This window comes from Elephas maximus, chromosome 1 (genome assembly GCF_024166365.1).
Source record: "Elephas maximus indicus isolate mEleMax1 chromosome 1, mEleMax1 primary haplotype, whole genome shotgun sequence".
Classification (NCBI taxonomy): Eukaryota; Metazoa; Chordata; class Mammalia; order Proboscidea; family Elephantidae; genus Elephas; species Elephas maximus.
The window spans coordinates 95,036,216-95,108,304 of record NC_064819.1 but is presented as its reverse complement, the minus strand read 5'-3'; the positions used below and the strand labels follow the sequence as shown (position 1 = coordinate 95,108,304).

The 72,089-nt window shown below is 39.3% G+C and overlaps 1 protein-coding gene, 1 long non-coding RNA gene and 1 pseudogene across 2 annotated transcripts; 2 read left to right on the top strand and 1 right to left on the bottom strand.

Moving 5' to 3' along the window:
• The first annotated feature begins 5,228 nt into the window (after nt 1–5,228).
• On the top strand, nt 5,229–10,777 carry LOC126078933 (uncharacterized). The gene is made up of 3 exons (XR_007518173.1): nt 5,229–5,459; nt 7,016–7,101; nt 10,438–10,777. It is a non-coding gene; the product is annotated as an uncharacterized LOC126078933 (long non-coding RNA).
• Nucleotides 10,778–21,307: 10,530 nt separating this feature from the next.
• Nucleotides 21,308–42,158, top strand: LOC126078912 (HLA class II histocompatibility antigen, DR beta 5 chain-like; annotated as a pseudogene).
• Nucleotides 42,159–49,294: 7,136 nt separating this feature from the next.
• On the bottom strand, nt 49,295–54,297 carry LOC126078897 (mamu class II histocompatibility antigen, DR alpha chain). The gene is made up of 5 exons (XM_049889716.1): nt 54,128–54,297; nt 51,640–51,885; nt 50,853–51,134; nt 50,384–50,549; nt 49,295–49,703 (listed from the first exon to the last, which is right to left on the bottom strand). Exons 1-4 carry the CDS (start codon nt 54,216–54,218, stop codon nt 50,395–50,397), a joined length of 774 nt encoding a protein of 257 aa, XP_049745673.1. The 5' UTR covers nt 54,219–54,297; the 3' UTR covers nt 49,295–49,703; nt 50,384–50,394.
• Between the last annotated feature and the right edge of the window lie 17,792 nt (nt 54,298–72,089).

The following is a 72,089-nucleotide window of genomic DNA, read 5'->3' as shown; positions in this document are numbered from 1 at the left end:
CATAGGCCAAGTAGGTCTTTACTGAGCATGCTCTGTACCTGGTGAGGCCTTGAAAAACAGCTCAGGAGAATTGTCAGTAATTTATAGCTGGTCAAGCACACAGGGCCTTGAAATGTAGCCCCTTATCTTGTCTACCCCCACATGTCTATCAGTTTGTTGTACTGTGGGGGCTTGTGTGTTGCTGTGATGCTGGAAGCTATGCCACCGGTATTCAGATACCAGCAGGGTTACCCATGGAGGACAGGTTTCAGCTGAGCTTCCAGACTAAGACAGGCTAGGAAGAAGGACCTGGCAGTCTACTTCTGAAAAGCATTAGCCAGTGAAAACCTTATGAATAGCAGCGGAACATTGTGTGATATAGTGCTGGAAGATGAGCCCCCCAGGTTGGAAGGCACTCAAAAGATGACTGGGGAAGAGCTGCCTCCTCAAAGTAGAGTCAACCTTAATGACGTGGATGGAGTAAAGCTTTCAGGACCTTCATTTGCTGATGTGGCATGACTCAAAACAGGAAGAAACAGCTGCAAACATCCATTAAAAGTTGGAACCTGGAACGTCCAAAACGTGAATCCAGGAAAATTGGAAATCATCAAAAATGAAATGGAACGCATAAACATTGATGTCCTAGGCATTAGTGAGCTGAAATGGACTGGCATTGGCCATTTTGAATCGGACAATCACATAGTCTACTATGCTGGGAATGACAACTTGAAGAGGAATGGTGATGCATTCATCATCAAAAAGAACATTTCAAGATCTAGCCTGAAGTACAACGCTGTCAGTGATAGGATAACATCCATATGCCTACAAGGAAGACCAGTTAATACGACTATTATTCAAATTTATGCACCAACCACTGGGGCCAAAGATGAAGAAATAGATGATTTTTCTCAGCTGCTACAGTCTGAAATTGATCGGACGTACAATCAAGATGCATTGATAATTACTGGTGATTGGAATATGAAAGTTGGAAACAAAGAAGAAGGATCAGTAGTTGGAAAATATGGCCTAGGTGATAGAAACAATGCCAGAGATCGAATGATAGGATTTTGCAAGACCAACAACTTCTTCATTGCAAATACCTTCTTTCACCAACATAAACGGCGAGTGTACACATGGACCTCGCCAGATGGAACACACAGAAATCAAATTGACTACATCTGTGGAAAAAGGCAATGGAAAAGCTCAATATCATCAGTCAGAATAAGGCCAGGGGCCGACTGCGGAAGACACCATCAATTGCTCATATGCACGTTCACGCTGAAACTGAAGAAAATCAAAGCAAGTTCATGAGAGCCAAAATACGACCTTGAGTATATCCCACCTGAATTTAGAGACCATCTCAAGAATAGTTTTGACACATTGAACACTAGTGACCGAAGACCACACGAGTCTTGGAATGACATCAAAGACATCATCCATGAAGAAAGCAAGAGGTCATTGAAAAGACAGGAAAGAAAGAAAAGGCCAAGATGGATGTCAGAGGAGACTCTGAAACCTGCCCTTGAGCACTGAGCAGCTAAAGCAAAAGGAAGAACTGATGAAGTAAAAGAACCGAACAGAAGATTTCAAAGGGCGTCTCGGGAAGACAAAGTGAAGTATTATAATGACATGTGCGAAGAGCTGGAGATGGAAAACCAAAAGGGAAGAACACACTCCGCATTTCTCAAGCTGAAAGAACTGAAGAAAAAATTCAAGTCTTGAGTTGCAATAGTGAAGGATTCCACGGGGAAAATATTAAACGACACAGGAAGCATCAAAAGAAGATGGAAGGAATACACAGAGTCATTATACCAAAAATAATTAGTTGATATTTAACCATTTAAAGAGGTGGTATATGATCAAGAACCGATGGTACTGAAGGAAGAAGCCCAAGCTGCTCTGAAGGCATTGGCAAAAAACAAGGCTCCAGGAATTGATGGAATATCAATTGAGATGTTTAAACAAACAGATGCAGCGCTGGAGGTGCTCACTTGTCCATGCCAAGAAATATGGAAGACAGCTTCCTGGCCAACTGACTGGAAGAGATCCATATTCATGCCTATTCCCAAGAAAGGTGATCCAACTGAATGTGGAAATTATAGAACAATATCATTAATATCACATGCAAGCAAAATTTTGCTGAAGATCATTCAAAAATGGCTACAGCAGTATATCAACAAGGAACTGTCAGAAATTCAGGCTGGTTTCAGAAGAGGATGTGGAACCAGGGATATTGCTGATATAAGATAGATCCTGGCTGAAAGCAGAGAATACCAGAAGGATGTTTACTTGTGTTTTATTGACTATGCAAAGGCATTCGACTGTGTGGATCATAACAAACTATGGACAACACTGTGAAGAATAGGAATTCCAGAACACTTAATTGTGCTCATGAGGAACCTTTACATTGATCAAGAGGCAGTTGTTGGGACAGAACAAGGGGATACTGCTTGGTTTAAAGTCAGGAAAGGTGTGCGTCAAGGTTGTATTCTTTCACCATACCTATTTAATCTGTCTGCTGAACAAATAATCTGAGAAGCTGGACTATATGAAGAACGGGGTATTGGGATTGGAGGAAGACTCATTAACAACCTGCGTTATGCAGATGACACAACCTTGCTTGCTGAAAGTGAAGAGGACTTGAAGCACTTACTAATGAAGATCAAAGATCACAGCCTTCAGTATGGATTACACCTCAACATAAAGAAAACAAAAACCCTCACAACTGGACCAATGGGCAACATCATAATAAATGGAGAAAAGACTGAAGTTGTCAAGGATTTCATTTTACTTGGATCCACAATCAACAGCCATGGAAGTAGCAGTCAAGAAATCAAAAGATGCATTGCATTGGGCAAATCTGCTGCAAAGTACCTCTTCAAAGTGTTGAAGAGCAAAGATGTCACCCTGAAGACTAAGTTCAAGTGCATCATATGCATGTGAAAGCTGGACAATGAATAAGGAAGACCAAAGAAGAGTTGACGCCTTTGAATTGTGGTGTTGGCGAAGAATATTGAATATACTGTGGACTGCCAAAAGAATGAACAAATCTGTCTTAGAGGAAGTACAACCAGAATGCTCCTTAGAGGCAAGGATTGTGAGACTGCGTCTTACATACTTTGGACATGTTGTCAGGAGGGATCAGTCCCTGGAGAAGGACATCATGCTTGGCAGAGTACAGGGTCAATGGAAAAGAGGAAGACCCTCAACGAGGTGGATTGACACAGTGGCTGCAACAATGAGCTCAAGCATAACAAGGATTGTAAGGATAGCGCAGGACCGGGCAGTGTTTCGTTCTGTTGTGCATAGGGTTTCTATGAGTCGGAACTGACTTGATGGCACCTAACAACAATAACAACATCCTGTCTAAGCACCTAGTTTGTTAACACAAGTAGTTCTAGGGTGCCAGCAGCAGAAGTTATATGGTGGTCTGCACTTAGGTCTAGATTTAATTATAGCTGGTCGAACACACAGGGCCTTGAAATGTAGCCCTTATTTAATTCATCCAGCCTGATCTCTTCCCTGTCTCATACTCAACAACAGCAGAATACACATTCTTCTCAAATGTGTATTAGCTATTCTTTAGGATAGACCATATGTTAGCCCATAAAACGAGTCTCAAAAAAATTGAAAAGACTCAAATTCCCCAACCTCAAAGAATGAAGCTTGAAATCAATTACAGAAGGAAAACTGTAAAATTCACACATATGTGGAAATTAAAAAACACTCTTTTAAACAACCAATGGGCCAAAGAAGAAATCACAAGGGAAATGAGAAAATACTTTGTGAAGAATGTAAACAAAAACACAACATACCAACTTATGAGATGCAGTGACAACAGTGCTTAAAGGGAAATTTATAGCTATAAGCACCCATCACTAAAAAAATAATAAAAGACCTCAAATTGATAACTAACTTTGCATCTTAAAGAACTGGAAAAGGAAGAGTAAACTAAACCCAAATCTAGCAGAGTGAAAGAAATAACAACAATTACAGAAGAGACAAACAAAATGGAGAATAGAAAAGTAGAGAGAATCAAAGAAACCAAAAATTGGTCCTTTGAAAATATCAATAAAATTGACAAACCTTTAGATAGACTTACAAAGAGAAAGAATTCAAGTAACTAAAATCATAAAGGAAAATGAGAGAATTACCTTACAGAAATAAGAAGCCCTGGTGGCATAGTAGGTAACAGCTCAGCTGCTAAGCAAAAGGTTGGTGGTTCAAATCCACCAGCTGCTCCTTGGAAACCTTATGGAGCAGTTCTACTCTGTCCTATAGGTTCAATATGAGTTAAAATCGACTTGTTGGCAACGGGTTTGGTTTTTACAGAAATAAAAAGTGTAAGAGAACACTGTGAGCAAAAGCATGCCAACAAACTAATAACATAAACACAGAAATTCCTAGAAACACAAAAACTAGCAAAACTGACTCAGAAAGAAATAGAAAATCTGAACACCTATAACAAAAAGAGAGATTGCGTCAGTAATCAAAAGCCTCCCAAAAAGAAAAGCTCAGGACTAAATGGCTTCGCTAATGAATTCTACCAAACATTAAAAAATGAACACCAATCTTTCTCCATCTCTTCCAAAAAACAGAAGAGGAGGAAATAACTCATCACTCATTCTATGAAACTAGCATTCCCCTGATACCAAATCCAGATAAAGACATCACAAGAAAATAAAACTATTGACCAGTATCTCTTATGAATACAGATACAGTTAACAAAAATGCAAGTCCATTACGATGATTAAATGAGAAACTACACCTGGAAGTGCTGCTAGGTGTGAGAAAAATATGATTTTTCCACAAATTGTCTTATGACAATCAGCAGGTGGAATCGTGGACATTTTTACAATTTCCATCTTTCCCACCACAAGTACACCAGCATCACTAGCAGGGAGTGTCCAGCGTCATAGCCATTTCCTTCCCTTTGAAAACTGACCAGGGACTTCCCACAGATGCATGAAAAATATCAGGCACCCCCCTCCCCTCCAAAATACCGTAAAAACTTCGATCGTCACTCCCTAATCTGCTTCACAACTGCAAAATGTGGCTTCCTAGCTCTCCATATAACCATATCTTGTTTCCTTCCAGGATACGAGGTTGTCAGCCGTTCCTCTTAACCACAATTTCAGTCACCTCGCACCTTCTCCCCAAGGCCTGGGCTCAGACCTTCTTAGCAGATGTATCTGCTGGAGACAAGTGATGCTGCTTCACTCTCTATCCCCATTGGTTGAAGGGAAATATCCATGACAAAACGGGGATTTCCAGTAATGCTTTGCTTTCTTGTGCCTCCGTGCAAAAAGTCGGACTGCCTTCCCAAAATGGAATGAACCTGAACAGAGACTGAAGAGAAAGATTTTGGTTTGAGGGCTGAATCTATGGATGCTACCTCTGAAAAGAGATAAGCATTCTTTTTAAAAGGACAAGAGACTGATCTTTCTCTCTTTATCAAATGACATTTTTCTAATGCAATTGTGAGTATCCTGAAAGTGTTCTGTAAATCCAAACTCTCCATTTTAATTGTCGCTTCCTAGATTGTAACTACAGCTGTTGTTGATAGGTGCCTTCGAGTCGATTCTGACTTATAGCAACCCCATGTATGACAGAAAAACACCTGTCAATCCAGCTTGTTTAGAGTCTTACTCTTCCGGGTTGATTTCCCTTTCTGTCTACAGCTAGCTACACAGTTATTTTGCCTTCGTTGATATGGTTTCATTCTGCGTATCCCTCCCATTTCTTAAGAAGGATGTTTTTCTCACATCGGACAGGATTTCTGTCTAATCACCACTTCCTACCCTCACCCTCCACCCTTTATTGCCCTTGCATGTAATTTCAGCATTAGTTTCTTTGCCTTTTCTGATCCACTAATCAACCCGAAATGTATTATAATCTTTTCCCCCTTTTTATAAGTCGTATGTTCTCACACAAACTGCAAACTCCAACTTTTAATTTTTAATATACTCAGATTTGTACATTTTAAAATTTTGTCCACGTTTAAAAACTAATGGCCCCACCGTTGCACTTTATCAACAAATCGTTGGCAGCTCTCCTTGCACTGATCGTAGCAATTTTATGTGGACTCTGAACTCCTAGGACACAAGATCTGGAGATCTCATTAATTTGTGTGACGCCAAAACCTTGAAGAATGATTTGCACAATTAAAAAAAAAAAAATTGTCGTGGAGTCGATTTCCATTCACAGCGACCCTATAGGACAGAGTAGAACTTTCCTGTAGAGTTTCCAATGAGCGGCTGGTGAATTCGAACTGCCAACCCTAGCCACTTAAACCACTGCGCACCAGCATTAACTGGGTGTGTTGTTACTTAACATCGAGTAGATCCTGACTCATGGCAACCCCATGTGTTGCAGACTAGAACTGCTCTGTAGGGTTTTCTTGGCTTTAGCAGATCGCCAGGGCTTTTCTTCCACAGTACAGCTGGGTGGGTTCGATCCATCAACCTTTACGCTACCAGTCGAAAGCAAACTGTTTGTGCCACCTAGGGACTAATATACTTGGGAGCCCTGGTGGCTAGTGGTTAAGAGCTAGGGCTGCTAACCAAAAAGTCAGCGGTTCAGATCCACAAGTTGCTACTTGGAACTTTGTGAGGCAGTTCTACTCTGTCCTATAGGGTCACTATGAGTCGGAATCGACTCCACAGCAACGACTTTTTTTAGGGATGAACACATTTTAATAAATTTATATTCCCCAAAGAATATAAATTTTCTTTTTGAAATCAGGGTATATTTTCCATTTTCTTATTATCACCTCCCAGAGTGGTGTAAAACGTTATTTTCAGAATTGTTATGAAGACTAAATGAGATAATTGGAAAATGTCTAAGCAAAGGCTGTCACTATTGATTTCATTTTCCAGTATTGTCCTTGCACTTTCCTGTGATAACCAGCAAGTGGCAAGACGGCCTTCAATCAATTTCTCTGTCTTCAATTCTCCCCCAACGACAGGTATTAATTTTCTACCAGCAATGAGATACTAGCATCACAGTAATTTCCTTTGCACTTATTCTTGGCCAGGGGTTTTCCAATGATGCCTGAAAAGGAACAAGTGTCCTGATTTTAGCACTCAACATCCATCCAAATCATGCTTCAAAACTGAAAAGGTGAGAGTTTTTGGCAATCCACATAGCCATATCTTTTTTCTTTCCACAGACTCTAGGTATTAGGTCTTTCCTTCACCATGTGACTTGTAACTCTCCTCTTTCTCACCTTCTCACAGAAGCATGGAATAAGTCTAATGCTAGGATCATTGCAGTAGCATTATTTGCTGGAGACAAGTGATGTCACTAAACTTATTGGTTGTATAGTAAGGAAACTGAGAAGCAGTAGAGATTTTCAAAAATTGCCTTTGTCTAGCAAATTGGCCTGCTTCATTCTATAGGACATGTCTAGGACTCAGGAAGAGAGGCGTGTTCGTTTGCTTGTGCTGCTGTAACAGAAATACTACAAATGAGTGGCTTTAATGAACAGAAATTTATTTTTTCACAGTTTAGGAGACTACAAGTCCAAATTCAAGGCAGTGGCTCTAGAGGAAGGCTTTCTCTGTCCACTCTGGAGGAAATCCTTGTTTCACCTTCTGTTCCTGGATTCCTTGGAGATCTTGGTGCAGCGTGGTATCTATCTTCTCCCATCTATGCTTTCTTCCTTCTGTGCCTAATCTGCTCTTTTTATATCTCAAAAGTGATACATCCTATGCGTCTTAATATGTCCTCACTAATGTAACAAAAATCCTATTACCAGGTGGGATTATATCAATACGTATAGGGGTTAGGATTTACAACACATATTTTTGGGGGACACAATTCAACCCAGAACAAGTGGTAACCTGGAGTTGGAGGACTAAGACATTTGATGACACATCTGAAAGAAGAAAAGAGACAGTTCTAAAAAGCTCCATATTTTCCTTCTCTACTCGTCCAATAGTGGTACCTCACACAATATTGAGAAGACACAAAGAATTCAGTAATACCAGTTCTCTTGCTCATGTAGTTCATGGTTGTTCCTTTTCTCCTACTCTTCCCTTGAATCATATCCTCCTTCCTGTCAGCTTTAAGTCTCACTTCTGCAAATGAACTACGTTTTTAAGTTTCCTCTAAATACTTCAGCCTATATGCACACCTCCATTCTTCTTCTTAAGTTTTGTTACTTTTTAAATTAATAACGATTTGAATTTTCATTATAATTTCTACATATCTATATACATTCTCAACATATCCAAATCCAATCAAGCCCATTGCTGTCGAGTCAATTCCGACTCATAGCGACCCTATAGGACAGAGTAGAACTGCTTCATAGTGTTTCCAAGGCTGTAAATCTTTATGGAAGCAGACTGCCACATCTCTCTCGAGGAGCAGCTGGTGGGTTTTAACTGCTGACCTTTTGGTTAGCAGCGGAATGTTTTAGCCACTGCCCTATCAGGACTGCTTCTTAACATGTATCGTTTGTTAATTCCACAACTGTTAATGATTACCTTTTATGAACCAGGCATTATTTTAGAAACTGAGGGCAGAACAATTATCAGAGGAATGTCTGGGATTTTTTTTTTTTTTTCATTTCCTGATTTGTACACACTTTTATTTCAATAAAATAGTGCAGTTTCTTCATATAGTTTGGATTATTTCCTATTATGGTATTACTTGTATATAGTCTAAGTTTGTTAAAGTTACTGAATTTTTATTATACTTTTCTAACCAATTATTCTGCAGTAAAGGTAAGGCTATGAGTTGTTCATATTTGCTTACTCATTTGTTTCAAGTAGCTCTCATTGGCTAGATTACCAGTGCAATATTGTTGTTTCCTAAACCAATAAATCAAACCAGTTGCCATTGAGTCGATTTCTACTCATGGCGATTCCATGTGCTTCAGAGTAGAATTGCGCTCCATTGGATTTTTATGCCTATCACCATTTGGAAGCAGATTCCAATGCCTTTCTTCTGAGGTGACTCTGAGTGAATTCGAACTACCAACCTTTAGGTTAATAGAGGACTTAATCGTTTGCAGCACCCATAGACTCCTAGGGTTGCAGTAACAAACTGCCATAAACTCGGTGGTTTAAAACAACAGAAATTTATTCTTTAACACTTGTGAAGGCTAGAAGTCATCAAGGTGTCTGCAGGATTATGCTCTATCTGAAGGGACTAGGGAAGGATCTGTTCCATGGCTCTCTCCTAGCTTCTGGTGGTTGCTGGCAATCTTTAGCACTGCTTGGCTTGTCTTTACATGGTATTCTTCTCTATGTGTCTTTGTGCCTCCTCTCCTCTTCTTATAAGAATGCCAGGGATGTTTGACTTAGAGCTCACTCTAGTTCAGTATGACCCCCTTTTAACTTATTACATCTGCAAAGACTGTATCTCCAAAATAAGTTCACATTCTGAGACTCTGGGTGGACACGAATTTTAGGAGACACTAACCCAGTATAAGTACTTAACACTATGTAGAGCAGCTTGCGTGTTTCCTTATTTTATAATTTTAATTGTACCGACTCCATGAATTCACATATTATTCCACTCATCAGAGAGAGAGACAGAGAAGAGAGGGAGAGCAAGAGGGACAGTGACAGAGAACCTACATTATTAAATGTGATTGGTATATAGATATTTCTGTCTTTCTCTGAATTTGTTGTCAGTACCTTTCTAGCTCTAACCTGTATTCCCCATGTCCATTCAACCAGCTCCTGTGCCCCTCTGCCTTCTCAACTCGCCTCCAGACAGGAGTTGCCTCATGTGTCTCCTTGAATCAAGAAGCTCAGTCCTCACCAGTATCATTTTCTGTCTTATAATCCAGTCCAATCCTTGTCTGAAGAGTTGACGTTGGGAATGGTTCCAATCTTGGGCTAACAGGATGTCCAGGGACCATGACTTCCAGGGTTCTTCTAAGTCCAGCCTTTTATGAAAATTTGAGGTCTGCAACTCACTGTTTTCCTGCTCCATCAGGGATTCTCTGTTGTGTTCCCTGTCAAGGCAGTCATCAGTTTTAGCCGGGCACCATCTAGTTCTTCTGGTCTCAGGCCAATGTAGTCTCTGGTTTATGTGGCCCTTTCTGTCTTTTGGGCTTATAATTACCTGGTGTCTTTGTTTTTCTTCATTCTCCTTAGCTCCAGATGGCTTGAGAACAATTGATGCATCTTAGATGGCCGCTTGCTAGAGTTTAAGACCCCAGATGCCACTCATGTTAGGTGAAATGCTTAGAGTATCATTTGCAAGCAAAGAGAAAACAATTATTTGTGAACTGACTTCTAATTAGTTCAGCACGTCAGATTATTTGAGGAAGTACACCGAACCATGAAAGTAAAGTTACTTTATTTCCCAAAAAAGAATATAAAAAGAGTAATGAAACTTTAACTCCCCCCTTCTTTAAATTGAAGTAGACATAGATATAAATATTTTAGTATTCTTTTATTTTTTCTGACTTAACATTCTATCATTTTATTCTCCAAACAGTAATTTATAAATCACAACAGGATTTAAACTTGTAGAAGCAAGAGCGGCAAGAATTCGTATTGCTTACTTTGGAAATGTCATCAGGAAAGACAAATTGCTAGAAGAGGAAATCATGTTTGGTTAAGTAGAGGGTCAGCAAAAATTAAGGAAACCCTCAATGAGATGGATTGACACAATAGCCGCAACAATGAACTCAAACATACCAACAATTATGAAGATGACACAGGACCGGGCGATGTTTTGCTCTGTTAAACATAAGGTTTAGTCGGCACCTAACATCAACAACAATAACAAACTTGTAAGATGTATGTTTATTTGTTATTTTTTTGAGACAAAAGACCCTTGGAATGAAAAAATGAAACAATAAAGGAAGTGTTATATGTGTAAGCATTTGTCTTGCAATTGGGGTTCACATTGATTTAAGTAACATTGTTTTTTTTTTTTTTTTTGCTGGTTATGTTTAACCAGTTAAGGGAGTGGCCCTCAGAGATGTAGAAAGCAGAAAGAAAATATTATATGTGGGTTATGTAAATATTGGAGTCCTGGTAGCACAGTGGTTAAGAGCTCGGCTGCTAACCAAAAGTCAGCAGTTTGAATCCACCAGCTGCTCCTTGGAAACCCTATGGGGCGGTTCTACTCTGTCCTGTAGGGTTGCTGTGAGTTGGAATGGACTCAAAGGCATCGGGTTTATGCAAATACTTATCATTCTTTTTTTTTTTCTTCTCCACATTTGGAAGTTCTAGACTGTTTCTAGTATTTGGTGTTTAGAAATGATAGCATGATACTTAGTACAAATTGAGTCAACATCTTTCCCCAACTCTTGAATAAGAGAAGGATCTTAGAGTGTATTAACACCTTATTCTATTCTCTAAATTTATATATTTTTGTTACTGGATGTTTACTTATGCATTATTTTTAAATTCCACAGGACACTGTTAGTGCCCTGTTTTATATAGTTGATATATTTTGGAGGGACCCACAGGTCTACCGCTTTCTGTTTTTCATGCCTCATTTCATCTCAGACTTTCTATACGGCTTCTTTTTACATCTTCCTGAAGAATGTCCTTTAGATTTTTTTTTTTTCAGTAAAAATTTGTTGATGGCAAACGATCTTAATTTTTATCTAAAAATGGTTTTCTCATTATTGAAGGGATTCTAGACAGGCAGTTATTTTCATTCAGTGCATTGAACACATCACTGCATTATTTCTGAATTACATTATTGCTGTTGAAACGTCAGCAGTTAGTCTAACTTTCTCTCTTTGATGATATTCTGCCTTTCTCCCTCTGGCTGCTTTGAAGATATTCTCTTTGTCTTAGGTATTCTACAGCTTCACGATGATAAGTCTAGTGTGTTTTCCTTTTTTATTTATGCTCCTTGGGATATTTTGAACTTCTTGAATATGTGAGTTGGTGTTTCCTCAGTTCTCTAAACTATTTTCAGAAGAGATAGGCAGCATGACCAGTGCTCATGAAGCAATCTTCAGCCTTTTCCAGTACCTTGTAGGATATCTAGCTGCCTGTGGTGCAGGTTCATCCAACTGACCTATTACCAGCTTATAACTATCAAGGACACCACAGGATAATTTAGGAACCTCCGTCCAAGCTGGTTGTATGTTGCTGGAGGAAATCTATAAAAAAGGCTTTACATGGCAGTGGGATAGCCCATGGTCTCTGCTTGGGGATGGTGTTACAATGATTAATGGTAAGAAAATTCCTGTAGAGTTTAATGGCTGTTCTTTTCAAATTTTCCACATCTGCTAAGGTAAAAACATCAGAACATTGTAACCCAGTTACCTTTAGGCCGCTTTATACCATAAACAATATCAAAATATACGATCCCTAGAATCCCATGTTTGAGGTGCAGTTTTTCTGGGAAAATGAATTGAGATTATGCTAAAAGACAACTCTTATTTTCAGATTTTGCATAGGAGCTAGGGCCCAGTGATGCCTCATGAAGCACTAATACAAAAGTTTTTCTTTCACATAATGCTTCGTAACCTAGGGAATCCTTCATTATTCCCTACTGTCAATCTTATAAACTTCTTTTTTTTTTTTTTTTGTGGGTTTGGACACAGGAATAATGGTGTGTCCAAATCTACCAAGGACATGTTTTATATTTCTGATCAGGGTATATGGCAAGCTAATGCTTACTTACTGTTGACCTTATGTAGAGACCACCAACAGGCACCTTATGAACACAATGATTGCAACGTACTTTCTAGTGAACTCAGTGCATCTCTGCACAAAATGTTTAGCATCTTAAAAACATCGTGATTGGAGACTATTCAGACAGCAATTCTGGAAGGCTTCCCAGTTTCTAGCTGGGTATAAATTTCAAATCTGGAGACCAATACAGAGAACTATATATTTGTGTCCCATGATATTAGCCTGAATCATGACAGTGCCTTGATGTCTCTGTGACAGAAAATTGTACAGAGTCACAATTTTCCAACACTCCTTGGTTAGGAAGCCTATGGAGAGTTTGAATATATCTCTTCACTTTACCAAGAAATTTTTGCTTAGACTTCTTATGTGATGTTACATCAGTGATCTGCCAAAACTGTCCAAGGATTCCTACATGCCACAAATTTCTCCCAATGTCTTCATGGCCTATTTGACCACTCATTAGCCCACCTGGAATTTTATAATCACTTCACAGTTTAAGTCTTGATCATTATAGTGACTCTTTTAAAGTAATAGACAGGGCAATTAGAGGGATCTTTAGAAACCTATCTGAATGAACAGACCAACAGGGCAATTAGAGAGACCTTTAGAATCCTATCTAGATGAATAGACCAGGTAATTTCCCATCAAGGGAAATTCCCATCAAGGGAGCACATCAAGGACTTTGTTTCTTATGATCTGAAGTCTTGTAGCTATAGGTTCAAAGACCATGGTCAAGATTAAAGATATCACAATATCAGGAATAGCACTGAAAGTCATGTTGACAATTAAAAGACTTTAGTGTTTAACTTTTACTCGGGAGGGGAGATAAACCAACTACTGAGCATTTTGCCTAGATGCCAAACTTACTGTCTTACGCTAAAGTCTTTTAATTTTTGCACTGACTGTTGTTATGCTTCAACCGGATGGACTGACACAGTATTTGCAATGATGGGCTCAAATATACCTTTGATCCTGAGGAAGATGTAGGACCAGGCAATGTTTTCTTCTGTTATATATAAGTTGCTATGCTCCAAGATGACTTGATGGGAACTAACAACAATAACATACAGTAGAAATAAGTTCTATTTGATACCAAGGTTGATCTTTACTCTCCCTTTATTCTCTGAGATGAGTAAATGATTTGTCTCATTTTATTTGAGAACTGTGGTGTGAAAAATAAGGTAGAATTAAAATGCATGGCATGAATATTTTAGTAAAGATGTGTTCTGCTCCTAGTAGCAGGAAATCCAATCTTATTGGTCATGTTTTTATTTAACTCATTATTTCTCATATCAGTTGGACCACAGGTTGTATATCTCCAAGGTTCGTCATTTCACTAGACCGGTGGCTCCACCAATGACCCTGGAACTTCATATCTTTTCCTTCTGTCATACTGAGCATGACAAGTTTCTTGAGATGCCTCTGGCAGCTTTAAACTTTATATTCTCTCACTACGACTTCCAACGAGGGGAGCTGTTTCTTTTTCCGTCCTTTTATAATGGCAACTGGACTTTTCCGAGAGTGTTTACAGCACACTCGTTTCCCCTCGTATTGAAAGAGGCATGAGTTTACAGTGGTAGGCTCAAGCCATGATTCACCCTTTGTGGAGTGGACTGCCTCTCCTAAAACACAGGGGAAGAGAATGAGCAAAATCATATCTTTTTTTTTTTTTTAGAAGGAAAGAAATAGTAGATACAGTAGGAAAAAATGATTATAGTGTTGGGAAAAAATAGTTTCTGGTACTATTAAGTTGTTGATATTTTTAATTAACTTCCTCTTGAAGGCCTATAAACTTTTGCTGGGCAGCACCTATTCAAGGCTTTTTGTCCTTTTTTTTTTTTTTAAACATATTGAATATCAAATGTCAGCCATAAATTCAATTACGATATTAAACAAAGGTGAGAAAGGGGACTCTTTCTTTGATTTTTAGAACTTAACATGGTGGTATATAACTTTATGAGGAAAAATACGTTTTCCAAGGAAATTTTTGCAAAAGAAACATATCCAGGAGTGACTAGGTGTAATAGGCTAATGCATATTTAACCAAAAATGAATCAATATTAAAAATGTGTTTATAAAACTGATATATAATATGCTTTTATAAACACATTTTTAATGTTGATTCATTGTTAGTTAAATATACTAGTGGAAATAGAATCCAGAATTTTAGGTGCCAAAACATTTGATGTTTTAGTGTAAGATAAGCGGAGAGTTTCAAGTTGTTAGTAAGGTATATCCTGAACTCATTCCTTTCCACAAAATGAGTCTGTAATGAATACAACTGGAAATACAAAAACAAAATGTAAAATTAATAAAAATGGTATTAGTGTGATTAGTGAAAGTTGGAAACAAAGAAAAAGGATAAGTAGTTGGAAAATATGCTCTTGGTGATAGAAACAACTCTGGAGACCACATGATAGAATTTTGCAAGACCAACAGCTTCTTCACTGCAAATACCTTTTTTTCAACAATATAAATGGCTACTATACATGTGGACCTCACCAGATTGAATACACAGGTATCAAATGTCTACATCTGTGGGAGGAGATGATGGAGAAGTTCAATATCATCAGTCAGAACAAGGCCAGGGGGCAACTGTGAAACAGACCATCAACTGCTCATAAGCAAGTTCAAGTTGAAGCTGAAGAAAATTAGAACAAGTCCACGGGGGCCAAAATACTACCTTGAGTGTATCCCACCTGAATTTAAAGACCATTTCAAGGATTGATTTGTTGCATTGAACACTAATGATCAAAGGCCAGGTGAGTTGTGGAATGACATCAAGGACATCATACATGAAGAAAGCAAAGGACATTAAAAAGACATGAAAGAAAGAAAAGACCAAAATGGATGTCAGAAGGGACTCTGAAACTTGCTCTTGAAAGTAGAGCAGTTAAAGCAAATGGAAGAAATGATGAAGTAAAAGAGTTGAACAGAAGATTTCAAAAGGTGGCTGGAGAAGACAAAGTATTATAATGACATATCCAAAGACCTGGAGTTAGAAAACCAAAAGAGAAGAACACACTCTGCATTTTTCAAGCTGAAAGAACTGAAGAAAATATTCAAGGCTCGAATTGCAATACTGAAGGGTTCTATGGGGAAAATATTGAACAACGCAGAAAGCATCAAAAGAAGATGGAAGGAATACATAGAGTCACTACACCAAAAAGAATTTGTTGATGTTCAACCATTTCAGGAGGTAGCATGTGATTAAGAACCGATGGTACTGAAGGAAGGAGCCCAAGCTGCACTGAAGGGAATGGTGAAAAACAAGGCTCCAGGAATTGACAGAATACCAACTGAGATGTTTCAACAAATAGATGCAGCACAGGAGGTGCTTACTTATCTATGCCAAGAAATTTAGAGGACAGCTTCCTGGCCAAATGTTTGGAAGACATCCATATTAGTGCCTATTCCAAAGAAAGGTAATCCAACAGAACACAGAAATTATTGAACAATATTAATATCACACACAAGTAAAATTTTGCTGGAGATCATTCAAAAGTGGTTGCAGCAGTACATCAACAAGGAGCTGCCAGAAATTAAAGCCAGTTTCAGTAGAGGATGTGGAGTGAGGGATATCATCGCTAACATCAGATGGATCCTGGCTGAAAGCAGAGAATACCAGGAAGATGTTTACTTGTGTTTTATTGACCAAGCAAAGGCATTTGACTGTGTGGATTATAACAAATTATGGACAACATTGCGAAGAATGGGAATTTCAGAACAGTCAATTGTACTCATGAGTAACCTGTACATAGATCAAATGGCAGGCATTTAAACAGAAAAAGGGGGTACTACGTGAAGACTCATTAACAATCTGCATTATGCAGATAACACAACCTTGCTTGTTGAAAGTGAAGAAGACTTGAAACACTTACTGATGAAGATCAAAGACCACAACCTTCAGTATGGATTACACCTTAGCATAAAGAAAACAAAACCCCTCACAAATGGACCAATAAGCAACATCGTGATAAATGGAGAAAAGATTGAAGTTGTCAAGAATTTTATTTTACTTGGATCCACAATCAACACCCATGGAAGCAGCAATCAAGAAATCAAACAACACATTGCTTTGGGCAAATCTGTTGAAAAAGACCTCTTTAAAGTGTTGAAAAGCAAACATATCACTTTGAGGACTAAGGTATGCTGGTCCAAACCATGGTGTTTTCAGTTGCCTCATACGCATGCGAAAGCTGAGTGATGAATAAGGAAGACAGAAGAAGAATTGATGCCTTTGAATTGTGGCATTGGTGAAGAATATTGAATATATCATGGACTGCCAAAAGAACAAACAAATCTGTGTTGGAACAAGTACAACCTTGCTCCTTAGAAGCAAGGATGGCAAGCGAATGTCTCACATAATTTGGACATGTTCATTCTTGGTAAAGTAGAGGGTCAGGGAAAAAGAGGAAGACTCTCAATGCGATGGATTGACACAGTGGCTGCAACAACGGGCTCAAGCATAACAATGATAGAAGATGGCGCAGGACCAGACAGTGTTTCATTCTGTTGTACATAGGGTCACTACGAGTCGAACAGACTTGAGGGCACCTAACAACAACAACATGAGAAATTTAGCTGTTCCCTCTGTAACTAAACACTGGCAAACATCCTGGTAGGTATTAAAAAAAAAAAAGTACTGTGTTAAGTTTTTCTAGAATATTGATGAACAGAGTCAAAGAATAACATTTGAAATTTGAAGAAGTCCGTCAACTGACATAGACAGTGCTGTGGTATAATGACTGATGACTAGTTCCACATCAAAGATCCTCAAGGGAAGAAATCACTAAGATCTCACTGGAGAGGGCCTTATCAAGCCTGAGGACTGACAGTACTGTCAAGTTACGTAGTCTTCTGTAGAGGATACATTCTTACCAGGTAAGAAGAAATTGGCCCTGTTGACTCATTTCTTGGTATTTTACTTATTTTTTTCTTAGATTTAGGGGCCAGTGACCTGCTTCTCATTCTAAGTCCCAGAGCAGGGCTGGCAGTTATCTGAAACACCTGAGAATATTCTAGGGTGCTTGGACAATTGACAATTTATGCTATCTGTGACTTGCCGATGACTAAAACAGCCTACTTTTCAAGGTGTATTCCTTTAGCCTTACTACAAAGGAGTTCCATTCTCTGACAAATGGTAGATCTCAAGACACCTCTAATGCTATATAGTTTAGCCTGCCTGGTTTTCCACATAAGTCTGTGCTTCTGATTGCCCTTGATTGTTCTCTTAAAAAAACATTATGACTTTAATTTTATAGAGTTTTTTGGGGTTTGAAAAGATCCACTGATGGAAGCAAAAACCAGGAGGTAATTTCCTGAACAAAAGCAAGCTGAGAGATTTTTTTTTAAGAGATAAAAGGCAGAGAGTGATAACAAAATAAAACATCTTTCATATATTTTGAGGTGGTTTAAGAGCAGGATGTACAGAATGCCTAAATATTCAAACTTATCTATTCAAAAGGGTAAGTTTAATGTCTGAACTAAAACTTCTGAATGAGTGAGAAAATATGCAGGGAGAAATGTGGATACCAATGAAACCAGAGAAGATGAGAATTTCAAATGGGGCTGGGGAGGTCAACGGGGAAGCATTCAAGTCTCTAACTCTTTTAAAGAGCCTTTTTAACTTGAGCAAGTCTGGAGAATGAAATGCAAATTTAACAGTTCCCCAAAGTGTTGTGCTTTATTTCCCATAAATACAAGCCTAAGTCTCGTGCATCAAGATCACAGACTGTAGAGCTTCTGTATTTAAACCACTTTCTTTGAGAAACTAACTTTTTTCTGGGAAGATAAACCCTTATTTGACAGCTCTCACACTCCTCTCACTTGCAGTAAATAAATTCAGCTAGGATCAATGGTTCAGTGACAGTTCCTACAATGTTTTATCTGAGCTATCCTAATTTTGAATTAATATTGAAGTAAAGTATGAGAATATAATATTTAAACCAGCACATTTTTCTTATTTATAAATGCATACAACATACAGAACTTAGGTCACAGTCATTGGCCCATTTAAAAAAAAAAATTCAAAGGCTTGTAAATTGTATGTCAATTTTTTTTATCCTAATTTTGAATTAATATTGAAGTAAAGTATGAGAATATAATATTTAAACCAGCACATTTTTCTTATTTATAAATGCATACAACATACAGAACTTAGGTCACAGTCATTGGCCCATTTAAAAAAAAAAATTCAAAGGCTTGTAAATTGTATGTCAATTTTATATCAAAAAGTCTTGACAGTGTTGTTTCTAACCATATTTCAGCATGTTCTTGATGAAGAATTACTTTTCTTTGCCATTCTCTTTCATTCTGTAATGCTAAAGTAAAGCTTAGTTTGGTTTCCCCAGATTATTACACATTCCAAAACCAAAACCCACTGCGGTCGAGTCGATTCCGACCTATAGCGATCCTATAGGACAAAGTAGAACCGTCCCGTAGAGTTTCCAAGGAGCACCTGGCGAATTTGAACTGCCAATCTCTTGGTTAGCAGCCTTAGTGCTTAACCACTAAGCCACCTAGACAGGGACTTATTACACATCACAACTAGTTAATTTCTGGGAAATTCTGGATTTGCTGTTTGTCAAATGAAACATGATACCCTCCTGGTTGAAACTGCACCCCCACCAACAGTCTTGAATTATCAGTGGGGTTTAGGGACACAGCTTCTCCTCAAGTCCAGGAATAATAGTGACTTCCAGCCAATCTCCCCAAAGAATTATGAACCTTCTACATTGATAGAAATACATTTTTCCAAAGTAAGTGAAATTTTTTTTTAATTCTTTTCTTAGATGGTCAACCTGCCCTTGAAGTGTTGCACTGCATTAAGCTGAGAAATCTCAAATAATGATTGAGAACAATTGATTGGATTTAGGGTTTCTGATGTCACTGAAACACTGGTGGCATAGTGGTTAAATGCTATGGCTGCTAACCAAAAGGTGGGCAGTTTGAAACCACCAGGTGCTCCTTGGAAACTATGGGGCAGTTCTACTCTGTCCTGCAGGGTCGCTATGTGTTGGAATCGACTCGACAGCAATGGATTTGGTTTGTTTGTTTGTTTTTAATTAATCTTTAATACAAAGGAGACTTGTGTGGAATATATAGATGTAATTACATAAATAAATGCAAATCTTGTCACTTTCAGAGGAGAGAAACAATGGTGATAAGTGAAGTCCTTTGAAGGAATTATAATTGCTACAGAGTACTCGCCTAAATTACATAAAAAGTTACCGTTCATTAAAGGGAGTAGTCTTACTGTCTACTCAAACCCATGAATTAAGGTGGTAATTATTTCTAATGCAAGGAACACTATTCTCTTCAGAAACTGATCAGGGGATAGTATAACTTAACGGCTGAGTTAGTGGGGTTTGGAATCACATATAATGTGGTTCAATCTGGAGTATATGATTTACTAGTCCTGTATCCTTAACAAAGTTGCTTAATCGTCATCGTTTTATTCTTTTCATCTGTGAGAATTAAATTTTTTTACCTTACTTGGATGATGTGAGAATCAAATAAAAATAAGATAATAAAACATTCTCACTTCAATTCTGGGTACAAAGTAAAATGCTTAAAAATCACTTAGTAATTTTCGTCATTTTTTGTTGCAGCATGGTGAATAACCCGTCACTAGAAATATTAAGGCCCATAAAGAATGACTGCTTCTCGGAGCTGCAGTGAATGTAAATTAATGCAGACATTTAAACGTATAGTTGTCCTTTAAAGTCCATTCTGAATTTGCCATACTGCATTTATATTAATATAAAGGAGTGAAATATTTTAATTGAGTTATGTCTGGGTGGATTTGAACCACCAACCTTTTGGTTAGTAGTCCAGTGCTTAAGCATTTGAGCCACTCAGAAAACAAACAAAAAAAACCCAAACCCACTGCCGTTGAGTTGATTCCGACTCATAGCGACTCTATAGGACAGAGCAGAACTGCCCCATAGAGTTTCCAAGGAGCGCCTGGTAGGCTCTAACTGCCAACCTTTTGGTTAGCTATGGCCCAAACCCCCAAGAATGACCCTGACCTCACCCCAGTGAATGACAGGAGCAGCCTGCTGTGTAAGTCAGCTGGACGATGGCTGGGCAACTGCTGGGTGAGAACAGCCTGCCTTCCTCCCTCAGCCCTGCCCTGGGCTACCATCTTGTGCCTCACAGAACCCCAGGTTTTCTCCAAAGCAGAGAGGTGATGTCCTTGCTGTCCTCCCCAGGTGGCCGCTCAGACAGGCTGAGAAGCCCAGGCGACGTAGTGTACCTGAGGATGGAAGAGACGGCCTTCACTCAGGAGGGGTTTGGTTTTTTTTTTTTGGTTTTCTGAGAGGCTCAAATGCTTAAACACTGGACTACTACTAACCAACAGGTTGCTGGTTCAAATCCACCCAGAGATAACTCAATTAAAATATTTCAGGTGCGTTGGACCCAACCTTTAAGTTACATTATTGAAACAATCCTCTTAATGAAGGAAACTCTAAGTTTCAGAAGGGAACCTTCTTGCTGAATCACTGGCCAGCAACTGGTGATGATGTTCCTCTTGGATGCTGATTGGTTCTCTAACACTGTGGTTCCCCAATCCAGTGACAAAGCAATGAGTTCCCTGGTTCCTGTCTGGGGTGGGGGTGGGGAGGAGCTGAGTCATAGGTCTCATTGAGGGAGACTTGCCTACTCCTCTGGCACCCTGAGCTCACTTGTTCTCTGGCATGGTGTGCTCCTGGATCCCCGGGGGCACTTGGATGGTAGCTCTGACTCTGATACTGTTAGTGCTGAGCTCTCCTCTGGCTTTGTGCAGGGATACCCGCCATAAGTGCACACCTTGGGGGGTAGTTATTATGGGGTGGTGTGAGATAGGGAAAGACTTAACTTTGTCACTGTGTCCAGGCCATGTGAAGTCATGTTCTTTAAAAGAAGTTGTGACATTTTCTTCAGTGATTATCTATCTTTATGGTATGGACCCCAAATTCTTTCCACAACAAGAGCAGCATGGATGCTTGCTTTCCTTATGAGAGTTGCTTAAGGGAACTAACATAGGATGCTTCCTCTCAACCCTCCTCCAATAAAACCTTTCCAGCCTTATATCCTATTCTCTAATGGTCTGGAGAGAATTTGGAAATAATTATACTAAAGTAATTCTCCATTCAACTGTTCCCTTTATTATGTTGCAGCAGCTAGATAAAGCAAGGTTTCTGTGAAATTTTTTAAGGGATGTGGAAGGGAATAGAAAATATTATATGTCCTCAATGAGATCTGTGATGTTGGTACCTCTCGCTAATATATATAAGTGTGCTATCAAGAAGCCTCCTCCATTATCACCTTTGCTTTCTACCTAAACCCTGATGTTCATGGAGTAGACCTGTGTCCCTGTACTGGAGGTTCTCTGATTGAAATTGAGTTTGGTATTCTCTCCCTTTCTTGTGGAAAGCACCCTGGGGTTGAAGCAGAGCAAATTCATGCTTGGATATAGATATGCAGCCTCTATGAGGTGTTCTTTAGTGAATTAAAGAATTTAAGGCTACCAATGAAGACATTCAGGTGGCTTACAAACACATGAGGAAATGCTCACTATCATTAGCTGTTAGAGAAATGCAAATCAAAACAACAATGATATACCATTTTACCCCAACAATACTGGCACTAATTAAAAAAACAAAAAAACAGAAAATGACTAATGTTGAAGAGGTTGCAGGGAGATTGAAACTCTTATGCCCTGCTGGTGAGAATATAAAATGGCACAACCACTTTAGAAAATGATATGCTGCTTCCTTAAAAAGCTAGAAATAAAATTATCATATGATCCAGCAATCCCACTCCTAGGTATATACCCTAGAGAAATAAAGGCTGTCACAGAAATAGACATATGCACACCCATGTTCATTGCAGTACTATTCACAATAACGAACTGATGGACGCAACCTAAATGCCCATCAGGTGATGAATGGCTAAACAAAGTATGGTGCATACACACAATGGAATACTATGCAAAGATAAAGAACGACAATGAATCTGTGAAACATCTCACAACATGGATGAATCTGGAGGACATTATGCTGAGCGAAATAAGTCAATCACAAAAGGACAAGTATTGTATAAGACCACTATTATAAAAACTCAAGAAAAGGTTTACACATAGGGAAAAAAAATTCTTTGATAGTTACAAGGGTGGGGAGGGAGAGGGAGGAGAAATCACTAATTAGGTAGTAGACAAGTGTCAGATTTGGTGAAGGGAAAGACAACACACAATATAGGGAAAGTCAGCATAACTGGACCAAAACAAAGGCATAGAAGTTTCCTTGACACATCCAAACACTTTGAGGGACCAAGTTGCTGGGGCTAAGCGCTGGGGACCATAGTCTTGGGGGAATCTAGGTCAACTGGCATAATATGGTTCATAAAGAAAATGTTCTAAGTCCCACCTAGGTGAGATTTGTCTGGGGTCTTAAAAGTTTGTGAGCAGCCATCTAATAATCATCTATTGGTCACATTCCACTCAGGGCAAAGGAGAAGAAAACCAAAGATACAAGGAAAATATTAGCCCAAAGGACTAAAGGACTGCATGACCCAGAGCCTCCACCAGCCTGAATCCAGAAGAACTAGAGAGTGCCTGGCTAACCACCACCAACTGCTCTGACAGGGTCACAACAGATTCCCAGACACAGTGGGAGAAAAACGTAGAACAAAATTCAAATTCATGAAAAAAGACAACACTTACTGAGCTGACAGAGAAAGGAGAAACTTCCCAGACTACAGCCTATCAGGACTCTGCTAACTTAGAGCTGAAACCACTCCCAGAGCCCACTTTTCAGACAATGATTAGACAGGCCTATAAAACAAACAATAACTTATGGGAGGAATTTGCTTCTTAGCTTTATCAAATATACAAGACCAAATGGCCAACTCCTGCCCAAAAGCAAGATGAGAAGGCAGGAAGGAACAGGAACCAGATGAATGGACACAGGGAGCCCAGGGTGGAAAGGGGGAGCATGCTGTCTCATTGTGGGGATTGCAACCAATGTCAGAAAACAATATGTGTATAAATTTTTGAATAAAATTAACTTGAGCTATAAACTGTCACCTAAAGCAAAATAAAACAATAAATAAATTAAAAAAACAACATGAACTTAAGGCATCTTCTGCAACCCTGTCAAAGGTTCATGTTCATTAAAAATCTATTTTGAACCTTTCTATACTATCAGTTTCTCCTACATTTTCACATTCTCTGGGCTGAGCCCACAAGAAGGAGTTCAGCTAGTATAGGATAAATTATATAAAATTCTGTTTTTGTAGATAAAAAATGATCAAATATCAGCAATTTCATATGGTCCAACCTATACACATTGACTAAGTGCACAACGAGATTGTGAAGGGTGTTTGCATCCCATAAGGCTAAGAGCCAATAAGCAAGTCCAGGAAATCTATAGGCCTTCAGGGTCTTGGCCCAGTTTCGTAGGTTCATTCACCATGCCCTCTATTTCCCTTAATTAGGTATGTCTGGTTACCTCTACTTCTCTACTTCTAGTTCTTCACTATTCTTTTCCCACCTAAGTCAATATCATTACTGAAATTTTCCAAAGCTTGCATAGGCACTCTGCACTGTAAGAGATCCATCAGAATAAATGAAATATAAGGAAATTTTCCCTTTTTCTTAAAACAGCCTTTTCATTACCTTTAAATGCTTCTTCCAACTAGAAGCAGGAGAAAGATGAAGGTTTCTATGGAATTGTCACAGGGAGTGGAAGGAATATAGTATATTATCTGAATAAAGGGGTATTAGAGCTTGAGTCCCTTCTTGCTTTTTACACAATAATCAATTCTCAGATGCCTGTGTTTACCTGGCATTCTGATGGTGCAATGCTTAAAAGCTCAGCTGCTAACCAAAAAGTTGGCAGTTCAAATCTACCAGCCACTCCCTGGAAACCTTATGGGGCAGTTCTACTCTGTTCTATAGGGTTGCTATGAGTCAGAATAGACTTGACAGCAGCAGGTCTGGTTTGGTTTTTGGTTTGTGTTTTTTCATTTAGCCCAAAAAATATTTTTCTGAGCAACTACTACATACTGGGCTATGTTCTAGGCTTAGATAATGCAATGTGAATAAGAGAAAAGACACCTACTCTAATGAAACTTATCTAATCACAGGAGATGAAGAAAATACACCTGTAAATACTTAACAAAGAAGAAAATTGCATAGTGTGATAAGTGCTCTGAAGAAAATACGTCAGGGTGATGAGACAGAGAGTGCTGGGTTCACACCATGGCAGTTCAAGTGATAGGGAACTGTCCCTGAGGAAGTGACATTTAGCCGAGACAGGAATGATGAGAAGAAGCCAGCCATGTGACGACCTAAGGGACAAGTGCTCCAGGAAGAGGAAACTACAGGAAAAAGGTCTATAAATGAGGCAGAATGTTTGCTGTGTTTAAGGGAGAGAAAGAAGGCAAGAGTGACTAGAGCATACCTGGCAAGGGGAATGAAGTTATTACAGGGAGTCAGGAGCCAAATCATTTAAGGCCCTGACAGCTGTGGTAAGAAATCTGAATTTTATTTAAAGAGATAGGTGAAGCCAATTGCGGATTATATGGAGAGGTAATTTATATTTATTTTTAAAAATAATTCTAGCTACTATCTGGAGAATGGGCTGTAGAGTTCACAAACAGAGGCAAGGAGATCATTAAGAACATAGATCCTGGAATTCTCCAGGGAAGATATACTTTTAGCTTCCTTCAGTGTTGTAGTGATAAAGACAAAGAAAAGTGGACAGATTTGGGGTATATTTGGGATGACTTATTGGTGGATAAAATGTGGCTAGTGAGGAAAAGCAGAAAATAAAGCTTTCTAAGGATTTTGTCTTGAATAACTAGGTGGATATTGGTGTTCTTTATTGAGACAGGGAAGATCAATGGAAGAAATTATTTGAAGTGAAAGGCTATAAATAAAAGCTTTGTTTAAGATAGGTATGATGTGTCATTTCGCATTCATGAGAACATGTTAAAAGGTCAATTAAATACAGTGTCTGAGACTTGAGTTTAGAGAGAGTCTAGGACTAGTGATACAGAAGTTGATATTATCAATACATGGATTGTATTAAATGCTAGAAAGTATAGGAGGTTGCACATGGAGAGACAATACAGACAGAAAACAAGAAGTGGGTCAAAGACCAAATCAGAGGCATCTTCATATTAAAAATTCATCTAAGAAGAAAGATTCAGCCAAGAAGACTTAGTACCAATGATGTTCAAGGAAAACCAAGAGAATGCGGTGATGCATAGAAGCCATGGAAAGCAAAATTTGTTTCAAGAAGGAGGGAGTGGCCAGCTCTGGTGAATACCTTTACGAAGTGGCTGAGGTAAGAACATGACAGAGAAGTGAGCACTGGGTTTGGTGGACATGACATTGGCAGATTCAGTCCTATATCCAGGTTGGGGACTGAACTGTTGGAAGAGAGAATGGAAAGTGAAGAAGTGAATTCAGGGTTATAGATGACTCTTTAAGTAGCTGGCCTAAGGCAAGGACTGCACTCTGGGATCAGAGAGTCAGCTGTACTTAAAACATAAGACTTAAGGGACCTGAAGAGAAGCTGGGAGGAACTGAGAAGCAGATATGTTTAGACAATAGCACAGAAGCGCTGGAATGTCTTTGTATGCAGTGCTGACTGGCTAGGCACAAAATCATTAATTCACATGACAAACATTTATTGGTGACCTAAAATATACCAGTCACTGTCCTACGTGAAGAGGACAGAGTGATGAGCAAAACAAATCTGGCCTCTGTCAGCATAAAGCATAGTAACATATTACAGTTACTGTGCACAAGGCCTATAAATAGAAGGGTTGAAAATTCAGATACAGGTGTGTAGAGTGAAAGCAGAGCAGAGTTCCTGTGTGACACGTGTGTACTGACTACATTCTGGTTTGGAAGAACATGGGATGAAAAAGTGGGAGTGGGGAGCTAACGTAAAATAGCAAAGTCTATGTATTTCATGAGTTTAAGTAAGTTTAGAAGATGTGGTGGTCAATATTGTTGAAAGCCGCTGAGAAATAGAGCTGATGGTTGAGAACTTGTGAGGTCACTTAACTGTCAATATTTACTAAGAAGGAGACTGGCAAAAGAGCTCTGGCACAAGGCCAGAATGTATAATTAAGCACTTCCAGGAATTTAGAATGTTCTGGTGAAGTGCCAAGATGCCAGAGCTGGATTTCCAGAGTTCTAATCCTTCCTACCTCCAAAATAGCTCTCAAATCTGCCCACCACCTTCTAGGTACCAGTCTACTGCCATTGTTCAAGCCACTGTCATCTCATGCCTGAATTATTCTAGCAGCCCCCAAACTCATCTCTTTTCCTCCACTTTTGCCTTTTACCTATACAATTCACTCTTTACTGTGTTGTCAGTGATGTCTGAAAACATGCACAGATCTAGAATTCCATTTCTGGTATCTTAGAGACAGATGTCCTTTGAAAATTAGAATTTGGGATTTAAAAAATTAAATTTTCCAGTTAATTGCAAGCACCCTCAATGAAATAAAGGGCAGTAACTTATAACCAAACACATCAACATTTCTACACTCAAACCTGTGAATACTCATGCTTATGGAATAAAGTTCAGATGTAGTATTGTAGCTGATTTTCATAATAAGAAAATAGTAAATGAGATAGTGTGATAAATATAGAATAAATATTCCAATACATTTTTCTTAGAGATAATATTCAGTAATACTTCAAACTTAAGTACGACTCACATTAAGCTGAATATTAAGCTAATGCATATCTATGCTTATTACATCCTATTGCTTGAGGATCTCAGAGCAGTAAGTAAGGCAGGGTCGTTATTCTCTTCATCATCAAGTTGGGTTGGGCAGTTCATTTTTTCCGGGAATGAAATTCACAAAGGATGAAGCAGCGCTCACTAGACTGTCATCTTAAAGACTCTTTGCAGCACCATTGCAGCTCTGTGTCAGCAGTGTCTCCCTCACTGAGGAAGCTGCGACACTCTCTGGCTCCATGGTGAATGCACTTGTTCAAGGCTGTTAATTAACTGATCCCCTGTTCTCACCATATCATCTTTGGGGATCTTTCCACCTGAGCTCTCCATGTCACCACTGCCATGCTTCTGTCACCCCAGGAATGCCCAGCAGGGGCCTTATTGTCAGTGCTCAGTAATTTTGATGTCAGCTTCCTCTGACTTACTTAAACTTTCGGTGTTTGTTATAATTTTCTTCTCATTAGTGACATGATGGTTTTTTTTCTTTAATTTTTATTGTGCTTCAAGTGAAAATTTACAAATCAAGTCGGATTGTCATACGAAAATTATAAACACCTTGCTATAGACTCCTAATTGCTCTCCCCCTAATGAGACAGCACACTCCTTCCCTCCACTCTCTCTTTTCGTGTCCATTCGGCCAGCTTCTGACCCCCTCTACCCTCTCATCTTCCCTTCAGACAGGAGATGCCAACATAGTCTGACACGGGAGTTTTTAAAACCTTCCTCTGCTAGCTCATTTGCAATCAGCTTAGCCCAAAGTCTGTGCTAGACATTTGTTAAGGTTGGTTTATTAATTATTGTCATCTTAACAAGCACTAGTAATTAACTTATTTCAGAGAGTTTTGGATTTGTCCACATCTGTACACTGCAGGAGCATAGAGTTTAAAAACTATTTATAGTGCTGGGCAGTTAACATAAAGGCCAGTGGTTCAAACAGCTCTTTGGGAGGTCGATATGGCAAACTGTTTCCATAAAGGTTGTTGTTGGTGCATGCTGTTGAGTCGATTCAGATTCAGAGCAACCCTATATGATAGAGTAGAACTACCCTAAAGGGTTTCCTAGGCTGAAATTCTTACAGGAAAAGATCTCCAGGTCTTTTTTCCCATGAAGCAGCTGGTGAGTTTGAACTGTCAACCTTTCAGTTAGCAGCCTGGCACTTAACTATTGTGCCACTGGAGTTCCTTCCATAAAGATTATAGCCTTGGAAACCCTATGGGGCAGTTCTACTTTGTCCTGTAGAGACGTTATGACTTAGAATAGACTCCACAGCAACGGGTTCCTTAATGGGACAAAAGAGTCCTTGGACACAGGCTTCAATACTGATGTATCACTGGGAGAAATTAAAAATTACGCAAAATTCAGGAGGAGTGTGTGTGGAGCAGTTGTACAGAGACAATACAATTTATGGTTTTCTCCCATTTCAGCTTGACTATAATGAAATTAAGTTACTGATACTAAGTGATTAATAAACCAGTCAGAAATCATATCTCTGGTATCCACGTTTTCCTTTTTGAAAATTAATGCACCAATAAAATACTCTTTTCAAACATCCTGAATTTTGCCTTTTTCCATTAATTACCTGCTTTTTGTTTTTATTGTGGTGAAAGTACACACAACAAATATATACCAATTTAACAATTTCTACATGCATAATTCAGTGACACTGAGTACAGTTCACTTTGTTTTGGGAGAACCTGCAGTGTTAGCACACTTGTTAGAATCCATAATAGCTTTTTATACTTTATCCTTGTTGTTGCTATTAGGTGCCATCAAGTCAGTTCCAACTCATAGCGACCCTACAGAACAGAGCAGAACTGTTCCATAGGGTTTCCAAGGAGCAGTTGGTGGATTTGAACTGCTGACCTTTTGGTTAGCAGCTGTAGCTCTTAACCACTACACCACCAGGGCTCCACTCTCTCCTTAGACATTATGAATTTTTTGTTTGCTTGTTTTGAAGAATCCAGTCCCAGTACAGATCTTTTTTTTCCCAGAGAAATATGTTTGCTTTGGACTGAGGTTTTCATCGGATATGATATTGGCAAAATTTTCCATGTAATTTTCATCTACTTTATAATTAACTTTGAGTTTTTCACCACAGACTTTTCAGATGGCTTTTACCAATGATTCCCACCCACAGACAAATGTGTCCTTCAGAAGCGCTTGGCAAACTCTGGAGACATTTTTGTTTGTCACAATTGGTGAGATGCTGCTAGTATCTAGTGGGTAGAGACCAGGGATGCTGCTAAACATCCTACAACACATAGAAGAGTCCCCCACAAGGAAAGAACTATTGGGTCCAAAATGTCGATAATAGCAAAGTTGTAAACACTGGCTTACGCTGCGTTGCTTCTAAAAGTTTTAGACTCACGTGTTATACATGCACAGACCTTCCAATTCACTTTTTCATGGTTTATTTTAGCTTGTTTCCCTGCCAAAATGCTATAAAGTTTACCACTTTGTTGTTACATTTATTCAAGTAATACAAATTCAAGATTTTAACTTCTTTTTTTGCCTTATGCAATGATTTTCAATATTTCATGAGTTCCTGGTCATTACCATCTCTGCTAACTTTCAACATTTTGCCTTTATATTGTTAAGCCATACATGGTGGTGACTGCCACAAGTATTTTTCAGTATAATGCCCCAAACACCGGCTGTAATTCTACATTCTACACTTTAATAATGTCTGTTGCATCTATTTATTTTTATCATTTTAAACTACAAGAATATTTTGTAATTTTTTTTTGAAATTTTCACAGTTCATAGTTCAACTAAACTTAAAAACAAAAACCACAAGAATGTATGGAAGCACATACAGCAGACCAGGGCCCTGAGACACATCTGAACCCCTTATCTCATCAGGTCGTATTTGCTGAATGAGTTTTGGCAACAAACTTAAAAAAATTTTTTGTTTTCTGAAATGTTTGGATTTTGAAATTTAGATAAGGGATAGGGGAACTGTATTGGATCGTGGTTTTAATCTGCATTAAAGCAATAGTTTCTCATTTCCTATTACATTTCATGTGAACCCAAAATTCTAACATAGCCTTCAAGGCTTTTAAGTACCTGGCTTCATGTGATTTCTCTCATCTGTTCCGCTCCTTTCCCCTAGCTCTCTGTACTTCAGTGAACTCTTTTCTTTTGGTTTCTTAAAAAAGTTCATCAATTCTTTCAAGCTTTTGTGCGTGGAATTACCTTTACCTGAAATGTGCCTCCCTTTTAGTCCATACTCACACACCCCACTGTTCCCTAGCTCACATCAATGTAGCACTTCATGTCATCTATCTTAGTTATCTAGTGCTGCTTTAACAGAAATACCACAAGTGGGTGACTTTAACAAATAGAAATTTATTTTCTCACAGTTTAGGAGGCTAGAAGTCCGAATTCAGGGTGTTGGCTCTAGTGAAGGCTTTTTCTCTCTATGGGCTCTGGGGTAAGCTCTTTGTCTCTTTTGAGCTTCTGTTCTTGTTGATCTTCACGTGGCTTGGTATCTATATTCCCACATCTCTCCTTGCTTGCTTTGTGGCTTGCTCAGTCTGCTCTTTTTATACCTCAAAAGAGATTTTAAGACACACCCTACACTAATACTGTGTCATTAGCATAACAAAGAAAACCCATTCCAAATGGGGGTAGGGTATAAGGATTAGGATTTACACCACATTTTTCTCAGGGTACACACAATTCAACCCATAGTATCATCTTAAAAGTCACTTTTCAGAGAGTCCTTCCTTCTCTGGCCCCCTAAGGCAGTGTAGAGCATAACAATAACATTATCCACTGGTATGGAATTCTCTACTTTTTCTTTTGACATTTCTCACTCCTGCATAAATTCTTGTGTTTGGCTTTTATCTGTCGCTTTCACTACAATTTAAGCTCTCTGAGTGGACAGGAGAAATCTGTTTTTCCCTACATTGGATTCCCAGGGGGCAGCACAGGGCTGGCACAGGTCAGGACTAAAGAAGTGTCTACAGAATGGAGGAGGAAAGAAGTGTTCAGAGGAAGAGGTGAACTGTGGGAAGTGAGAGGAGGGGGGACTTAAGGAAAAGGTGGTATAGACAGCAGGGATGGGGGCAAATCCTCATCTGGCTCCAACTTGGAGGTCCCCAGCCAAGTATCTAAGCAGGAGTGGATCAAAGGACCTGGGAACAGACAGGTGTCCTGGGAGGCCTCAGGATCAAGCAGATGAAAGATGGACCTGTACAGGTGGGTGGTCGGATGTTGGGGTGGAACCACCTTGCCCCAGGGACCCCGGCTCGTGGGCTTTGCTGTCAGTTTCTCCCAGAGGGGCGACCAGTGACCAGATCTTTCCTGTCCCTACAGCGCATTTCCTGGAGCAGGGTAAGCCTGAGTGTCATTTTTCTAATGGGATGGAGCTATGTGTTTTGTGGCTAGATGTGTCTATAACAGGGAGGAATGCCTGCACTTTGACAGCGACGTGGGGGAGCTTATGGCTTTGACTGAGCTGGGGTGGCCACAAGCCAAATACTTTAACAGTCATAAGGAGATCCTGACGTGGACGTGGACTGCGGTGGACACTTCAGACAAACTATGGGTGTTTTGAGAGCTGCTGGGTGCACCGATGAGGTGAGCCCAGTGAGGATGGTGTGCGTTTGAACACGGGAAACTCTCTCTCTGTGTGTGTGTGTGTGTGTGTGTGTGTGAGAGAGAGAGAGAGTCAGAGAGACAGAGACAGAGACAGAGAGGCAAAGAGGTGAGGTGAAGTTATGAGGCTACATGTGAGACTGTGTGTTGTTGCAAAGATGATGAGCATCGTGTCAGTGTGTGACTGTGGAAGAGGAGAAACTATGTGTGGTGTGTGTTAGGGAGGGTGGACCTGTGAGGAGAGGGTGTGCCAAAGACAATGTGTGTGTGTGAGTGAGTGTGTGTGTGCGTGTGGTATAGGCCTGGGTGTGAGAGGACAGAGGAAGGGAGAGAGTGGACGTGTGTAAGCGGTGTGGTTGCAGGAGGCAGGCCTTCAGGTTGTCCTTGGGGCTACTGTGGGGAAAGCTGAGGTGGGAGGAGAGATGGGAGCTGCAGTGAAGGGGCCTGAGATGGAGGAAACACTGACTGGGGTGGATCCTAAGAGATTTGGGAAAGGAAGTTTAAGGTGTATATGGTTGGGTGAAGGTGTGGAGGAGGACAGTTGCGGAAAGTAAACATTTGGGATAATGTGAGGTTAGTCACACTCTGTTCTTACCGTAGGCACTTCTTAGTGCTGAAATCCCTGAAATAAAAAGTATGTGCTGTTTATTTGCATAAGCTTTTCATTGAGGAAAACGCATTATGCCAGAGTAGTTTATCTATTTATTTTTTGCGCAGTGGCGGTAAAGGAAATTCTGAGGCACCTCTGGCTTTTTTTAGGTCTAATTTTCATACTTTTTTTTTTTTTTTAAATGTATGTGTTTTTACATAGTTGCAATCATTATGAAACTAGCATTTTGAAATGTTATTTTTTAATTAATGTACCAATATTGTTATTTTTATAGTAATGGTATTAACTAGTTAGGTATTATTGCTTTGTAGAGTTGTAACACAGTTTACCTCATAATCTCTTTTGTTAGGTCTTCTTTCAATATTGCCAAATACTCAGTTGAAAATTTCTTTTTATTTTTAACTTATATATCTTGATTTCTGAGGCTCTTAAACATTTTTCATATATTTATTGGCCAAATGTAATTACTACTTTAAGAGTATCTATTGAGAAATGGGTTCCCTGCAAAGTCAGACTATTAATGCGTTGCTGATATTTTATTCAGCATTTTCTTAAGTTTGTGGTTTATACTTTGACTCTGTTATTTTCCATGTTAAGAATACAAACACTTTTATTACATGAGCTATATCACAATATCGTTAGTAATGATTTACTACCAACCTTAAATCTGCCATTTTGTGATATTGTAAAAATGTTGTCTCCCAAATTTCTCTTTTTTAAAAGATAATTGTATTTACCGAGGGTCTGCTAGTCTCAGGGATTGTCTGAAGCATTAAAGCATTAGCACCTGTATTAATGAACCCCAGACCCTAGCCTGACCTCAAATGCCAGTTTTGAAAGACAGAGAGTTGTAAAAGTGTAACAATTCCAATACTAAATACTTTTGTTTTGAAAAACGATAGGGATTGACCAGATGAGGGCAAATATTAGAGCTTTTTTGAATGAATGGCTTTTCTTGTGACTTTATGTCTCCTTCAGACCTCATGCTTTCCTTGGGACTCAACTCACAGAGTTAAAGAGTCATTTCTGTCCATTCCTGCTTCCCAGTGATAGAATCATTTCTGTGGCTCGAAAGGTGTAAATGCATCAAGATAGGATTTCATCCTAGGGCTTCATATTTATCTCCCCACCTATCCCACTGCCGTTCCCTAATCTCTCTATACTACTTTGAATCACATTTTCTCTCAGAGTAAACAAGGATAATAACTAGCTAACATATATTGAAGGCTGAGTTCCAGTCACTGTTTTACATAGTTTAATTGCATCAATTCTCACATAATCCTAAGAACTAAATTACCATTATTACCCCCTCTATATATGAGTCAGAATTGACTCGATGGCAATGGGTTATAGGTGAGAAAGCTGACACACAGAGGAATTTAAAAAACTCTCCTGGGACTTTCCAGTAAGAGGCAGAGTGTAGATTTGAACCCAGCTACCCTTGCACTAAAAATCACCCTTTTAATTAAACACTACACGCCCTGCAACACTTTAACAGTGAATTAATAACTGTTTTAATTACTGGAAAACCCACAATTTTACTCATGTCTTTCAAATTTCATGGGTCCATGTTGTAAGGATTAAATTCAAGGCCCATGACATACTGCGTGCTATGGCCAGCTTTGAGGGAGGCCTGCCCAGGGTTTGAGCCTGGGGTTGAAGAAAGACAGAAATGCAGCCAAGCAAGAGTTACTCTGTTCCTCACTTATTCTGTCCACATTTTCTCTCCTAGTTGAGCCTATGGTGACTGTGTATCCTGCAAAGACTCAGCCCCTGCAACACCACAGCCTCTTGTCTGCTCTGTGACTGATTTCTATCCAGGCCACATTGAAGCCAGGTGGTTCCGGAGTGGCCAGGAAGGGGAGGCTGGGGTTGTCTCCACAGGCCTGATCCAGAATGGAGACTGGACCTTCCAGATCCTGGTGATGCTTAAAACTATTCCTCAGAGTGGAGAGGTTCACCCAAGCCTGATGAGCCCTCTCACAGCGGGTTAAAGTGAGAAGTTATCTGACCTCATTAGCTCTTCACTCACCAAACAGGACCTCGCTTATCCCTGAGTGACAGGTTTCTCCTCTTCCCACACCATGTTTTCATTGGCTCTGTGTTCTCCTCTCCTTCAGCACAGGTCACGGAGGGTAGCTCTGTGATAGTCTCCACAAATACCTATATCCCCTGGGGAGGCAATTATGCCTGGAAGACAGAAACGAGGTTGTTCTTTTTTTTTTTTTAATAACTTTTATTAAGCTTCAAGTGAACGTTTACAAATCCAATCAGTCTGTCACATGTAAGTTTACATACATCTCACTCCCTACTCCCACTTGCTCTCCCCCTCTTGAGTCAGCCCTTTCAGTCTCTCCTTTCTTGACAATTTTGCCGGCTTCCCTCTCTCTCTATCCTCCCATCCCCCCTCCAGACAAGAGTTGCCAACACAATCTCAAGTGTCCACCTGATATAATTAGCTCACTCTTCATCAGTGTCTCTCTCCCACCCGCTGACCAGTCCCTTTCATGTCTGATGAGTTGTCTTCGGGGATGGTTCCTGTCCTGTGTCAACAGAAGGTCTGGGGAGCATGGCCGCCGGGATTCCTCCAGTCTCAGTCAGACCATTAAGTTTGGTCTTTTTATGAGAATTTGGGGTCTGTATCCCACTGATCTCCTGCTCCCTCAGGGGTCCTCTGCTGTGCTCCCTGTCAGGGCAGTCATCGATTGTGGCCGGGCACCAACTAGTTCTTCTGGTCTCAGGATGATGTAGATCTCTGGTTCATGTGGCCCTTTCTGTCTCTTGGGCTCTTAGTTGTCGTGTGGCCTTGGTGTTCTTCATTTTCCTTTGCTCCAGGTGGGTTGAGACCAATTGCTGCATCTTAGATGGCCGCTTGTTAGCATTTAAGACCCCAGACACCATATTTTAAAGTGGGATGCAGAATGATTTCATAATAGAATTATTTTGCCAATTGACTTAGAAGTCCCCGCAAACCATGTTCCCCAGACCCCCGCGCTTCCTCCGCTGACCTTTGAAGCATTCATTTTATCCCGGAAACTTCTTTGCTTTTGGTCCAGTCCAATTGAGCTGACCTTCCATGTATTGAGTGTTGTCTTTCCCTTCACCTAAAGCAGTTCTTATCTACTGATTAATCAATAAAAAACCCTCTCCCACCCTCCCTCCCTCCCCCCCTCGTAACCACAAAAGTATGTGTTCTTCTCAGGTTTACGATTTCTCAAGATCTTATAATAGTGGTCTTATACAATATTTGTCCTTTTGCCTCTGACTAATTTTGCTCAGCATAATGCCTTCCAGGTTCCTCCATGTTATGAAATGTTTCAGAGATTCGTCACTGTTCTTTATCGATGCGTAGTATTCCATTGTGTGGATATACCACAATTTATTTACCCATTCATCCATAGATGGACACCTTGGTTGCTTCCAACTTTTTGCTATTGTAAACAGAGCTGCAATAAACATGGGTGTGCATATATCTGTTTGTATGAAGGCTCTTGTATCTCTAGGGTATATTCCGAGGAGTGGGATTTCTGGGTTGTATGGTAGTTCTATTTCTAACTGTTTAAGATAACGCCAGATGGATTTCCAAAGTGGTTGTACCATTTTACATTCCCACCAGCAGTGTATGAGAGTTCCAATCTCTCTGCAGCCTCTCCAACATTTATTATTTTGTGTTTTTTGGATTAATGCCAGCCTTGCTGGTGTGAGATGGAATCTCATCGTAGTTTTAATTTGCATTTCTCTAATGGCTAATGATCGAGAGCATTTTCTCATGCATCTGTTGGCTGCCTGAATATCTTCTTTAGTGAAAAGTGTGTTCATATCCTTTGCCCACTTCTTGATTGGGTTGTTTGTCTTTTTGTGTTTGAGTTTTGACAGAATCATGTAGATTTTAGAGATCAGGCGCTGGTCGGAGATGTCATAGCTGAAAATTCTTTCCCAGTCTGTAGGTGGTCTTTTTACTCTTTTGGAGAAGTCTTTAGATGAGCATAGGTGTTTGATTTTTAGGAGCTCCCAGTTATCGGGTTTCTCTTCATCATTTTTGGTAATGTTTTGTATTCTGTTTATACCTTGTATTAGGGCTCCTAGGGTTGTCCCAATTTTTTCTTCCATGATCTTTATCGTTTTAGTCTTTATGTTTAGGTCTTTGATCCACTTGGAGTTAGTTTTTGTGCATGGTGTGAGGTATGGGTCCTGTTTCATTTTTTTGCAAATGGATATCCAGTTATGCCAGCACCATTTGTTAAAAAGGCTATCTTTTCCCCAGTTAATTGACACTGGTCCTTTGTCAAATATCAGCTGCTCATACGTGGATGGATCTATGTCTGGGTTCTCAATTCTGTTCCATTGGTCTATGTGTCTGTTGTTGTACCAATACCAGGCTGTTTTGACTACTGTGGCTGTATAGTAGGTTCTGAAGTCAGGTAAGGTGAGGCCTCCCACTTTCTTCTTCTTTTTCAGTAGTGCTTTGCTTATCCGGGGTTTCTTTCCCTTCCATATGAAATTGGTGATTTGTTTCTCTATCCCCTTAAAATATGACATTGGATTTTGCATCGGAAGTGTGTTAAATGTATAGATGGCTTTTGGTAGAATAGACATTTTTACTATGTTAAGTCTTCCTATCCATGAGCAAGGTATGTTTTTCCACTTACGTATGTCCTTTTGAATTTCTTGTAGTAGAGCTTTGTAGTTTTCTTTGTATAGGTCTTTTACATCCTTGGTAAGATTTATTCCTAAGTATCTTATCTTCTTGGGGGCTACTGTGAATGGTATTGATTTGGTTATTTCCTCTTCGGTGTTCTTTTTGTTGATGTAGAGGAATCCAAGTGATTTTTGTATGTTTATTTTATAACCTGAGACTCTGCCAAACTCTTCTATTAGTTTCAGTAGTTTTCTGGAGGATTCCTTAGGGTTTTCTGTGTATATAATCATGTCATCTGCAAATAGTGATAACTTTACTTCTTCCTTGCCAATCTGGATACCTTTTATTTCTTTTTCTAGCCTAATTGCCCTGGCTAGGACTTCTAGCACGATGTTGAATAAGAGCGGTGATAAAGGGCATCCTTGTCTGGTTCCCGTTCTCAAGGAAATGCTTTCAGGCTCTCTCCATTTAGAGTGATATTGGCTGTTGGCTTTGCATAGATGCCCTTTATTATGTTGAGGAATTTACCTTCAATTCCTATTTTGGTAAGAGTTTTTATCATAACTGGGTGTTGGACTTTGTCAAATGCCTTTTCTGCATCAGTTGATAAGATCATGTGGTTTTTGTCTTTTGTTTTATTTATGTGATGGATTACATTAATGGTTTTTCTGATATTAAACCAGCCTTGCATACCTGGTATAAATCCCACTTGATCAGGGTGAATTATTTTTTTGATGTGTTGTTGGATTCTATTGGCTAGAATTTTGGTGAGGATTTTTGCATCAATGTTCATGAGGGATATAGGTCTATAATTTTCTTTTTTTGTAATGTCTTTACCTGGTTTTGGTATCAGGGAGATGGTGGCTTCATAGAATGAGTTGGGTAGTATTCCGTCATTTTCTATGCTTTGGAATACCTTTAGTAGTAGTGGTGTTAACTCTTCTCTGAAAGTTTGGTAGAACTCTGCAGTGAAGCCGTCCGGGCCAGGGCTTTTTTTTGTTGGGAGTTTTTTGATTACCGTTTCAATCTCTTTTTTTGTTATGGGTCTATTTAGTTGTTCTACTTCTGAATGTGTTAGTTTAGGTAGGTAGTGTTTTTCCAGGAATTCATCCATTTCTTCTAGGTTTTCAAATTTGTTAGCGTACAATTTTTCACAATAATCTGAAATGATTCTTTTAATTTCATTTGGTTCTGTTGTGATGTGGTCCTTCTCATTTCTTATTCGGGTTATTTGTTTCCTTTCCTGTATTTCTTTAGTCAGTCTAGCCAATGGTTTATCAATTTTGTTAATTTTTTCAAAGAACCAGCTTTTGGCTTTGTTAATTCTTTCAATTGTTTTTCTGTTCTCTAATTCATTTAGTTCAGCTCTAATTTTTATTATTTGTTTTCTTCGGGTGCCTGATGGATTCTTTTGTTGCTCAGTTTCTATTTGTTCAAGTTGTAGGGACAGTTCTCTGATTTTGGCTCTTTCTTCTTTTTGTATGTGTGCATTTATTGATATAAATTGACCTCTGAGCACTGCTTTTGCTGTGTCTCAGAGGTTTTGATAGGAAGTATTTTCATTCTCATTGCTTTCTAAGAATTTCCTTATTCCCTCCTTGATGTCTTCTATAACCCAGTCTTTTTTCAGGAGGGTATTGTTCATTTTCCAAGTATTTGATTTCTTTTCCCTAGTTTTTCTGTTATTGATCTCTAGTTTTATTGCCTTGTGGTCTGAGAAGATGCTTTGTAATATTTCGATGTTTTGGACTCTGCAAAGGTTTGTTTTATGACCTAATATGTTGTGGTCTATTCTAGAGAATGTTCCATGTGCGCTAGAAAAAAAAGTATATTTTGCAGCAGTTGGGTGGAGAGTTCTGTATAAGTCTATGAGGTCAAGTTGGTTGATTGTTGTAATTATATCTTCCGTGTCTCTGTTGAGCTTCTTACTGGATGTCCTGTCCTTCTCCGAAAGTGGTGTGTTGAAGTCTCCTACTATAATTGTGGAGGTATCTATCTCGCTTTTCAATTCTGTTAAAATTTGATTTATGTATCTTGCAGCCCTGTCATTGGGTGCATAAATATTTAATATGGTTATGTCTTCCTGATCAATTGTCCCTTTTATCATTATATAGTGTCCTTCTTTATCCTTTGTGGTGGATTTAAGTCTAAAGTCTATTTTGTCAGAAATTAATATTGCTACTCCTCTTCTTTTTTGCTTATTGTTTGCTTGATATACTTTTTTCCATCCTTTGAGTTTTAGTTTGTTTGTGTCTCTAAGTCTAAGGTGTGTCTCTTGTAGGCAGCATATAGATGGATCGTGTTTCTTTATCTAGTCTGTGACTCTCTGACTCTTTATTGGTGCATTTAGTCCATTTACATTCAGGGTAATTATAGATAAATAAGTTTTTAGTGCTGTCATTTTGATGCCTTTTTATGTGTGTTGTTGACAATTTCATTTTTCCACATACTTTTTTGTGCTGAGGCGTTTTTCTTAGTAAATTGTGAGATCCTCATTTTCATAGTGCTTGACTTTATGTTAGTTGAGTCGTTACGTTTTTCTTGGTTTTTATCTTGAGTTATAGAGTTGTTATACCTTTTTGTGGTTACCTTATTATTTACCCCTATTTTTCTAAGTAAAAACCTAACTTGTATTGTTCTATATCGCCTTGTATCACTCTCCATATGGCAGTTCAATGCCTCCCTTATTTAGTCCCTCTTTTTGATTATTGTGATCTTTTACCTATTGACTTCCATGATTCCCTGTTCTGTGTTTTTATTTATTTTTTTTTAATTAATCTTAATTTGTTTCTTTTTGTGATTTCCCTATTTGAGTTGATATCAGGACGTTCTGTTTTGTGACCTTGTGTTGTGCTGATATCTGATATTATTGGTTCTCTGACCAAACAATATCCTTTAGTATTTCTTGTAGCTTTGGTTTGGTTTTTGTAAATTCTCTAAACTTGTGTTTGTCTGTAAATATCTTAATTTCGCCTTCATATTTCAGAGAGAGTTTTGCTGGATATATGATCCTTGGCTGGCAGTTTTTCTCCTTCAGTGCTCTGTGTATGTCATCCCATTCCCTTCTTGCCTGTATGGTTTCTGCTGAGTAGTCTGAACATATTCTTATTGATTCTCCCTTGAAGGAGACCTTTCTTTTCTCCCTGGCTGCTTTTAAAATTTTCTGTTTATCTTTGGTTTTGGTGAGTTTGATGATAATATGTCTTGGTGTTTTTCTTATTGGATCAATCTTAAATGGGGTTCGATGAGCATCTTGGATAGATATCCTTTCGTCTTTCATGATGTCAGGGAAGTTTTCTGTCAGGAGTTCTTCAACTATTTTCTCTGTGTTTTCTGTCCCCCCTCCCTGTTCTGGGACTCCAATCACCCGCAGGTTATCCTTCTTGATAGAGTCCCACATAATTCTTAGGGTTTCTTCATTTTTTTTAATTCTTTTATCTGATTTTTTTTCAGCTATGTTGGTGTTGATTCCCTGGTCCTCCAGATGTCCCAGTCTGCATTCTAATTGCTCGAGTCTGCTCCTCTGACTTCCTAGTGCATTGTCTAATTCTGTTATTTTATTGTTAATCTTTTGGATTTCTACATGTTGTCTCTCTATGGATTCTTGCAACTTATTAATTTTTCCACTATGTTCTTGAATAATCTTTTTGAGTTCTTCAACAGTTTTATCAGTGTGTTCCTTGGCTTTTTCTGTAGTTATCCTAATTTCATTTGTGATATCATTAAGCATTCTGTAAATTAGTTTTTTATATTCTGTATCTGATAATTCCAAGATTGTATCTTCATTTGGGGAAGATTTTGATTGTTTTGTTTGGGGGGTTGGAGAAGCTGTCATGGTCTGCTTCTTTAAGTGGTTTGATATGGATTGTTGTCTCCGAGCCATCACTGGGAAACTAGTTTTTCCAGAAAATCCGCTGCGTCCAGTCCAAATCCCTGCAGGACGGTTCCCCGGCTCGGACGCTGCTCTTTCTGCTCCAAGACCAGTCACTGCCTCCCGGGGACTTCTCCTACCGGCTGCGTCCCACGCAGCCCGTGGAACCGGCTGGTGCCCCTCCCGGGGTTAGTTCAGGGGGGTGGAGCAGCTCTCTGTGCTTGTGCCGTACCTGACTGGTACGCTGGCTCCAGGCTCTGGAAACAATCGCTGCTTCCCCGTATTAGTTCGTTCTCCGTCTCTAAATCTGTGTTTGTTGTTCAGGGTTCGTAGATTGTTATGTATGTGATCGATTCACTTGTTTTTCCGAGTCTTTGTTGTAAGAGGGATCCGAGGTAGCGTCTGCCTAGTCCGCCATCTTGGCTCCGCCTGTTCTTTTTTTTAAGAACCTTCTCATGATATCACAGGACATGGTCACCTTCTTGGCCCTGGGTACCAGCTGCTGCCTCTGGGGCTGGACTTCTACTTGTGATGCTGTTGCTCTGAGTTGTATAGATGTTCATTGTGATCTGAGGAGAGGAGCAGGGCCCTTCCTGGCCTGAGGGAAATGCAATCTCAGGTCTGCTTTTTATAAGCTCTGTCACTCTAGACAAGCTACTTAACCTCCCGGAGTCCCAGGCTCCTTACACATCAGATGCATGCTCAAACCTTATGTCAGGGCTGTAATATTTAATGAGTTCAATGCCTGAACCTAGTACCTCCTCAATGTGATTTTTAAAACTTTGCTTTCCAGCAGTGATCAGTTATTCTATTTTCAGAGCAGACTTCTTCTCCCATTCTCAAAGCTCTGAATCTCAGAGTCTCAAGTAGAGAAGCTAGATTTGGGGTAAAAATCACTAAACTTGGTTTATTCTCTTAGGAAAACAATCTGAATCTGCACAGAGGAAGATGTTAAGTGGAATCAGGGGCCTGGTTCTGGATCTGTTCTTCCTTGGGGTGGGGCTGTTCATCTACTTCTGTTGGTAGCTGAGATTCCCCGTGGACTCTTCTGAAGGAAGAAATATGGGCTTTTTCAAGTTAGCTTTCTGTATAGTGGTGGCCTGTGTAAAGCTTTTGTTTTCCAGTCAATCCCGAATTTTGGGATATTCAGAAATAAAAAGCCCATGGTTCTTTTGTCAAAGCGTAGGGGTAATAACCCATGGCAGATAAACAAAAAAAAGGCTACCATGCATGGAGATCTTGGGTCAGGATCCTGGGGCAAATGAAAGAGGAGCCACTGAGGCCAATGAAATTATGCTCAACTTGTGTGGCAGAAGCTACATAGATTGCAGGCTTTCAGACTCTGCTGTCTTCTCTGCCATCATGTGATATGCGTTGTGGTGTTCGAGAAATCTCAGACGGGAGATCTAGAACTAAGGACATGGTAAGTGGGGGCAGGTTTGCCTCTGTTTCTTATAAATGTATATGTATAATGTATAACTTCCTCTCTCTTTCCCAGGACACTCTGGACTTCAGCCAACAGGTAATGCACTTTAATCCTCTTTTAGAATTATATATTTGGTTCTCCTAGAGTTGATAGTTGAGATGACAAGACAGGAGACAGAAATATCAGGAAAGACGGTGACACTACCATACCAAGCATGATGTCCTTCTCCAGGGATTGGTCCCACCTGATAACATGTCCAAAGTAAGTGAGATGAAGTCTCACCATCCTCACTTCTAAGGAGCATTCTGGCTGTACTTCCTCCAAGACAGGTTTGTTTGTTCTTCTGGTAGTCCATGGCATATCAAAATTCTTCACCAACATCATAATTCAAGTGCATCAGTTCTTCTTCAGTCTTCTTTATTCATTTTCCAGCTTTCTCATGCATACAAGATGATTGCAAATATTATGGCTTGGATCAGGCACACCTTAATCCTCAAAGTGTCATCTTCAAAGAGCTCTTTCGCAGTACATTTGCCCAATGTAATATGTCATTTGATTTCTTGACTGCTGCTTCCATGGGTGTTGATTGTGGATCGAAGTAAAATGAAATTCTGACAACTTCAACCTTTTGACCATTTATCATGATGTTGTCATATGACCCAACAATTCCACTACTTGAAACTTACCAATGGGAAATGAAAACATATGTCTACAGGAAGATAGATATGCAAATGTTTTTAGAAGGATTAGTTATAATAGCCCCAAACTGGAAACAATCAGATGTCCATTAACAAGTGAATGCATAAACAAAATGTGCTATATCCATGCAATGGAATACTGTCCAACAATAAAAAGGAAAAAATATTGATATATGTTAATATGCTACAAAATGGATGAACTTCAAAAACATTTTACTAAGTGAAAAAAGCCATGCTGTTGTGAGTGGTATCATTTTCTTGACTTTGTTTTCTATTTGTTTCTGGTAAAGCAGAATATCATTGCTTTATATATTACCCTGTATCTAGCAACATTGCTAAATTTGCTTACCAAATCTATTAGTGTGTCTGTAATTTTTATTTTCTAAGTACATGATCAGTTAAAAGATATTTAAAAGAGTAAGTGATTACAAATTTTCCCTCCTTTGCAATCCACATAATATTTATTTATATTTCTTGCTATTTTTCATTGCCTACAACTTCCACTACTCCAGATATCAAGGGAAAAGTTTTAGATATTTAACCATTGATTCTGATGTGTACAGTAGGGTAGCTATCTTTTCTTAGATTGAGAAAATTCCTTTTTAATACTAGTTTGCTGATTTCCATCAAGATGGTCATATGACTTTTTCTTTCAGTTAATGTGGTGGATTACATGAATAGATTCTTGAACGTTTAAACAACCTTGAATTTCTGGAATAAAACCAACTTGGTCATGATGTATTATCCTTTTTATGTATGGTAGGTGGTGCCCCCTCACCTGGGTCATAAGTACAAGTGACTAATGAACTGTCAATCTCATCTTTTCATGTTGACGTTCTGTGTTGGGCCATCTTATACTATTTATGGTGGGGTTATTCACCAATGGTATGAATAGGAAGTGGTCAGAACATATGAAGATCAGATATAAATAAATAAAATGACTCCTATTCTCAGTTGCTATGATGGCCTACAAAAAATCCCCAAAGAGTCTACAAAAGATAAACCTTCTAGAATAAGGGAGTTCAGTAAGGTTGCAGGATTCAAGATCAGCAAAAAAATCTGTTGTATTTATATATATGGAAATGAAGACATAAAAATTGGAATAAAAATATAATACCATTTACAATCACTCAAACAAAATAAAAAAAGAAATAAGTGTGGAGCTCTTTTGCTGAAATGCTGATGAAAGAAATCAAACCAGATCTCAGTAAGTGGAAAGACATACTGTGCTCATTGACTAGAAAAGTGAATATGGTAAAGAAGCCAATTCTCTCCAAACTGATATCCAGGTTTAACACAATTTTTATCTAAATCCTAGTGAGTTTTTTAGTAGAACTTTGCATTAAACCTGTATATCTGTTTGGGGAGAATTGGCATCTTAGTAGAGGTAGACAAAGTTAGGAGCTCTGGTGGTACAGTAGTTAAGCACTCAGCTGCTAACTGAAAGTTCTACTCCCAGGAGAAATACATGGCAGTCTGTTTCCATAAAAATTTACTGCCTTGGAGACCCTATGGGGCAGTTCTACTGTGTACTATAGGGACCCTATAAGTCAGAACAGAAGCAATGGGTTTGGTTTTTTGGTAGACACACTTATTCTAAAATACATATAGAAAGGCAAAGGAAGTAGAATAGCTAAAACAAGTTTGACAAAATGAAATAAAATTAGAAGAATCACTCTAACCATACTTATGTAGCCAGCATAATCAAGGCTTATTGGCATTTGCAGAGGAATGGACACACAGATCCATGGAGCTGTATAGATCCATACCAATACCACTAACTCACTTTTGACAAAGGTGCAACATAATTCAGTGAAGGAAGGATAGTCTTTTCAAACTGAAGTAAGTGAATACTCATAGGGAAAAAAGAGAGAGAAAGAAAAAAAAGAAGAAACTCAACCTAATTCTCACAGCTTATACAAAAATGTACGTAAAATAGATCATAAATTTAAATGTAAAACTATAAAAGTTTTAGAAAAAAAATAGGAGAAATCTTCAGAACATAGGGCTTGGTGAAGAGTTCTTAGACATGATACCAAAAGCACAATCCATAAAAAGAAAAATATCAATAAATTGGGCTTTATCAAAATTAAAAACTTCTGTTCTGCACTGTTTTCTGTTGAGAGGATGAAAAGATAAGCTACAGATAGGAGAAAATATTTGCAACCCACGTACCTTACAAAGGACAGGAATCTAGGAAATATAAAGAACTCTCAAAACTGTACATATGAGGATTGTAGAAATGACAAATGTTTTCTCACCTATACATCTACCACTATAAAAAAAGAACATAAGAAGGTGATACTATAATAGCATTGTATCCTAGTGAATAGTATGTAGCTTTCTATACGTTGCATTAATATGTACTTTTTCATGCCTATTATATAGAGAGCTATGGAAATCTGATTTTTTAACATAAAAAATAAATTTGTTCCAAAAAAATCCACAGTAAAAAAAAATCTAATTCTAACATGAGCAAAAGGCACAAAGAGGCATTTTATCAAAGAGGATGAAAAGATACTCAACATCATCAACCACTGGAGAAATGCAAATTGAAAACATGATGAGATATCACTATACACCTATTAGAAGAGCTAAAAAACAAAAAAACCCAAAAAATCCTGACATGGCAAATGCTGATGAGGATGTGGAGAAACCAGATTACTTATACACTGATGGTGGGAATGTAAAACAGTAAAGGCCTTCCGGAAAATAGGTTCTTAAAAAACTAAAAATATGATTATCGCACAACCCAGCAATCACACCCCTCGCATTCATCATAGAGACATGAAAACTTAGGTTCACACAACAACCTTACATGAATGTTCATAGCAGTTTTATCTGTAATACCTCAAACTAGAAATAACGAAAATGTCCTTCGGTAGGTGAATAGGTAAACAAACTGTGGTACAACTTATACAATGGGGTATTACTCAGTAATAACGAAAAACATGTAGAAACTTAGATCTCAAGGGCATTTTGCTGAGTGAAAAAAGCCAATCTCAAAAGAGCACATATTGTATAATTCCATTTATATACCATTCTCAAAGCGACAAAATTATAGACGGAGAGCAGATCAGTGGTAGTCAGATGTTAGGTGGGAGCGTGAGGGGGGCGATGGTTGTGACTACACAGGGGGAGCATGAGAGACCTCTGTGGTGAGGGACTAGATCTGTGCTTGATTGTGGCGGTGGTTACACAAACTGCACATGGAATAAAATGACATAGAGCTATGTATGCCCATTGTACCAATGTCAGTTTTCTAATTTTGCTGAAGATTATAGTCTTGGAAACCCTATGGGTTAGAACTACCTGGTAAGGTCGCTATGAGTCAGAATCGACACGACAGCGATGGGCACAACCATTAGGAAAAACTGGGTTGAAGAGTTCACAGGATCTTTCTGTACTGTCTTTGCAACATCCTGTGAATCTATAATTACTTCTAAATAAAAAGTTTTTATAAAATGGCTTTCTGACTGAAATTCGAAATACCCACAACACCAAATGCTGGCAACACTGTGAAACAAAATAACCGTCATTCATTGCTGGTGGAAATGCAAAAGGATCAACCAATTTAGAAGACAGTTTGGCAATTTTCTTATAAAGCAAAGCAAAGCCTTACCATATAATCCATCAATCACACTCCTAGGTATTTACCCAAATGAGTTGAGAACTTATGTCCGCACAAAATCCTGCACATAAATGTTTATAGAAATTTTATTCGTAATTGCTAAAAATTGGAAGCAACCAAGATGAGTGAATGAGTGAATGGATAAAAAAACTGTGGTACCTCCATACAGTGGAGTATTATCAAATGATAAAATGAATTGAGCTGTCGAGCTACAAATGACTTGATAGAACCTTAAATGCATATTATCTAGCAAAAGAAGCTAGTCTGAAACGCTACATACTGTATGATGCCAACTATACAACATTCGGAAACTCTGGTGGCATAGTGGTTAAGTGCTATGCCTGCTAACCCAAAGGCTGGCAGTTCAAATCCACGAGGTGCTCCTTGGATACTCTATGGGGCAGTTCTACTCTATCCTATGGTGTCGCTATGAGTCAGAATTGACTTGACAGGAATGGGTTTGGTTTTGGGTTTTTTATACAACATTCTGGCAAAGGCAAGGCTGTAGAGATAACAAGAAAATTAGTGGTAGCCCGGATTCAGGGGGTGAGGGAGGGATTAATAGGTGGAGCACAGGGCATTTTTAGGGCAGTGAAACTACTCTATGTGATACTGCAATGGTGAAAACAGGACATGATGTATTTGTGAAAAGTCATAGGATTATACAACACATAGAGTGAACCCAAATGTGAACTGTGGACTTCACTCAACAATAATATTTGAATATTGGTTCATCAATTGTAACAAATACATCACAATACTGCAAGATGATAATAACAGGAAAAACTGTGTGTGTGTGTGTGTGTGTGTGTGTGTGAGTGTGGTGGGTGACAGAGAAGCAGCAGGGGATAATCGGAACTCTCTGTATTTTCTGCAGAGGTCCTTGGGTGGTGCAAGTGGTTTGTACTTGGCTACTAACCAGATGGGTGACAGCTGAAATCAACCCAGCAGCACCATGGAAGAAAGGCATGACAATCTGTTTCCAAAAGTCACAGCCATGGAAAACCCTATGGAACGCAGTTGTATGACACATACGCGGTCTCCATCTGCTGGAATCAACTTCATAAAGGATTTGGGTTTTTTGGTTTGTATTTTCTATACCTTTTTTTTGTGTGTGTGTGAACCTAAAACTGTTCTAAAAAATAAAGTCTATTAAAAAAAAAGTCTTTCTCACATGGGAGGATATGGTTTAGGTTTTGCTTTTTTTATTTCATACTTGTCTGAGTTTCAGTGTATTCTCTATTGCACATCTATTTATTTTATCATCAGAAAAATTGGAGTTATGTGAAAGAAACACCTGTTCCTATTCTATCTCCAATTTTCTCAAGATTGTACTCTGAGTCTTTAAACCCTAGGTACAGAAACTTGCTGTTTACTGGTAAGGTCGTGCTATCTTGGTTTGTGCTTGTTTTATTTTGCTTCTCTCTTTTTTAACAGGCTGTAGAAATTTTGAGGAAAAATAATGGAATTAATAACTTTTGCAACATTATTATCACTAAGAATGGTACCAGCTGCTCTGCTTGCATTTTCTTTTTCAATTCTCACAACAGATAAATGTAGTAAATATTAATATCAATATTTTCATAAGAGGAATTAGAGACCAAGTTGTGTTAAGCAAGATACCGGTGAATACATAGCCAGTAAGTGACAGAGCCGAGATGAAGTCCAAGTCTAACTCATTTCAGTAGCACACATTGGTCAGTCTACCACTTTGCCTTGGAAAATTTACCTCTGTGATTTGGGGTAGGTTCTGGTAACCATTTTAGACATAAATATCCAGCTATTGTTTTATAGACAAGGGAGCAACAGCTCACTGCATCTCAGATATTCTCTCCTCCCTTTTCTATGTCATATCCTACCCTTTTCTCAATTTTTCCACTCAGGGAAACATCTCCAAATATAAGATGGTTTCAAGAATAAGTTGGCATATTCTCCTGGTAATGACACAGGCATCGAGGACTATGTCTAATAAAATGAGTAATTCCAATTCTTAGCGTCCAATTTCATTCCTCATTAAGTCTGGAATGGGTGATGTTGATATATAGAAATTCTGAAATGTATGTGGATCCTTCTCGTATTCTGCTCCCTACGCCACCCCCGTCTTATCCCCATGATGTGTCTCATTCATTATCATCGTCCAAATCCTGGGGTTTGAGATTCACTCTTCTGAAGATCCAGATATTGAATTGGAGGCCCAAGAACCAAAAACCAATTCTGAACTCATTGCTCAGTAGAGATCTCCCAACAAACAAACCATACTCTAGGGTTTTCCAGATGAAGACTGGACCACAGCAACTGGTTTACTTGCAGATGCTCTGAATAATACCAAGCCCTAATGAACCTGGGTATTTCTGATTAATTCCAAAGCTTAGAAGATACATTCAACATTCAGACATTTCAGGATGGAAGAATAACATATATTCCCCCAGCATCCGTGAAGAACTGCATCAGACACTGAAAGCTCCACTGAAGACCCATTCAATAGTTTATTGTATTTAGAAAAAAATCAGTTTGGAGAAATCTCAAGCTACAAGTATACAGGAGGTTCCTCTGTGGAAGGCTCAGAAAATTTCATAACAGAGAAAGAACCCTGAGGCATCTATTCCAGAGGCATTGCATGGTGGTAAAATGATGGTAGGAAATGGAGGAAAAACAGATACAGGAAGAGGCAATAGACAGAAAAGTTCAATAGATGTTAAACTATGGAGAGATCAAAGGAAGGCATTGTCACTCTTGGAGTTGAATGTTAGGGTGGAAAGTGCTGAGGAATGGTTTTCTTCACTGAGGTGAACAACTGGAGTATTGCTGACATCATAAAATTATTAAAGCAGAATTTTCTTCATGGATATTCTCTGTAAGAAAGGCCATAACCTGTAGCAGGACACACATAGTTACTAAAGAGTTTAAGATAAACATTTTGAGTTCTTTCCTTCAGATTCCCTCCCCTCTCCCTTAATCTTTTGACTTTGGAAAAGTTTCTTAATATCATCATACTAGAGGTAAATATAACTCCTCCAACATGAACTGCTATACCCTAGGCTCCAAGTGAGCATGAATGAACAGGCCACGCTTAACCTCCTTTTAGAGCATCCGACACAACTTCTCAGACTGGAGAAGCTAAAATAGGCATTGGGTTCCATGAAATTTCTATTTCATGAGATGAATTTATGCTAACTCCAAAGGAGCCAGCTCTGAAAATGCTGCCAAACCAACAGCGTGCTTTAGGAAACAAGCCGGGAAGTGCCCAAATCTTGCAACTGATTTTCCTAGATCACTGGACTTGGTATTCTAATGTGAAACCATGGTATTAGGCACTGGAGATAATTTCCAAGACTTAAGTTGTGGTCTAGGTGCACTTCTGTGTGAAGGGTTGAGGGGTTCTGAAATTTTGGGATGCCTGATGATACCCATGTCTAACTCTGCCCTATGAAAGTAAATCAAGAACCACGGCCTTGCCTACCCGTTTCCCTTAAAGGCACCACATGTTCTTTTCCCCATACTGTTCCCCTCCCGAAAATTCCATATGTCTTCCTACGCCATATTAAACTCACCTCCAGGTGCCTCACAGAGGCCTGTGGCGTTCAACGGCAGTTGCTTTGCGCACACCCTTGATGATAAAGATGGTACCAACAATGATGCCCACCAGACCCACAAGCAGGCCCAGGATGCACACCACATTCTCTTTTGTCTCTGGGAGGGGGGTATGTGCTTCAAACTCTGGGGAAAAATAAAAGAGAGTACAGGGTAATGAATGGTCATAGGAAGTAGCACTTAGTAGCAAATATAAGTTACTTAGTCAAGAGACTATTTATTAATAGATTAAAAGAAGAGGAAAATAGAATGACGTATACAAGCAACTGCAGACTAGATAGTGGGGGAAGCTGAGTAATGGCAGAAGACAAGGTGTATGGATTTCATCAGATGGTACAAAGCAGTTAGGTCACTCTGGGTCCCAGGGGACCAGACACATGGATCATCTGAGGAAACCATGAAACAAAGGAGATTGAGGATGGTCCATACCCCAGTGCTGCAGAAGCGGCTTGTCGAGGCCCCAGTGATCCACCTGGCAGTCGTAATAGTCCTCTGTTGAGGGCAGGAAGGGGAGATAGTAGAATTTGCGGAAAAGGTGGTCTTCCCGGGGCAGGAAGACCGTCTCTGATACTCCTGTGGTGACAGGTTTTCCATTTTTAAGCCATGTGACATTAAGCGCTGGTGGGGAGAATTTGTCAACGAAACAGATGAGGACATTGGGTTCTCCAGCTTCTGCAGGGCTGTTCAAAAGCACCGTAACTTCTGGAGATTCTGGGGGAGCAGGCACATGACAGAAATTAGACTTCCATGGTTTCTTGCTTACCCTCCCTCACTGAAATGTGGTCCAACCCTATGCTAAAAAAGCAGTTGAAATTATGTCCTGAGAACTCTATGCCACGGTCTCAGATACCAATCTCTGACACTCACACCCTGAAACTTGAACCAATATTGAAGTATTAGATATCCAAGGACCTGGCTCCCCCAGCGTGGATTCAAGGTAGGGACTTTTGTGAGTGGCTGTGGATGACAGAGACAAGACTTGTGTACATAAAGGAAGAAACAAACCCATTGGGCCTGTGGCATGGTAATTTGGGCTTGCTTATGACAAGTTTGTTATTGTTAGTTACCATGAAGTTGATTCTGACTAATGACAACCCCTTGTGACCTCATATAAACCCCTGAGGAAAGTTAGTCACAAAAATTTGACACAAAGAGCTGGAACATTTATGTTAAAGGTACAGATTCCCATGTCTAGGAGAGCAACAGAGAGAGGTACCATTGCTGATCGGCGTGTTGTTGGAGCGTTTCATCATGATGTCCAAGTTGGCTTTGTCCACAGCTATGTTGGCCAATGCACCCTGAGCCTCAAAGCTGGCAAAATGTTCAAATTCCTTAAGCCGCCAGACTGTCTCCTTCTTTTCCAGATTCACGTGAAAAATCTCATCACCATCAAAGTCAAACATAAACTCTCCTGTTTGGTCAGGGTTCTGATAGAACTCAGCCTGGATGATCACATGATCCGCTGAAAAGGCAAGAAAGGGAGTTAGGATGGGAATGAAGAGAGAGAGAGAGATGAAGAAGAACCCAGGATGTGAGACACATACATGTGGGCAGGAGGTGGTGGAGACAGATATGGCCCAGTGGAATAGAGGAGTGAGGGACACTAGGAGTGAGTTTGGAAAGCTGAGGCCTGAGCGAAGGATATGCTTGTTGAACACTGCTGGAGAGGAGATAGAAGGGGGCAGAGTGAGAGAGGCTGGATTGAAGGTGATGAAAGCTAAAAAGCCCAGAGTCTTGTGAAGCTGTTGTTTGACTCCATGTTACAGGCTGAGAAATAAAACCCTTTTAAGAAATCCAGCATGCGTTCCCAAAAGAGAAATGTTCTGTCACTCTTTTTACCGAGGCTTCAAATATAGGAATAGGTCAGAGATCCAGGGCATGTTTTTCTCAGAGCACTGTACTCTAGGAAAAGGGAAACACTGCTTAAAAGATTGAGTGCTGAATTCTGGAATAAAATAAAATCTTGAATTTTTATTCAGCTACTTACTTGCTGAGCAGTCTTAAACAAAATAAGTAATTTACTAGTGCACATCAGGTCTACAGCAAGCACTGTTCACTATTTAGGGTCAGAGGCTGCTTTGTATCTAGGAAAAATACAACTGGAGCCTGCAACACCCAGAAGCTAAGACTAAGACCTCGTGGTGCTGTAGAGCACCCATTTACCTGCGTCTACACCACACCACAGACACCTGAGAAGCATTATGTTTGGATTGACCTCAGCAATGCACTTTTATATCTTAATGCTCCTTAGATTGGGGACTATCATTATGGAACATACTGTATACTATTATGGCTGATACTGAAAATTATCAACACCAAGGAGCTAATGAAGTTGAAAATGGAGAACTACAATCCGAGAGTACACATGCTGTATGGTGTGTATACATGGGATGAGGACTGTTTCTCCACTTAGTTTTCAGAGACAGGTGAGGTATTTTAAAGTTTGACTGTATATTAATAAACTTAGGGATTAATTTAACATTTGTGGCTCTAACCATACACACACACACACACACACACACATTCTAGCTTCCCTTTCCAACTTAAGAGAAGAGCCTCTATCTTTTCAGGTTAATATCCTCATATATGGCTCTTTCTGGGCAATGGAAACTACAAATGCCTTCATGGTGAAACAAATTTGTCACTATTTTGCATATTTCCAGTATACATGGCACCTTCTGTGGGAGTCACTCTGGATGAAGAATACTTGTTCATACCACATCTTCACAATAGCCCAAATGTTTGCTCTGGAGATGGCAGACAAAAAAAAAATCAAACTCCTTAATTTCTTACTCATTACTCTCTGCAAATATCACTATATAACACTGACCTCAGATCACTCTAAGACCCACTGTGGAGTGGATTATCACTGTCATAGGAAGGAGGAAATTATATGCTATTTATATCAGCATTCCTGTGTTTCCTGTCTCTCTTAGGTAGATTGTTGCTGTTTGGTGATCTTCCTTTCTAGTGGTTTTCAATACAACGTCTGCGCTCAAAATATGTTGACAGGATTCACAAGCCAAAAAAAAAAAAACAACCAGAAACCAAAACCAAAAACAGTTGCCATCCAACTCATGGCAACCCCATGTGTGTTAGAATAGAACTGTACTTCATAGGATTTTCAATGGTTGTGACCTTTGGAAGTAGATTGCCAGGCCCTTTTCCCAAGGTGCCTCTGGGTGAACTCAAACCACCACCAAACTTTCAGTTAGTAGCCGAGTTGCTTAACTGCTTACACCACCCAGGCGGCCTTGGTAAAAATAACAACCGTATTGTATATTCAGCCAAGAACAGTGCTAAAAACTTCTCATGCTTTGTCTCTTTAATCCTCACAGAACTATGTGAGGTCTTTAATTTTTAATTTTACTGATTTCTCAGAAAGAAAAATCAAAGCTCTGAGAGAGAACTTGTTGATGAATATCAGTAAATATTTTTCCTTCAGGTTTGCTTATATTAAAGTCTGCAGTATTAACCAATATGCGACTCAGTTTTGTTCTTATAAACGAAATTTAACTTACTTCATTTTGTGGGGTGGGCAAGCTTCTCCAAGTTGCAATTTGTTATACTTTTTAGATTCAGCCCCACATAATACCTATCATACTTTTCTTTTGCTCCAAAGATTGTCTTACAAAGGTTCACGGTTCAATTCCCCAGTGATTTCATAGCCTATTGTCTTTAATTTTGGTTTGCTCAGCACCTACCTTTGATAGCCCATGATTCCTGAGGGCTCATCAGGACAGCAATGATGAAAAATCCTAGTACCGGGACTCCATTTCGGGCCATTGTCTTCATGGGTGATTTGATAGGAGTCAGTACAGCTCAAGAGTGAGGCAGTACAGACAAGAATGAAAGGAAAGAGATTTGAGGTTGTAATAAAGTCAAGCACAGTAAAAAGTCCCATCAGTTGAGCTGCAGCCAATCAGAAAAATCTTTTGAGATGACACGCCTGTTGCTAAGAAAAGTGCTCACGTAAAGAGCCCGAGAGAGGAGATATATTTAGCTTAGCAGATAAAAAAGTAGTTATTAATCAATCAAACAAACAAGGAAACAAAGAGCAAATAATAAAGTTTTTGATGGTATTGGGTAATCGCTCACAGATTCTTCCATTCCAAACTAAGCCCTGGAAAGGGATATAACTGAAGCACCTTAGTGAGAACACAATCAGTGCAAACATCCTAAAATGAGAGCCAAGTGCAGATCATGCCTCTGTGCTGTGAAAGCTGGGGAATTTATTTAGGGACAACAAGTCATCTAAAGAGCAGGTGAACTGCCAGGTCATGGAGAATGCCTGAATCCTGGCCATACTAGGTGACAAGGTTTATTGTTTCATGCTTCTCCTCCAGTTTCCTAGACCCCAGGATGGCCAACTCAGCCAAAGACCTTGGGATACCTGGAAATGTGCTATCCTTACAGAATATCAAAGAGAAACTCTGAGTTTCAACACTCCCAAAAGTGGTGAGGGATGGAAAGCTATACTTTGGAACACAAGAGATGGTTACTGAAAACTGTGTGCTGTAAAAGGGGACCTTCTACTAATTCCCACCATCTTAAATATAACCAGAGATAAGAGCAGAACATAGGAGACACATCTCATTTGAGAACTCAGGTCATCTAATATGGTGTAGGAACTTGAGCAGAACATCTTTTACTGGGAATGATAAACGGAATATACTGCAAGAGGGGTTTAGCATTCCTTCCATCATGTTATAAGAGTATTGAAGTTCTGACACAAAGAATATATTTCAGTGTTCACCAACCACAGAGATGTCTGACTCTCATGTTTCTGGAAAGCCAGTACAATAGAAAGGACTATGTTGAACTACACATAGAAGGGACTATTGAAAGGACTGGAATCCAAATATTGCTAATGAAGAGAAACGTGGCAGTGAGGCAGCCCATCAGATGGTGAATCCACCATTCAATATCAGTCATGACACAAGACTTTATTCTGTATGCAGCTTCTTTCACAAATTATGAGGGCAAAACCCTGTAAAGCCTCACATTATCTGATCATATCTAAGGGCTTTGAACAACCTTTGACATTGACTGCTCGATCACTAAGAGGTGACCCACAGTACAGTTCAGCCCTAGAATTATCAAGGAGGCAGAGAATGGACCAAATTAGAGCTCTACAGTATCAGTCTGTGCTGAGAGTTTAATCCTATTTTTTAGGCATGTCATCTCTTTTAGGTAAAACCAAGTTTATTTTTCTATGCCTGCTGTTTGCTGTCATAATGTCTAGTTTTTAGAAGGTATTCAGTAAATATATGGTAAATTCAAAGATATTTTACATGCTGCAATAGAATCTTAAATCCAAGGTGTTGCTCAGCAACTTATGATATTGTTTAGTCACAAAACACTGATTGGCTCTTTCATGAAGCTATTTAATTTGAGAGACGTTAGAAAAGACTTTCGGTTCCTTTCCTCTGTGAAAGGAGAGAAATTGCTGTTTGCACACTGTTAATGTTTCCCTATTCTCTCCCAAACTCTAGCTTCCTGTGTGTTTGAGCGAATCTCTGAAGGTCCCTGAAGGAAGCCTCCTTGGTAACCATAAATGGCGAGGAATCTCAGAAACTGCTGTAGGCATCTTAAACACATTTGAACGTACTACAGGTAATTGTGCCTTAAAACAGGAAGTGTTGATGATCAGAGGTCAGTGCAGACTCCTACCTTTAAGAAGCCAGGAAGTTGGAAGCCACTGCTGGCACCACAGCTCCTCTGGAGCCCCAAGGGTGTGGAATGTTTTAGGAACACAAGGCTGCTGCTAAAACTCCTGGCTGCTGCTAAAACTCCTGTCTGTGAAACCCAAGTGTCCACCGCAAGAGATGACTTCTGCCTGACTTTCACCTTCCCAATCTCCTAATAGTAAATTTCACTGGCAAACATATGCCACACTCAGAAAGCTGAGAGCAAAAAGAGCCTGGAACATAATTTGTTTTATTTCCTTTTTCTAAGACACAGACAAGACCATAGGACTGAATGAAAAAAAAAAAAAAAACTAAATGTAATATATGGTTGTGGTGTGATGGGTCACTTTTGTAACTTCCAACCAAGTGATTGGGTGGGACTGTGCATATATGGTAATTGTGGCCCACTAAAAGATTGGTCAGGTTTGTCATCCCTCTGGGCTTGAGGTGAGCCATTCCAGAGGCAGGAGAGAGAGGATCCTACAACCACCAAGGAAGGACACCAAGGAACAGAGAAGGCTCCTCTGTACCTGGGATTCCTGTGCTGAGAAACTTCTGGAGCCAGGATAGCAAAAGAGAGAATGAAGAAGTCTGAAGATGAGGAGAAATGGTGGCAGGTGAGACTGGCAGAGGACCTCTCAGTGGACTTCCCAGCCCATGAAGTGAGAAAGCTGAGTGCTTGAGGTACCTCTGGGAACTTATTGGCAGGGGCTAAAAGAGCTTTGTAACACTTGCCTGAGTAGGGCAGAGGCCTAGGGCCAGAGACAAGTGTGCCTGTGAGCACAGCTGAAAAGAGGCTGTCCTGATGGAAGAACTGTATATATCCTGAGTGTTCCTGAGCCTGAACTGTAACCCAGTACTTCCACAATAAACCACATAATCATGAGTATGGTCTGTGAGTTCTGTGTGGCCGTTGCAATGAATTATCTAACGCATCAGAGAAGCAGAGAGTGCCATGGGAGGAAGGGTTGGAATCAGAGTTGGTAAAGATGGCAGAGAGAGGAGGCATGTCTGACATCTGCCTCATAGGAATCAGCCTTGGGCTGTTGATCTTGATTCTCCTTCCCCCCCTTGTGAAGTTAGAGGAGGTCAGACACTGCCCCCCAGGCCATTTTTACAATAATAATATCACCAGGGATATTTGGGTTACGGCTTAGAAATAAGATACCTCTCCCATTGAATCCAGGTCAAGTCTGGAATCTCAATAGTCAATATGTTTGGAAGGTTTGAGTTCTGAGAACCTCTGCCTCTTTACTTTAGCTTCCTATCCCCTTTTTGTTCCCTAGCACTCAGAGTCTTCAAGATATTCTCTCCTACTGAAGACTTAGAGGTAACTTAAGGGCTGGAGTTTTGAGAACTTACCATGTCCAGACAATAGTGCGGTTATTTCTGCCACTATTTCCTTGGGAATAGGTAGCACTATTTGGAAATGTTTCTCCATTAAGTGTGATCTCTGCACATTTCTGCAGATGGTCAGAATGTATAGCAGTCCTCTTCTACTCTTACACTTTGAGGGTGAGAGACAGCAACTTGAAGATGGCTTATTTAATATATATGGTGAGCAATCTTCATACAGGAGCTGGATTCTAAACCTACAAAACACTTGTTGTAAAGGCTTAAGAAGACAAGAAACGTGAAGACAAGAAGAAATGTGAAGAACGAATCACTAGGGCTTGCTGATTGATAGGATGCGGAATGCCGTAGAAAATGATCTAAAAACAGCACTAAGTAATTAAAATTTCAAGTCTGAATGTCACGAATGGATGAACAAATTTTTCATACACACACACAAATAGAAGTCATGAGGAGAACGTGGCTCTTGTCTGCTTTGAGTAGAGCATGGGTCATGATAGAGCATAAGTGGGAAATTAGTTCAGTGATGACAATAGAACAGGGAAATTATGAGAGGATGAATGTTATCTAAAATATAAATAATTTCAAGACTTATGTGGGATAACACGTGAGGAGTAATCAATGCTGCAAAATGTTTTAGAAAAACCAAGAGAGATGATAGACAATAGCTTAATATATTTTAGAATTCTGAGTTTACTTTTGAACTTTGAAATTTTTAAGGTAAAAAGAAAGGTGAGAAATAGCCTAGAGGGTTGTTATTGATTTTACTAAAAGTCTTTTCTTCAATATATACTTTCTCCCTCACTAATTAAAAACACTACTAATAACAGATATCATTTTAAATCTTAACACACACCAATAAATTGACTGAGAACTTTATGTTCACCAGATCTTAACTGTATTCTCACTGTATCCTGAGAAACCTGGTATTTTGGTCAAGGAAACTAGAAAATTTCGTCAAGAAAACCAGAAAGTGGAAACTGTGGTATACTCAATCAAGACTCCCTATCTCTGTAGCCAGTAATATGTGAACCCTATAAACACTCCAACCAAAGATGCAACCTTGGCTTGGTACGACAGTTGTTTTGTCTTCTACACTATGTTTACAGCAAATATTTCAAAGGTTCTCAGGGAACATCTCCTTCCTTTCATTCTTTAACATATAGTATAAGCCGGGCTAGGCTTCCATCTTGGGGTCAATAGCATTTAATTCTTTATAAATATTTTTGACATTGAGTATTCAGACAACTTGTGAAAGGTCAAGGATTTCTTAATTCAGGATGCTTCAACTAATTTTTTCCTCTTGTAATCACTCAAACATTTTTCAGGTGCATTTAATCTAATTAAGTTGTTTAAAAATGATTTTCAACTTTAAAATATTCAATGCCTCTATGTACTAAGTATCATGCGTTTTTTGGATAAGTAAAGAAACAAAATATACACTGTCTTTTAAATAATTTAAAATTTTGAAATTATGTTTTAAAAGCAGAAAAATGAACTGTAAAGTGGTTTAACTCTGGATGGTAAGTGTCTAATAACACCCTTTCTCCTCTAGGACAAACCTGATCTTTGGCTAATTTTCCAACTCTGTTTTCTGGAAACCTGATAAAGCGAAAATGTTAGTTGGATTTCTAGACAACATTGCTTATGATAAAAATGCCCTCTGATTGTTAAATTGGATCTTTACTGGGAGGGATAAAACTCCTGATAAAGAAACCTCCAGACTCAGATGGTTTCATTGGATAATTCTACAAAACGTTTAAAGAAGAATTAGCACCAATTCCACACAATCTCTTACGGAAATTAGAAAAAGCAAACACTTCCAGACTAGTTTTATGAGGCTAATATTACTTTGATTCCCAAACCAGAGAAAGACAGTGCAAAGTTGAAAATTATAAACTGATATACCTCATGAATAAAACACCAAAAGAGACAAAAATCACTAACAGAATATTAGCAAATAGCATTCATCAGTATATAAAAAGAATTCTACCCCATGACCAACTGGGGCTTATTCTAGGTCTCCAAAGTTGGTTCTCTATTCAATAATTTAATCTGCCATATTAACAAACTAAAGAAGCAAAATCATATGATCAGATCCACTGATTAAGAAAAAGATAGTGGTAAAATTCAGCAATCATTCATGATAAAAACTCTCAGAAAAATAGGATTAGAAGGGAACTTCCTTGGTCTGATATAGAAAATCTATTTAAAAAGTGCAACGAATATTATATTTAATAGTAAAAGATTGAATGCTTTTCCCCCTAAAATGGGAACAAGGCAAGGATACCTACCCTCACCACTTTTATTCATTATAGAACTGGAAGTCCTAGCAAACACAATAAGGTAAGAAAGGGAAATAAAAGGCATATCAATCATAAAGGAAGAAATCAAACTGTCTCCATTTGCAGAAAACATGATGATTTATGTGGGAAATCCATGCAATCTAGAAAAAAAAAAGAAAGAAAGCCGTAAAATAATAAAAGAGTTCAGCAGGTTCACAGGATACAAGATCAATATACAAAAATCAACTCTATTTTTGTACATATACATATACTAGAAATGAGCACATGGGAACAGAATTTAATGATGAAATAATATTTGTAATTACTCAAAAAAAGAAAAAAAATAGGTAAAAATATAACAAAACATGTCCAGGACTTGGATGCTGAATACTACAAAATGCTCATAAAAGTAATCAAAAAAGATCTAACTGTGAGGAAAGACATAGTGTGTACATGGATTTGAAGACTCAATAGTGAAGTTGTCAGTTCTCCAAAGGATATAAAACCAAAACCAAATGCGTTGCCATTGAGTCGATTCTGACTCAGAGAGACCCTATAGGACAGGGTAGAACTGCTCCATAGGGTTTCCAAGGAATGGCTGGTGGATTCGAACTGCCAGCCTTTTGGTTAGCGGCTGTAGCTCTTAACCACTATGCCTCCACGGCTCCTCAAATGATATATAGGCTTAATACAATTCTTATAAAAAATACCAGATTTTTATATACAGAATCTTATTCTAAAGTGTATGTGGAAAAGTGAAGGAAATGGAACAGCTAAAATCACTTTGAAAAAGAAGAATCAAGGGGGAGAAATCACTTCACCTGATTTTAAGTTTTATTATATAGCTACAGTAATCAATCTGATCCGAGCCATGGTGTTTTCTATTGCTTCATACGCATGTGCAAGCTGAATGATGAATAAGGAAGACAGGAGAAGAATTGATGTTTCTGGATTGTAGTGTCAATTCTGACCCCTGGTGACCCCATGTGTGTCAGAGTAGAACTGTGCTCCATAGAGTTTTCAGTGGCTGATTTTTCTAAAATAGATGGCCAGGACTTTCTTTTAAAGGTGGACTCTAACCTACAACCTTTCAGTTAGCAGTGAAGCCGTTTAACTGTACCACCCAGGGACATTGGGAGCACAGAGAGATGTAATACAGTAAAGTGGGCTGCAAAGCTTTATAAGGAAGGTAAGAGCAAAACTGTGTTTCCAGAGATGAACTGCAGGAGACTACTATTGGCCCCGCAGCAGTAAACAGATCCACAGGAGTGCCGGCTGCTGCTACTTGGTGCAAGTAACAAAACAACAGCTATTTTCCACCAGCATTCCAATCATGTGAATACCTTTTTGAACAAGGAAGTCTGGAAAAAGTAGTGTCCAGACTTTCAGCTCCATGTGATACAGAGGAGAGGGGAAAAAAAGAAAGAAAGGGAGAAAGAAGGACAGAAGGAAGGAAGAGAAAAGATAAGAAAAAATGGAAATGGATTTTTTTTCTGCCAAAAGACAGTATCTTCAACTCAACACTTCTCGAACATTATGAATACATTACCATTTTCTAGTATTTCCTTTGTCAATTTTCTTTATTTGTGCTTTGCCCATATAGCTGATGGATTTTTAAACGATTTTTACTTAATTTCATTAATTCTATATCTAATAGGAATACTAATCCTTTTTACGTAATTGCACCAAATATAACATGATTCAGTATAGCAGATCTTAAATGTGATTAATCAAGTATTAGTGTCTTGGGTTTCAATTTATATAAAGCTTGGTAAGTGCAATTAAAAGTCTTATTCTTGTTTTCCCCTTCAGTATAGGGTACATTAGGTCACAGCAAGACAGCGCTCCCATTGGTAATAACTAGAAAAACCAGATAAAATTTTAAAATCAAATTTCTAATGGCATCATTAAGCTAAGAAAGCAAATAGGACTAGATGAGCTAAAATTTCAAAGCAGAAACATCGAAATGTAGGCTGATGTTTGATCACCACTTTTTCTCTTGGAGACATTTGTTGATTATGAGTGTGGGCTACAAATTAGGGTTAGCCAAAGCAGAGGTTTACTGCTGGAGGAATGAGAAACCAGGGTGATTACTGGGCTGGGGTGTCGTAATTAGACAACTTGGGCACCTCAGACTCTCCGGTTTCCTCATAAGACACTTACTGAATTCTAATCCTGTACTGCATGCAGCCCTGTTGACACAGTGGTTAAGAGCTACAGCTTGCTATGGCTGCCAACCAGAAGGTCAGCAGTTGGAATTCACCAGCCGCTCCTTGGGTACTCTATGGAGCAGTTCTACTTGGTCCTATAGGGCCGCTATGAGTTGGAATCCATTCGATGGCAACAGGTTTGGTTTTTGGTTTAATGCTGTACTGGAAACGTTAAAAAAAAAAAAAAAAGCCTTGATCAACAGCTTTGAAAAGACAGTGTTAAGTTTCTCACTATTCAGTGGTATTTAGGAAACAAAGGCTTGACCTGGAGAGGGGGCCTAAAACAAATCAGGCAAGAGATAAATCTTTGGGAGGGAGTGGTTAATTGGTGCTGGGAATCTATAGCCACTAATCACCTGCCCTGGAGTTGATTCCAAGCGCTTGCTACCAAAATAAAACCCATTGCTGTAGAGTTGATTCCGACTCACAGTGACCCTATAGGACAGAGTAGAACCTGCCCCATAGTGTTTCCAAGGCTGTAAATCTTTACAGAAACAGACTGCCACATCTTTCTCCTGAGGAGTTGCTGGTGGGTTTGAATCACCGACCTTTCAGTTAGCAGCAAAATGATTCAAACACTGCACCACCAGGGATCCTGTAAGTGTTTGCTACCCATTACGCATTGCTGTCAAGTTATAGAGATCCTATAGAACAGAGTAGAACTGCCCCAGAGGGTTTCCAAGGAGCGGCTGGCTGGTGGATTCAAACTGTTGACCTTTTGATGAGCAGCTGAGATCTTAACCACTGTGTCACCAGGGCCCCTTTCATATAAAAATAAAACCAAATCTGTTGCCATACAGTTGGTTCCGACTTGTAGTGACCCTATAGGACAGAGTAAGGCTGTCCCCATAGAGTTTCCAAAGAGCGCCTGATGGATTTGAACTGCTGACCTTTTGGTTAGCACTAGTAGCTCTTAACCACTATGCCACCAGGGTAGCCTCCTTTCATATATATGTGTGTGTGTGTGTATATATATATATATATATATATATATATATATACACATATCCTCATAGCTGGACCAATAAGCAACATCATGATAAACAGAGAAAAGATTGAGATTGTCAAGGATTTCATTTTACTTGGATCCACAATCAATACCCATGGAAGCAGCAGTCAAGAAACCAAACGATGCATTGCATTGGGCGAATTTGCTGCAAAAGACGTCTTTAAAGTGTTAAAAAGCAAACACGTGACCTTGAGGACTAAGGTGCGCCTAACCTAAGACATGGTGTTTTCAAACGCCTCACATGCATGTGAAAGCTGCACAGTGAATAAGGAAGACTGAAGAAGAATCGATGCTTTGAATTATGGTGCTGGTGAAGAATACTGAACATATCATGGATGGCCAAAAGAACAAACAAATTTGTCTCAGAAGAAAAACAGGATTCTCCTCAGAAGCGAGGATGGCGAGACTACATATCACATACTTTGCACATGTTATCAAGAGGGCTAAGTCCCTGGAAAAGGACATCATGCTTGGTAAAGCAGAGAGTCAGTGAAAAAGAGGAAGACCCTCAGTGAGACAGATTGACACAGTGGCTGCAACAATGGGCTCAGGCATAACAGTGATTGTGAGGAATGTGCAGGACTGGGCAGTTTTTCATTCTGTTGTACATACGGTGACTAAGAGTTGGAACCCACCTGACGGCACCTAACAACACTATGGTGTTGGCAAAAAATACCATGGACTGCCAGAAGAACAAACAAATCTGTCTTGTAAGAAGTACAGAATGCTCCTTAGAAGGTAGGATGGTGAGACTTTGTCTTGCTTATTTTGGTCACTGTATCAGGAGGGACCAATCCCTGAAGAAGGACATTATGCTTGGTAAAGTAGAGGGTGATCAAAAAAGAGGAAGACCTTCAATGAGATGGATTGACACAGTGGCTGTAACAATGGGCTCAAATATACCTACTATTGTGAGGACGGCACAGGACCAGGCAATGTTCAGTTCTGTTATACGTGGGGTTGCTATAAATCGGAACTGACTCAACAGCAGTAGGTTTTTACTAACCTAAACGTTGGTGGTTTAGTCCCCTCAGCAGCACCGCAGAAAAAAGCCCTGGTCATCTGCTTCGCTTAAAAATTACAGTCAAGAAAACTCTTATGGAACACAGTTCTACTCCAAGACGTGGGGTCTCCATGAGTAAGGATAGACTTGAGGGCAACAAGCTTGGTTTTTTTTTTTTTTTTCTTCAATCCCTGTCTCTCTGTTTCTGTCAGTCTTTCCGGTTCTCCATCCGTTCCTCTCCCTCAGCCCCCGCAAAGGCAGTTTAGTCACTAAACTCTCCCCTCTCCCTTGAAATTTAGGCATGTTAGGCAGCAGCTTTTCCATTTTAGCCCTCGTTCCATGGGCTTTGAACTGAGATCACAGCAAAACCTAAAAGTACAATCTAAAAAAGAAAGTGATTAGAAATCAGTATCTGGGATGTTTCAGGACAAAACTCTTTCTCCTTGTAGTGGCAGCTGAAGTCCCTGTGCCTTCTGAACCCCTTGTGCACATTCTTGGATAAATACTGCCATCTGCTGGTCATTTTTGGTAACTGCAATAACCTTAGCGAGAAGGAGCTTCTCAGAAATTCCCAAATAGCGGCATCAAGAGGGCCGATTAATACAACCAAGGAAGTATGGTGAAGTATATGGATGCAAATACAGGAGGCTTGGTAGATCGGTGTGCTTTCCTTTTACCCTCCTTCTGTCAGCATTCTGTTGTTGTTGTTGTTAGGTGCTGTCAAGTGGGTTCCGACTCTTAGTGACCCTATGCACAACAGAACGAAAAACTGCCCAGTCCTGCACCTTCCTCACAATTGTTGCTATGCCTGAGCCTATTGTTGGAGCCACTGTGTCAATCTGTCTCATTGAGGGTCTTCCTCTTTTTCGCTGACCCTCTATTTTACCAAGGATGATGTCCTTCTCCAGGAACTGATCCCTCCTGACAACATGTCCAAAGTATGTGAGACATACCCTTGTCATCCTTGCTTCCAAGGAGCATTCTGGCTGTACTTCTTCCAGGACAGATTTGTTTGTTCTTTTGGCAGCCCATGGTATATTCAATATTCTTCGCCAACGCCACAATTCAAAGGCATCAATTCTTCTTCAGTCTTCCTTATTCACTGTCCAGCTATAGCATGCATACGAGGCTATTGAAAACACCATGTCATGGGTCAGGGGCGCCGTAGCCTTCAAGGTGACATGTTTGCTTTTTAACACCTTAAAGAGGTCTTTTGCAGCAGACTTGCCCAATGCAATGTGTCTTTTAATTTCTTGACTGCTGCTTCCATGGGTGTTGATTGTGGATCCAAGTAAAATGAAATCCATGACAATCTCAATCTTTTCTCTTTTTATCATGATGTTGCTTATTGGTCCAGTTGTGAGGATTTTGTTTTCTTTATGTTGAGGCGTAATCCTTACTGAAGGCTGTGGTCTTTGATCTTCATCAGTGAGTGCTTCAAGGCTTCTTCATTTTCAGCAAGCAAGGTTGTGTCATCTGCATAACGCAGGTTGTTAATGAGTCTTCCTTCAATCCTAATGCCCCACTTTTCTTCATATAGTCCAGTTTATCAGATTATTTGCTCAGCATACAAATTGAATAGGTACGTTGGAAGAATACAATCCTGACACACACCTTTCCTGACTTTAAACCGTGCAGTATCCCCTTGTTCTGTTCCAACAACTCCCTCTTGATCTATGTACAGATTCCTCATAAGCACAGTTAAGTGCTCTAGAACTCCCATTCTCCCCAATGTTATCCATAATTTGTTGTGATCCACACAGTCGAATGCCTTAGCATAGTCAATAAAACACAGGTAAACATTTTTCCAGTATTCTCTTCTTTCAGCCAGGATCTATCTGACATCAGCAGTGAAGTATCTGGTTCCACGTCCTCTTCTAAATCCAACTTGAATTCTGGCAATTCCCTGTCGATATACTGCTGCAGCCATTTTTTCAATGATCTTCAGCAAAATTTTGCTTGCTTGTGATATTAGTGATTTTGTTTGATAATTTCCGCATTCGGTTGGATCGCCTTTCGTGGGAATAGGCATAAATATGGATCTCTTCCAGTTGGTTGGCCAGGTAGCTGTCTTCCAAATTTCTTGGCATAGAGGAGTGAGAACTCCCAGGTGCTGCATCTGTTTCTTGAAATATCTCAGTTGATATTCTGTCAATTCCCGGCTACTTCTTTTTTACCAATGTCTTCGGTGCAGCTTGGACTTGTTCCTTCATTACCATCGGTTCTTGATCATATGTTACCTTCTGAAATGGTTGAACATCAACCAATTCTTTTTGGTATATAAAAAAAAATTCTTTTTGGTATAGTAACTCTGTATATTCCTTCCATCTTCTTTTGATACTTCCTGTGTCCTTTAATATTTTTCCCACAGAATCCTTCAGTATTACAACTTGAGGCTTGATTTTCTTCTTCAGTTCTTTGAGCTTGAGAAATGCTGAGCGTGCACTTCCATTTTGGTTTTCTATCTCCAGGTTTTGGCACATGTCATCATAATATTTACTTTGTCTTCTTGAGCCTCCCTTTGAAATCTTCTGTTCAGCTCTTTTACTTCATCATTTTTTCCCTGTTGCTTTAGCTACTCGACATTCAAGAGCAAGTTTCAGAGTCTCTTTTGACATCCATTTAGGTCTTTTCTTTCTCTTCTGTCTTTTTAATGACCTCTTGCTTTCTTCATGTATGATGTCCTTGATGTCATTCCACAACTTGCCTGGTCTTAAGTCATTAGTGTTCAACTCATCAAATCTATTCTTAAGGTGGTCTCTAAATCCAAGTGGGATATATATACCCAAGGTTATACTTTGGCTCTTGTCAACTTGTTCTAATTTTCCTCAGTGTCAACTTGAACTTGCATATGAGTAATTGATGGTCTGATCTGCAGTTGCTCCCTGGCCTTGTTTTGACTGATGATATTGAGCTTTTCCATTGTCTCTTTCCACAGATATAGTCAACATGATTCCTGTGTATTCCATCTGGTGAGGTACATGTGTATAATCACCATATATGTTGGTGACAAAATGTATTTGCAACGAAGAAGTGCTTGGTCTTGCAAAATTCAATCACAGGATCTCTGGCATCATTTCTATCACCAAGGCCATACGTTTCCAACTTTCACATTCCAATCACCAGTAATTACCAGTGGATCCCGATTGCATGTTTGATCAATTTCAGACTACAGAAGTTGGTGAATATCTTCAGTTTCTTCATCTCTGGCCTTAATGGTTGGTGTGTAAATTTTTTTAATTGTTCTTTAAGTGAAAGTTTACAGTTCAGGTTAGTTTCTCATAAAAAAATTTATACACACATTGTTATGTGACTCTAGTTGCTTTCCCTATGATGTGACAGCAGTCTCCTCCTTTCTATCCCATATTTCCCATGTCCATTCAACCAACTCCTGTCCCTTTCTACCTTCTCTTCTCACCTCCTGACAGGAGCTGCCCATTTAGTCTCATGTATCTACTTGAGCTAAGAAGCACACTCTTCACAAGTATCATTTTATGTCTTACAGTCCAGTCTAATCTTTGTCTGAAGAGTTGGCTTCAGGAATGGTTTTAGTTTTGGGTTAAGAGTCTGGGGTCCATGTCTTCCAGGGTCCCTTCAGACTCAGTCAGACCATTAAGACTGGTCTTTTTACTAGAATTTGAGTTCTGCACTCCACTTTTCTCCTGCTCCATCAGGGACTCTCTGTTGTGTTCCCTCTCAGGGCAGTCATTGGTGGTAGCTGTGCACCATCTAGTTCTTCTGGTGTCAGGCTGATGGAGTCTCTGGTTTATGTGGCCCTTTCTGTTGCTTGGGCTCATAAAGTCCTTGTGTCTTTGGTGTTCTTCATTCTCCTTTGCTCCAGGTGGGTTGGGACAAATTGATACATCTGAGATGGCCAGTAGCTAGCTTTTAAGACCCCAGACACCACTCACCAAAGTGGGTTGTCGAACATTTTCTTAATAAGTTTCGTTATGCCATTTGACCTAGATGTCCCCTGAAACCATGGTCCCCAGACCATTGCACCTTCTACTCTGTCCATTGAAATGTTTGGTTATATTCAAGAAACATCTTAGCTTTTGGTTTAGTTCAGTTGTGCTGACTTCCCCTGTATTGCATGTTGTCTTTCCCTTCACCTAAGATAATTCTTGTCTACTATTTATGTAGTTAGTGATTATCCCTCTCCCTCCCTCCCCACCCTAGTAACCATCAAAGAATGTTTTCTTTTGTGTTGAAACCTTTTCTTGAGTTTTTTTTTTTTTCATTTATTAGCTTTTCATTTCTTTTTATTGTGCTTTAAGTGAAAGTTTGCAAATCAAGTCAGGCTCTCATACAAAAATTTATATATACCTTGCTGTTTACTCCTAATTTCTCTCCCCCTAATGAGACAGCCCACTGCTTCCCTCCACTCTCTCTTTTCGTGTCTGTTCCACCAGCTTCTAACCCCCTCATCCCTCTCATCTCCCTTCCAGATAGGAGATGCCAATATAGTCTCAAGTGTCTACTTGAACCAAGAAGTTCATTCTTCACCAGCATCTTTTTCTATCCTGCTGTGCAGTCCAATCCCTGTCTGAAGAGCTGGCTTTTGGAATGGTTCCTGTCCTGGGCTAACAGAAGGTCTGGGGGCCACAACCACTGGGGCCCTTCTAGTCTCAGTCAGACCATTAAGTCTGGTCTTTTTACGAGAATTTGGAGTCTGCATCCCACTGCTCTCCTGCTCCCTCTGGGGTTATGTGTTGTGTTCTCTGTCAGGGCTGTCATCACTTATAGCCGGGCACCACCTAGTTCTTCTGGTCTCAGAATGATGTAGTCTCTGGTTTATGCAGTCCTTCTGCCTCTTGGGCTCCTAATTACCTTTTGTCCTTGATGTTCTTCATTCTCCTTTGCTCCAGGTGGTTTGAGACAAATTGATGCATCTTAGATGGCCACTTGCTAGTGTATACCCAAACGCCACTCTCCAAAGTGGGATGCAGAATGTTTTCTTAGATTTTATTATGCCAATTGACTTAGAAGTCCCCTGAAACCATGGTCCCCAAACCCTCGCCCCTGCTACGCTAACCTTGAAGCATTCAGTTTATTCAGGAAACTTCTTTGCTTTTGCTTTAGTCCAGTTGTGCTGACTTCGCCTGTATTGTATGATGTCTTTCGCTTTGCCTAAAGTAGCTCTTATCTACTATCTGATTAGTGAATACCCCTTCTCTCTCTCCCTCCCTTCCTCTGCTCGTAACTATCAAAGAATGTTTTCTTCTCTGTTTAAACTGTTTCTCGAGTTCTTACAATAGTGGTCTTAAACAATATTTGTCCTTTTGCAACTGACTAATTTCACTCAGCATAATGCCTTCTGGGTTCCTCCAAGTTATGAAATGTTTCACAGATTCATCACTGTTCTTTATTGATGCGTAGTATTCCATTGTGTGAATATACCATAATTTATTTATCCATTCATCCCTTGATGGGCACCTTGGTTGCTTCCATCTTTTTGCTATTGTAAACAGTGCTGCAATAAACACGGGTGTGCATATACCTGTTTGTGTAAAGGCTCTTATTTCTCTAGGATATATTCCAAGGAGTGGAATCGCTGGATAGCATGGTAGTTCTATTTCTAGCTTCTTAAGGGGGCCAAATTGATTTCCAAAGTGGTTGTACCATTTTACATTCCCACCAGCTGTGTTCCAGTCTCTCAAGAGCCTCTCCAACATTTATTATTTTGTGTTTTTTGGATTAATGCCAGCCTTGTTGGAGTGAGATGAAATCTCACTGTAATTTTGATTTGCATTTCTCCAATAGCTAATGATCGTGAACATTTCCTCATATATCTGTTAGCTACCTGAATGTCTTCTTTAGTGAACTGCCTGTTCAAATCCTTTGCCTGTTTTTTAATTGGGTTATTTGTCTTTTTGTAGTTGCGTTTTTGCAGTATCATGTAGATTTTAAAGCTCAGGCGCTGATTGGAAATATCATAGCTAAAAACTTTTTCCCAGTCTGTAGGTAGTCTTTTTACTCTTTTGGTGAAGTCTTTGGATGAGCATAGGTGTTTGATTTTTAGGAGCTCCCAGTTATCTAGTTGTTCTTTTGCATTGTTAGTGATGTTTTGTATATTGTTTATGCCATGTATCAGGGCTTCTTACATTGTCCGTATTTTTTCTTTCATGATCTTTATCAGTTTGGATTTTATATTTAGGTCTTTGATCCATTTTGAGTTGGTTTTTGTGCATGGTGTGAGGTATGGGTCTTGTTTCATTTTTTTGCAGATGGCTTTCCAGTTATGTCAGCACCATTTATTAAAAAGATTGTCTTTTCTCCATTTAACTGATTTGAGGTCTTTATCAAATATCAACTGCTCATATGTGGGGGGATTTATGTCTGGATTCTCCATTCTGTTCCATTGACCTATATATCTGTTGTTGTATCAGTACCAGGCTGTTTTGAGTACTATGGCTGTACAATAGGTTCTAAAATCAGGTAGAGAGAGGCCTCCCACTTTGCTTCTTTTTCAGTAATGCTTTACTTCTCCAGAGACTCTTTTCCTTCCATATGAAGTTGGTGATTTCTTTCTCCATCTCATTAAAAATGGCATTGGAATTTGGATGGAATTGTATTAAATCTATAGATCGCTTTTGGTAGAATAGACATTTTTACAATGTTAAGTCTTCCTACCCATGAGCAAGGTATGTTTTCCCACTTATGTAGGTCTCTTGGTTTCTTGCAGAAGTGTTTTGTAGTTTTCTTTGTATCAGTCTTTTAGATCTCTGTTAAGATTGATTCCTAAGTATTTTATCTTCTTGGGGGCTCCTGTAAATGGTATTGGTCTGGTGATTTTCCTCTTCGATGTCCTTTTTGTTGGTTTAGAGGAATCCAACTGATTTTTGTATATTTATCTTGTATCCTTTGGATCCACAATCAACAGCCATGGAAGCGCAGTCAAGAAATCAAAAGACGCATTGCATTGGCTAAATCTGCTGCAAAGGACCTCTTTAAAGTGTTGAAGAGTAAAGATGTCACCTTGAAGTCTAAGGTGTACCTGACCCCTGATACCCTGTGAACTCTCCTATTAGTTTCAGTAGTTCTCTTGAAGATTCCTTAGGGTTTTCTGTGTATAAGATCATGTCATCTGCAAATAGAGATACTTTAACTTCTTCCTTGCCAATCTGGATGTCCTTTAGTTCTTTGTCTAGCCTAATTGCTCTGGGTAGGACCTCTAGTACAATGTTGAATAAGAGCGGTGATAAAGGGCATCCTTGTCTGGTTCCCGTTCTCAAGGGGAATGTTTTCAGGCGCTCTTCATTTAGGATGATGTTGGCTGTTGGGTTTGTATAAATGCCCTTTTTTATGTTGGGGAATTTTCCTTCTATTCCTATTTTGCTGAGAGTTTCTTTTTTTATCATGAATGGGTGTTGGACTTTGTCAAATGCCTTTTCTGCATTGATTGTTAAGATCGTGTGGGTTTTTTTCTATTGTTCTATTTATATGGTGGATTACATTAATTGTTTTTCTAATATTGAACCTTCCTTGCATACCTGGTATAAATCCCACTTGGTCATAGTGGATTATTTTTTTGATATGTTGCTGAATTCTACTGGCTAGAATTTTGTTGAGGATTTTTGCATCTATGTTCATGAGGGATATAGGTCTGTAATTTTCTTTTTGTGCTGTCTTTAGCTGGTTTTAGTATCAGGGATACGCTGGCTTCCTAGAATGAGTTAGGTAGTATTCCATCGTTTTCTATGCTTTGAAATACCTTTAGTAGTAGTGGTGTTAACTGTTCTCTGAAAGTTTGGTAAACTCTGCAGTGAAGCTGTCCGGGCCAGGGCTTTTTTTTTGGGGGGGAGGGAGTTTTTGATTACCTTTTCAATCTGTTTTTTTGTTATGGGTCTATTTAATTGTTCTACTTCTGTTTGTGTTAGTTTAGGTACGTAGTATGTTTCTAGGAACTCATCCATTTCTTCTAGGTTTGCAAATTTGTTAGAGTATAATTTTTCATAGTAATCTGATATGATTCTTTTAATTTCAGTTGGGTCTGTTGTGATATGGCCCATCTCATTTCTTATTCGGGTTATGTGTTTCCTTTCCTGTATTTCTTTAGTCAGTCTGGCCAATGGTTTATCAGTTTTGTTAATTTTTTCAAAGAACTAGCTTTTGG

Coding starts and splice junctions, on each gene's coding strand:
- LOC126078897 (XM_049889716.1), bottom strand. CDS start 54,218: ATGAAGACAATGGCCCGAAATGGAGTCCCGGTACTAGGATTTTTCATC. Junction 51,135..51,639: donor CAACACGCCGATCAGCAATG/GTACCTCTCTCT, acceptor CTGCTCCCCCAG/AATCTCCAGAAGTTACGGTG. Junction 50,550..50,852: donor GCCGCTTCTGCAGCACTGGG/GTATGGACCATC, acceptor ATTTTTCCCCAG/AGTTTGAAGCACATACCCCC.